Source organism: Hydractinia symbiolongicarpus, chromosome 2 (genome assembly GCF_029227915.1).
Source record: "Hydractinia symbiolongicarpus strain clone_291-10 chromosome 2, HSymV2.1, whole genome shotgun sequence".
NCBI classification, from domain to species: domain Eukaryota; kingdom Metazoa; phylum Cnidaria; class Hydrozoa; order Anthoathecata; family Hydractiniidae; genus Hydractinia; species Hydractinia symbiolongicarpus.
This window is the reverse complement of record NC_079876.1, coordinates 20,146,327-20,218,415: the sequence shown is the minus strand read 5'-3', so window position 1 is coordinate 20,218,415 and position 72,089 is coordinate 20,146,327. Positions and strand designations below refer to the sequence as shown.

Genomic DNA, 72,089 nt, shown 5'->3' with positions numbered 1-72,089 from the left:
AGATGTGTACGTGACTAAAAACGTGACAATATATTTATCTTAACATTTTTTAGAACATACAAAAAAACAATATTACGAAAATAAAAAGCTTATAGAAGACGAAACAGACTTACAAATAGCACTGACCACCATTACTTTAAAGGTTCCCTCCGACGTTTTAATGATGCTACCTAATAATGTTCTATTCATATAAGTATTAAAGAAAATAACATTCGTTTTTTACAGAAAAGTTTAGTACAGCAAATAATTGCAAATTTTGAGCTACCTCGCTTCATGCGGCTTTATCATGCTCACGCTTCTTCTCGAACTTTGAAATTCATAATGGCTGCATAATTGACGTCACAAGGACCAAAGAATTATAGGATACCTCACGTGAGGTATCCTATAATTCAAAAAGTGATATATTCTACTGACTAATTCGTGCTTAGAATGCCTTGTTGATATGTTTCGAAGTATTAAATATTTGTGAGATATAGAAGATTCATTAGCGCTAAAAAAAAAATTTGTTGTTTGCTTAATTCAGAATTATTTGTTTTCTTTTAAAAGCAACACGTTTGTTAAGTACTGTAATCTTCGGATGAGTCGGAATCAAAATGTTCTAACGTTGTGTACTTGGCTTCCAGTTTAAACCTAAACGTAGGGGGGGGTTTATCGGATGTATGGCATTTTTCTATTATTTCTCACTTATTATAGAACGCACATAATCGGGGAAGGCCGGCTTATGTATGACAGTCAAATATTATTCCAGACTTATAGAACAAATATAATCGGGGCCGACCGCTTTTATATCATTCGTAATCACTTCTGACAAGCGAATAGCCCTGCTAGCAAAGTTATTGTTGCTCTCAAATGAAACGAAATTTCGCGGCAAATACTAAATTTTGGGATTCGCAAGTTTAATAACTTTTCACCAAACTTAATTCCCGCAAAAAGAATAATTTAGGTTCCGTGAAATTTAGTTACTTCAAAGTATATTATGCTGAAATGTATTTACTACAAGATTAGTTTATACTAAGAATTACGTCGAGACTTTTTTCTTCCGCCATGTCTAGTTTTTAGGGGTGTTCTATCTTCCAGAGAATGTTTAATTCACAAAAGTTCGAAGAAAATGCCAATCACAGCCTGCCTGGCCAGCCATTATATCAGCGTTCATAATCCGGTCACCACTACATAACCAGTGCAAAAAAAACATAATCGGATCATGTGTACATAATCCGGCTGTCCCGGTTGTAAACAGGCCGTTTTCGCAATCTGGGCAGAACATGCCCAGGCCTCGAAAGTCTTGGATTTTTTAAACAATTATGCGTTTTGATTGGTGTATTATGTGCGAGCGGTCAAAACAAAGTCAGTAAAACTATCAGTAAACTGTCCCATTTGTTTTCTGTAGCTTCTGAGCGAAAACGGCGATTGAGGTCACGGGGGTAATTATTATTAAAAATGGCGTATTAAAATAATGCATTCATTTTTATCACTAAATTTATTTTTCTTACTTATGGCAATAAATTAAAGTAATTAAATTAATTAAGGTAATAAATTAATTTCTTGAGTTTAGTTCAATTAATTATAAAGTTTTTCATTAAACAACCCCCTGTTTTCTAAAAATTCGCTAAAAGATCAAAGGAATATCGGTAACCCTTTTGAACAGACAGACAGACGACGGCTATTATTATGGAGATATATTTTTTGATTTCAATCTTGGAGGAAAGAATACGGATCCGTATTCTTTCCTCCAAGTTTCAATCAACAATTTTTCTGGCGCGGTCATAGTTTTAGTAAGGGAATTTCCCTTTACTCATATTCTATATACTATTGCACATGACATCATATTATTATGTGTTAGTTATTGGAATTTATATATCATTTCATATTATTTTGTGTTGGTTACTGGCATATAGGGAATTTCCCTTTGGTCGACGTCGTCTGCGCCAAAACGAACATTTCTCTATCTCTAGTAGCTACTTGTTTTTCGACGAGAATTTGTATTTTTTGTGACCTGCGAGCTTTACTTTTTCCTGCTTTATTATTTTTTTGTTGGAGACGAGTGAGGGTTGTTTAAACTCGTGAACCCCAAACACGAGAACTGAGCGTCTGGACTAGCGACTCTCTCAGTTTTAACTTTCTTGTCTCCATGGCCGAAATAATGTTGCAAAAATGAAATAAGTTTATTTTATAGCAAGCTGTAAGAAAATATTCAAAATGTAATTAATGTTTCAGAGGTTCTTAACCAGTTTTCGTGAACATTACAACGCATGTTAAATACAGTATACTGATTAAAGTTGCTGTCACAAAAAATATGTTTCAAACATGAGTCTTGTAGTAAAATGCTGTTTACAGTACTGTCCGGATGAAAGCGTGCGCGTACGCTCAACTTGCAAAAATAATTGTTTTCATTCAAAAACACAATAGGATGGCGAATTCCTTTCAAATGACGCGAAAAGAATTTGCTCGTGTTAAATTTTTAAACGGTGATTTAAAAAAACATTTCTATCGCCGGTTTTCGTTCTTAAACTTTTAAAAAGCGATTTACGAAGCTTTTCTATCGGCGTTTTTTCGTTCTTAAATTTTTAAAACACGAGCTGAAAAAGCATTTCTATCGCCGCTTAAAAATATTCGATTCGCAAACATTTTCTTCGCAACGTGATTCGCAAAAATGGCATTTCGATTCGCAAATTGCGAATTGCGAACTGCTAATTCGAACCCTAGCGTCACATACTTTTTAACTTGATTTTGTGAGGTATTGGTATCTTAGCAGACATAAGTTTGTTAATTTTTATACAATGCTATTGAAACAAAAAATTGCAATGAATTTCTTATCTTTTTTTAGGTTCGACAACCGTGACTCGGCAGAGTATAAAAGAGAAGAAACTCGACAGAGTATAAAAGCTAGTTATTCAAAACATTCAGTTATTCAGAATTAATTGAACTTAGCTACTGAACCTTGAACTTGAATTTACTCATCGGTGAACTTAATAGTGAATTAATAGTGAAATTATTGGTGAACTTGATAGTGAACTTATTGGTGAATTTGGTAGTGAATTTATTGGTGAAATTACAAAATGAAAGAGGTTTCTCTAGCTTTTAAGATTTTTTTTCCCGATGACACGTTACCAATGCTAATATGAACCCCGCATATAAAAGCTGTATGGTACTTTTACTTTCTGGTGATGTTGAAACTAATCCGGGGCCTTGTACTATTCTAAAGTCGGTACAGGGATCTTTTCATCAAGGGGATGTCAGGCTTGGAACTTTTACTGGTACACAATGTATGTGTAATTCCCTGTTTTGCAATTGTTGGTCGGCTCTTAAAAAAATGTCTATTTGGAATTCAGGTGATCTTGATCATATCCTTTCCGAAGGAACAAAGTGGTACACAAAACTAGGATACACAAACCAGCAATTGAGTGCAAGTAAGCTCCCAAATAGTTTGGTTCTTAAAAATGAGGTCATACAAATACGAAGTTTAGAAAATGTTTCTTATATTATTACAGACGATAGCACTTCATTACGCACTTTTCATAATTCATCTGATTCCGATAAAGGGCAAGGAATGCTGGGTATTATTAGCGGTGTTAGTTTTGCTATAGTTTGGGGCCACCCCCAAATTTTTTTATTTGATCCTCATAGCCGAACTAGCTTAGGACAAATAACAGAACAGGGTACGTCAGTCCTTTTAAAATTTGATTCATTGCAACATGTTAAAAACTACGTACGAAAAATATACGTCACTCCTGGCGAAGCAATGTGTCTTGAAACTCAATATTTCAGAATCCTCACAACTGAACAGATTTCTAGTAACACTATGCTTAACATTCGCAGAAAAAGAAAACTAGAACAAAGCAGGAAGTACCGTAATTCCGAGAGAGGCCGAGTGAAACAAAAAAATTCAATAGGCAAATATCAGAAAACGGAACACGGCCAAGCTAAGTTGAGCGAGTCGATAAGCAAATATCGGAAAACGGAACAGGGACAAGCTAAGGTAAAAAAGTCGATAGTCAAATATCAAAAAACAGAACAGGGTCAAGCTAAAGTAAAAAAGTCAATAGGAAAATATCAGAAAACAGAAAAGGGACACGCTAAGATAAAAGAGTCGATCCAAGCTAAGAGAGTCGAAAAGTAAACACAAAAAAACAGAACAGGGTCAAGCGAAGCAAAAGGAGTCCGTATCGGGAAACTGAGCAGGGCCAACAGGAACAAAAAACTGCAAAGAAACGCCATGTAGGGGAAGGTAAAGCAACAAAACGTAAGCGTGTTAACAATCTGCCTGATTCTGATGAAAAAATAAACCAATTTAAAAAATGCAATGGGAATGGGCTATTTTATATATGTGTCATATGTAATTGTTCTTTATATAAGCGGTCAATTACATTTTTTCGCCACGTCGATTATCCTGCCATTTCAGAAAAGCATTTTCGCTTCAGAGTACCAAGTTTTGATGGCAAAGTATGTGCAATATGCCATTCAAAACTTACAAAAGGAAAAATTCCTTCCCAAGCTGTATCTAATAATCTCCAAATGGTTGATCTCCCAGAATCAATGAGCACATTACGACGATTAGGAAAAATTATTATATCCAAAAGAATTTTATTTAAACGAATTGCAATAATGCCTAAAGGTCAGTGTCATAAAATAAAAGGTGCAATATGTAATGTTCCAATAAAAACCGATGAAATAAGCATTGTCTTACCAAGAGGAATGGATAATAATGGTGGGGTGCAAGTTTCGTTAAAGAAAAAAGTGAATTTCAAATCTAACGTTTATTTAGAATCGGTAAGTCCAGATGCTATTCGGGAAGTTCTTTGTTATCTGAAACTGGTTAACCCTCTTTATTCAAATATTGAAGTTAATCTCACAAACATACCACCTTCCTGGATTAATTTAACATCTGAACATGAAACTGGGGAAAGTGAAAATGAACGTTGATTTTGCAATAAAATCGACAACAAATAATAATATCGGTGATGAAAAAACCAAGAATGAAGATTACCTGGACAATAGCGAAGAAGAGAATGAAAACCCGATAAACGAATATCGCTTGCCTTGCCAAGAAACGTCTTTTGTTCCAACTATTCCACAAACTCTACAAACTAGTTTCGACATATCAAACACATTCTCATTCTAAGTCTTGTCGTAAATATAAATACAAGAATTGTCGATACTCTTATGGCAAGTTTTTTACAGACCGTACAATTGGTGCTGAGCCTTTACCTGATAACATCTCAAAGAAAGAAAGAGAAAGGCTATACTAGAAAAAGTAAAAATTACATAGATTCAAATTTAAATCAATATCCTTCATCCAAACGAACCGAATTATAACTAACTAGGTACAATTGAACAAATCCTTCAAAGTTTAGCCATAACAAAGAAAGAACATGAAAACGCACTAAGCATCTCACCTGATACTGGATTTCAAATCCACTTCCGAAGGATTCTAGATTCTTGTTTTATCAATAATTATTTCACTGAAGGTTTGAAGGCATGGGAAGCTAACATAGACATTCAACCTGTTCTTGATTATTATAAAGCAGTTTCTTACATGTGTGCTTATTTGTCGAAAGTTGAAAATGAATCTTCAGAGGAAATGAAAAAAGCTGCATCGCAAGCACTAGAAACTGGTGATTCATTATTTGAACAGATGAAGTCAATTGCAAATGCGTATCGAAATCATCGCGAAATGTCAGTTCAAGAAGCAGTAGCTATTATAATACCAGATAAATGATTACGTGGTAATGGTAGTTTTTGCAAATAGTAACATTCCTGAGAAGCGATACAGGGTATGTCGAAACGAAGAAGAAATTTTAAGTTTACCACCAGACAGTACGGATATTTTTAAACGAAACATGTTGGATATATACATGGATAGACCAAATTTAGAATTTAAAAAAGGCAGATACCCCATGTTGGAACAAATGTGTTATGCTGAGTTCTTGTCAAGCTACTCTATGAAAATAAAACCGAAACCAGAAGATGAAAATGACAGTCAACCAGAAGTACTTGAAGAAATAATAGCTGAGATTCAAGGAATCTCCTTATCCAAAAACTATACCTCTGATGTCATCAAAAGATACCATGTACCTAGTCGAGACAAAAATCCAGAAGGATATGCACATCATTTGCTCTTTATGTTTTATCCTTTTCGCCAGGAAGCAGAATTGTTAAGTGAAACCTCGGGTACTTACACAGAGAAATTATTGGAAAACGGTGTATTATAAATTAAAAATACAAATAAAAGAATATGCGAACCATTTGGTGAACTTGTTGAAGAAGCAATGATAAATTTTCACGCAAATGTAAATAATCTTGATTCTTTCGCAGAACAGGAAAACGACGATGTTTCTGATGAGATTAGTAATATAAACAACCATTACACTGACGAAATTCGAAGTGAAACCGAAAACATCCCAGTTTTTGAAACACTTTTTCATCTATTACTGAGCCTGGAATTCCCGACGACGAACTCCATGAAAAGATTCGAAAATTAAATAAAACACAAAGGCAAATTTTTGAAGTGGTAAATGATTGGGTTAGAACTTACGTAAAAGGTTTAGCATGTAACGCACACCATAAAATTAAGCCAATTTACATTTTCTGACAGAAAGTGCAGGTTGTGGAAAGTCCCATTTAATAACAACAATTTCTGACATGCTAAATAAAGCACTTTCCTATCGTGCAGGAAACTTAGAAAAGGATAAAATTCTCATTTTAGCACCAACCGGTGTTGCTGCCATTAATATAGAGGGAAATACAATACATTCAGCCTTAGGTTTACAAGCGGACAGAAGGTTCACTAAAAACATTTCTAAGTTAAGTGATAAAAAGAAATGTATGCTGCGAAACAAGCTTTCAGAACTAAGCGTTATTGTAATAGATGAAACCTCAATGGTTTTAAACAAGCTACTTTTACATATTCATCAACGGCTAACCGAAGTATTTGGATGCGCAGATGACATTCAGGAATATCTGTTATAGCATGTGGCGATTTCTACCAACTTCCACCAATTCAAGCAAGGCCAGTTTACACAGAGTACAAAGATGCATTGTTAAATCTTTCACATTGCCCATTTTAAGATTGCTGAACTAACAGAAGTTATGAGGCAGCGTGGTGATCAACATTTGATTGAATTATTAAACAATATCAGAGTGGGAAAATTAGAAACGCGACACGAAGATTTACTAAAGTCTAAATTTATTTCACCAAATGACCCACACTACCCCAAAAATGCAATTCATATATTTGCTGAAAATCAACCCGCCTCTGAGCATAACAAAAAAATGCTTAATAGCATAACATCGGACGAAATAAATATCGAAGCTATCGACAAAATTCCAGAAAATATACCCGTGCAATTAGTCCAAAGTCTTAGTTCTCGTACTCAAATGGAAACAGGTGGACTTGCGCGAAACCTTCTGTTAAAACTTCATGCAAAAGTCATGTTGACGTCAAATATTGTATCTGATAAACTCATTAACGGACAGATATGTACTGTTCATCGGTTGAAAACCGATAGCTCAGGAAATGTAACAAGAATATATTTGAAAATGGAAGACATATATACTGGACTTAAAGCTATGAGAACAGATCCATATGCTATTCAAGAATAATGTTGTTCCAATTAATAGAGTAGAGAAAGAAATCAAATTTAACAAACATAATCATTCTTCACCTTCAATGAAACGGCTGCAATTCCCGCTAATGCTGTCATGGGCCTGCACTGTTCACAAGGTTCAAGGAAAAATGTTTGATAAAATTGTTGTCTGTTTTGATTTATTAAAACAACGAGCCTTTCACTCAGGAAAAATCTATGTTGCATTAAGTCGAGTCACAAGTTTTGACGGTTTATACCTAACGGGTACATTTGCTAAGTCAACCATTAAGTCGGACACTCGAGGAACAGAGCAATACAATTACATGCGAGAACATTCAAAATTGACACAAAAGGAAACTGGTGTAATTAGCGAAAATTCTATTATGGTCACTTTGCTTAATACAAAATCCTACAACAAGCATAAAAACGATATTAAGTCCGACCGCGTTCTCATGGAAAGTGATTTATTATGCCTAACGGAAACTCAGATACCATTGAATTCACATTGCGACTCAAAACTAGATTACTTTACTTTAATTCCAAACAACAACGTGGACAAATTTTCTAGTCTTTTAGTTGCTCATAATGAAAGTATAAAATTTTTTGATATTGTAAAAATTCCTGGAGCAATATTTTTTAAAATGACAAAAAGAACGTTTCACGAAAACGCTATTAATGTTTTGCTTCTATATCGTAAAAATTCCCTCAATAGAGAAGAGTCATTATACCGTATTCAACGTTTTTTGGGAAATGAAACTGTTGATATTATACTCGGAGATTTTAATGTGATTACATTTAGCGATGAAAACTATTTTCTTCATTTTCTTACTGGATATAAACAAGTCGTAACCTCGCCAACTCATATATCAGGTTCACTTATTGACCATGTCTATATCCGTGAGAATGTTTTTAATACTTTTAATGTCGAAACCTTCGTTAAAACCGTCTATTTCAGTGATCACGATGCAATCAAGCTTATGACTATGGAACACAAAATCATTACAGGCGACTTCAAACAACTTTTTTCTTCGTGTTTTTACCCTCCTTTACTTTTTTTTTGCATTTTAAACTTTTAAATTAATACTGTCGCAACGCATATAATTGCTTTCCAGCATGTTTGCTTAAGGCGGAAATCTTCAAGCCGCAGGGCTTCTTGTTTGTTTTAATATGGTGGTTAAAATAAATTGCAAGTCTTATAAGTAGCAACCTGTTCTATTTCCCTTACTTAAGTTTAGACAGATACAAGCTTTTTATTAGGGTTTATGTCATAACTAGAATTCTATCATGCATTTTAGCCAGAAATTGCATATTTATATTTGAGTATTTTGATGTCACTATATCCCAACCTCATCCCCAGTGCATCTTGTATCTTTTCTGATACCTCGGACGGCGATACAAACATGACCTTGGCGCAGGCTTGATATTTTGTATAGTTACTTGTTGTAAATTTTATATTGTGTCTATACTTACTGATATTAGACGTGGCTTGGATAGTGAAAAATTGACAGGTGCAGAAGTTTTAGAACTCAGAAAAAGCTTTTGACGCCGTAGATCATGGTTAAATTTTATCTCAACTTAAATGTTATGGAATAGTTAAACGTGAGTTGTCCTGGTTTAAATCTGATTTAAATACCGTGTTATGTGGCGTTCCCAAAGAATCCGTCCTTGGTCCACTGTTGTGTATAATATTGATGAACTATTTTAATTCTGCACTGGAGAAATGTAAAATATTATTGTATGCTGATACGTACGGCTGTACGGCTATCTATTCATCACATGCTAACATTAAAACTATTGGGTCTGACCTCAACAATGATCTTGCAAAGACAACCTTATTAATCTTAAAAACGAAAAACGAATATTCTGTTTTGGTACTGTAAGAAAGTTAAAGAATCTAGGTCAGACAGAAGTTAAGATAAACGGAGTCATCCTTTATCATGCATTCACATACAAGTATCTCGGAGTTACTTTAGATCGGTCACTCGATTACATTGCTCACCTTGACGGGATGTACAAAAACGTTTCGTCCAGCCCTTTTGAAAGTTCGCCAATACATTTCTATTTTTACCAGTCTCAGCAGGAGTTCTCGGGACGAGGGTTTGTTAGTTCTTTTCAAACACTGCTGCAAAGATATTTTTTAAATTATATACTACGATTCTTCACTGCTTCCCATACTTTTTACCAGCATTTAACATCCTTTTCAGCCTAAGCGATTTTTTTGCTATAGCCATTTTTCTACCTTTGTTTTTCTAATCCTTTATTTTATTTTATATTATTTATTTGTTTTTATGTATATATATATATTCTAATGGTATATTACTTGGATATTTTTCCGCGGAATATTGTATCTTGCATTTAAATATAAACAAACATGGCGGAAGAGAGACGAAAGATGGAAGTATGCTCGCCTTTGATTATGTAGTAACGGAATGTAAAGCAGGTATTAAGGACTATATTATATATATCTATGAAGAACATAATTCGGCTGTCTCTCTTAAAAACATTCACTGTTAGCATTTGACCATTTTTTACATCAATGGCTTTAAGTGCCACCATTGCCCCACCAGCCAGGCCAAAAGAAACTTGTCTGCTATCTAACTAACATAGTTCTGCTACTAGCTAGCCAGCTAGCTAAAAGGTACTGCATGCTATGAAAAATTTTGGTCATTGCAGTAGGGAATTGTCAAGTAGGGAAAAGTCAAGTGAAAGTCACAGCTTAACATTTGAGGTAAGAAAAGAGCCTTTATAGGTCGTGGTGGTAGCTAGCTACACGTTTTTGGAGTTCTCTTTCCATAAAAAATATAATATAGTTAGTCGTTAGCCCGTGGAAAAATCCACGGGTTCGCCGTCCTTTAAATTTAATCATCGCAACAAAGTGGACAAAAATATATCGCATTTGGTATTGGTGCGCATTTTTAAAATTTCGTGTTTCCGTTACGGACGCGGCTTTTGCGGACACACAGTCAAAATACTTAAGCTCCTTGGTAAAGCAAACCAGGTCAAGCGTATTTTGCAATCAGACCATTTTGAAAAATATGCTGAATCATGTCTTTCATTAAGTGCATCGCTATAGAATAGCTAGCACCCTGCGTTGGATGAAAAAAATGATGAAAATGACTGACGAATTTCTTTTCTTAAATAAAATGGAAATTTTCACAGAAATAGTTTTTACAACACATTTTAGAGACGTGTGCAGCTTAGGCACCCTTGGAGCTCTAGTTTAATGACGGTTTCGCGCATCGTTTGAAACCTTTTTCTCATGGAAGCTTAAGCGAAATGCATTGATGGCGATTTAATAGCAAAATTGGATACACGGCGAGGTGCGTTATAATTGTTCAAATTACTTCAATCTACATTCAGAAAAAGGACACAAGCTTTGCAATCCAACTCAAAAAGCTTAAAATACACAAGTAACGTCGATTAGAAACAGAACTAGCAATAAATTATTTTAAAACACAAAAACAGTTTTAATACTATTATTTGAATATTATTAAAATATTTCAAGGTGTATTGTATATTTATAGGACAGTATGACATTTTTAAATATAGAATTTTATGTGAAGATTGCAGCGGCATTACCAATCCGTTTGATATCAGTGCTAAAACCAGGATATTGGCCATGTTCTGATTAAAGGGGAACTCCAGTAAAAATCACTTTTTTCTTTTTTGTTTTTATACGTACTCAGAAAAGCATAAGAAATCAAAAAAAAATTACTTCACTTGTTTTTCTTATTTAAAATCGTTGTACTCGCCTTCGCATATTCAATTTTTTTCTCATAACAAAACAGACAGGCGCAATTTCATTTAGGACTGGACCCGACTATAAATAATGACATCACATCGTGCAGAAAGTTTAAGCGAGCGCAGAGAACGTTCATGTTAAGACCTCTGGCTTACATTAAATCGCTTTTTGCATGTAAATTACGTTTAAACCTTTAAAAAATGGTTAGTTGCTCTGCGTTTCGATGTTCCAATCGATTAGAGAAGTATAAAGAAGTAAGTTTTCACAGAATCCCGTCTGTGAAAAAGAAAGAACTCAGACAAAAATGGCTAAACAAAATACGTCGTGCAGGTGATCTGCCAAGCGATCAATGTTTTTATATTTGTTCGTCGAACTTCACAGATAGTTCTTTTAAAAGAGATCTCCAGGTAATAATCTTCCATATTAAAATATTGCCACTTCGTAAAAACGCCATTTTAGCTAGTCAGCGCGGTCAAAGTTTCTCATTTCTTCTCATTTCATTATTTGCACTTATATTCACAACACAACCAAATAACGTTTTCTACATTTTTATATTATAAAAGAACATTATACCAATTTCCAATACAAACACCGATAAAAAAAGTTATTTAGTTAGACATGTATCTTTCGTAGCGTTCGTAAGTTTCTCTTCTTTGTTTTTCAAGAAAGAAGCTTTTTGATGGAATGGAAGGACCTGCCGAATATTTTCAGGGGGTAAATGTGCCCATTTTATTAGCATCATTTTATCGGCGCTACTTCTAATCTTTGTTTATTTAGGCTGAACTTACTGGTATTAAAAGAAAGAGACAGCTGACCAAGGATGCTGTTCCAACAATTTTTTCTTTTAGTAAGCCTGAAAATTCAAGAGAATCGACATCAAAAAGATTGGAAACTTTCGCTAAAAAACAAGTGTGGTTTTAAAATTTATGCTATTGCCAAAATATGAGTTGTGCCTGCGTTATTTCTTAGAGGTTATTCTGATCATCTTGCCAGTGTCTTGCCGAGGCTTTAAGTGTGGAGGATGATGTTGACCTTGAAGTGTAGGTTGAACAAGAAATAATTTCATTGGTTAAGGAACAAGGCGTTAGTGCAATTGTGGAAACGGTTCCCCAGAACATGGCCAATATCCTGGTTTTAGCACTGATATCAAACGGATTGGTAATGCCGCTGCAATCTTCACATAAAATTCTATATTTAAAAATGTCATACTGTCCTATAAATATACAATACACCTTGAAATATTTTAATATTAATATTTTGAAAATAACTTTTGTTTGTTGGATATGTACATCTGACATACAAACCTTTCAATGTAACTACCATGCGCATGTCATCAGTAATTTGTTATCTGTTTTTCTATCACAATGCTCACAAGAGAAACACTTGAGCTTCACTGATTTACTGTATTGTAAAAAAAACAATATTTACATTATAATTATTTACTTAGGATAACCTTTGCAGTTCCTATTTGGCACATTATCAACGAGGGTCCTGTAAATTAGTGTATTCAATGCTCCCATTTGAGTTGTAAAAGCCATGCAATGTGTCTTTACACAAATTAATAAAACTAAATCATTACGCTAAATGCTATAGTATACATGCCTGTTGTCCTTCTTATTATTTATTGCTTTAAAGGGAAATATAGCTTGTTGTATTCCATTTAAAAAGACACATCGATCATATAAGGAATGAGTAGTGTGCACGATATCATCACACACAACAGCAGAGAGCACAGTTACAGCAATCATCACATCTAATGACTGCATCTCTGTCATTGCATATAGAACAACATCCAGTAAGTTCTTCTACTGTTAACATGATTTGCCAGATTAAAGATCTATTTCTTCGCCGCTTATCTTGGTTAGCCTTTGGTCGTTAAAACCAAGATTTATTTTTTTCAAGCAACTGGCCGAATCATAGTCTTTAACTAATAATAACATTAATGTAATTAATGTTATTATTATCATTATTATCATTACTTTATTACAAACTTGCTTTGCCATATCGAATGCTCTTCAGCAGCTGGAGTAGTTAGTGTCAACCTTGCATAGTAGATATAATATAAATGTTAAAGTTAATGTACCGTATAAATTTATCATTGTCAATTTCATTTGTCGCAATCCTTTTTCAGGTGTGACATTATCTAGATAGAAAACAAAGATATAATATAATTGTGTAGCTATCATTTTTCATTTAACAGTTCTTCTCTTCTTTTATCCAAAATATAGCACTGTCAATATCGCTAGCTATTTATATGGCATTGAGCAAACACCTCTCTGTTTTGACGAGTAAGTTTCCCCAATTCTATTTCTCGGCTTTAAATTCTTTTTGTACCTGAGGTTCGGTATGCGCTCCTTGGGCATTCTTTTTCCAGTCTTGGGACGTCGGCTATATTCATAAAATCTTGCTTTTTTCCTGGGCGGTAAACCTGGTTGGAGCAGTGTGTGCAGGTGTTTGCGAGCTATAATAATGAAAAGGATTTATCCCTTCTTTTCTATTCCTTATTCGACAGAATAAATAAAAACATGCGTTTTTTGGTATTTGTTGGTATTTGTATTTTTAATTTGTTGGTATTTTGACAGCACGCACGGTTTTATATTTACAAATTTCCCCTTCACGTCAGAACGCATGCATTCGGTTAATTTCTACCCGTTACAACTCATATTTTACATTATAATTTTTACAAGAAACTTATGCAGTAAATCCGGGAGCGAAAAACAGATATCTGTGATGGAACATCCACACGATCCATTCAGTACTGCTACCTAATCGTGCACGGGTTCCTTAAACTCGTTTATACACAGATTAGCTATATTAGTTTTGTGGAGCGTTGTGCGTCGTTTAAATAACTTGACTGGTTGCTCTCCTTCTCTTCATCGTGCTGGACGCGCTTGTTACCACGGACACATGAAAGAGAAATATATTTTAGTTAAATAAAAAATAAAAAACGACTGTCTTTGTTGCTGTGACACAAATTTTGCAGATTGTTCACTCAAAGTTGTAGAAGTGCTATAATTTAATATACATTGCTTTTTTAGTTTCCAATGAAATACAAAGTGTTTGCAACGACAAAATACGAACTTCGAAAAACTAAAATGCTATTAGTAAAGCTAGAGTTCGGAATTTAACAAATCCAGAAAAAAATCGAATTTTCTGTGCTAGGGTCTAATACCAGACAATCCTTCACGAAGTCGTAGAATACTTTACCGTCTGGTGTTAGCAACGGCCAAAAATATGCCGATTTTCACTCAGGTACTATTAACACTCCGCTACTTTTACAAATTTTCATATGCGGTAAAGTCTCACCAACAAGATCGATTGGAGGGCATAGCCAATTAAATTTCGTATTCCATCGTTCCGTAGAACAGTTAACGTGAGACGTCCCTGGGCAATAAAATTTTGAATTAAACTTTGCCACTTTTTTGTTCAAGTTATCAGCGAATCTGTCACCGGATGATGGGAGAAGGATCTCCCGAAGCGTCGCCTACTAAACTATCATGCTCAAGAAATGATAAACTTTCCACAGTAATATAAATATTGAACAGACAAACCGAAAATTTTCCAATCGTCCATATCATTATATTTTGATAACTCATCAGCCAAAGTATTAAGTTCTCTAGGGATCCACGACGATTCTAATTTTAATGTCGTACTAAATACACAAGTTGAAAATTAGTACGGCTAATGCTTGCAAATGAGGTTTTGTACTACCGACTTCAATGATGCGTGAAACATTAAAATTATCAGAATACCAAAGGATCTGTTCAGGTTTTAAGATTTTAGCGAAACTTGACAAAATGTTTTTAACCGCTAATAACTCACGGTATGTGGAACTTGTACCAATTTCAGTTTTTTCAAAATTTCCTTTACCAATGATACTACCGAGTCGTTGCACTATGTATCCGCCATAACATTTTTCGCTGACGTCAGAATACACTATTTTTGTAGCCACGTGTTGGCTTTTAATATAAAAACCGTTGTATCTATCTAAGTTATATTTCCAAAAGTTTAGTTCTTCCAAACATTCCGATTCGGTATAATAAACCTTATCCCAATCCCATTTATCTTTCAATTGTACAAACATATGCATTTGTCGTGTGAACAACCTGCATAGTGGGCCTATTCCGCGACTCATGAAAATAAGATTTTCGGCAATTCTCGACATTTGTCTTGGCGTGATTCTTTTGCGCTCTAATGCTACCTTAACGAGTAATAACAACTTTTTTAATTTCTTCTCTGGAACGTAAAGTTTTTCGTTCGTAGTATCTATTTCAAAACCTAACCATTGTCCAGTTTGAGATGGAATCAATGCTGATTTTTTCGTATTTATAGTTAGACCACCATTTTTTAAATCCTTCTGAATTAATTCGCTGTGATACGTAGCTCGATTTAAAGATTTGCACCCAAATATACCATCGTCTAAATAAATTGCGCAACAAATTCCTTGTCCTCGCCATTTACTAATAAACGGTCTAGATTTTTGTAATTTGACAAATGCCAAAAATATCCGTTTTTCACTACGTTCAACACAAAAGGGGAAGCTTTTAAGTCTTTCTCCCAAAATTCGCAGCTGATTTTTCCAGTTACAGATTTATGTGAACATTTAAACTCAACTGATTGTTTGTTACAATTAATAATTGTTTTCTCTTCTGTATCTGTCTTCACGGCGCATGCGTCAAGACATCTTCGCAGATGCAAAGCTTCATTCCCGGAAACGGAAAAAAACTTCATTTCCTTCTTTTCTTCGCAAGGAAGGAAATTACGCATCCCACTATCGTGGGAAGTGAGAACAAATTCAAGGATTTTTTAAAACAGTCTAACTGCTAGTTTAAAGTACAAAAGCGAAAAAATGCATATAGCTATAGCTAGGCTAAAAGCCCACTGAGCAAAACACGTTAATTTGCAAAGGGTAATAGCTATACACTATACAAAGAAAATGAAGGACGTTTTTTAGGTATTTTTAGGGCTATCATCCTAATTAGAGAGCCCACCAGCTCAGCCATAGAGAGAGAGCTCATAAAATTATTGCATCTAGCAAACCTTCCTTCACTTATTGGCGAGATTCTTCGGCTTCCTCACTTTTACTATTATCCATGTGAATAAAATTCTGTATATATAACCAACTAGTTTCCACTTATATGTCATCTCAAGCCGAACCGAAACGCCAAGACAGATCTGTGACTTGTCTTTCACTATTACCAATGATCGATTAATGAAAATTACGACAACCGATTCACACGGTAGTTTCAGCTCTATGACTGAGACACTTACCGGTTAGGTACATATGAGCGCATTGGTATATTTATCGGAAATATTATTACCATAGTTTTACGCAAATATTAGAAAGTATAATTATCAGGTTTTTTTCGTTATAATAGGTTGGAGAATCCTAATAATTTCGACGTATACTTCGCGTAGCAAACGGGCTCCACAATTTCGCTTTGCTTGCGAAGCTCAATTGCTTTGTAATAACACAAAAACTGTTGCTATGTGATCTTGGAAGATAATTATTCCAAGCTTTATTAAAATGTTTTGAGAACATGTCGTTCACGTGTAACCGTAGAAGGATCAAAAAAAGAAACGAAAAGTGTCTGATTCTTCCAAATTAAAATATAGATATTTGTCTAGATCTGAACTGAAGGAACGTCTGCCACACAAAAATCGAAAAAAGATGCTATAGTGAAACTTATCCGTATGTCTAACTTGGTGTCTGAATGTATTAAAAAAGATGGAGTCACTGTGAAGATGAAAAAAATGAATATAATTTGGCATTAATGAGTAAGAACACTCGTGAGTTTGATGAAAATTCTCTACAGTGGCTCTTATGGCAATAACAAAAAAACCCTTTCAAAACATGATAGCAGGGGAGTGCGTTGTCAGCTGCTGCATTAAACAACTGATAAGTAAAAAGTTCAATTTTTTGAAGCCTCCCCAATTTGACACATCAAAAAGGTATACGCAATTTATCACACAAGTAAGTGGATTTAATGTTTGATATATTGTCAAAATTAGTTAAAGAAACAAAGTTCGACTTATTGAAGGACTATTAAAGAAATGCATCATTATGCTTTGACGAAATCAAAATCAAAAGTGAATTGGTTGAAAGAAAATCATCAGGCCAATTAATTGGAAATGGGAAATGGGGAATATTAGTGAGGTTTTTAGTGGGTTTTCATGTACGAGATTTGATAGAGCATCTCCAAATTGAAAGTTTTACCAATTGATAATATAATGATTTCTTTACAATGGCTTGAGGAACAAGATATGAGGTAGAAACACATCATAAATATGTATGAATGGGATCCTGAATCATTGTGCTCCAGGTTTACGCAAATTACACAAATTCACGGAAGAACATGTCAAATTAACACCACGTCTTAGAATGAACGTCAACTTAAATGCTCAGGTTAGCTATAATTTCTTTTTGGTACATGACATTTTGATAAAAAAAATTACTTTACAATTGTAAATAATCCATCTTATAATTATCAACTACCCGCATATACAGGTTTTGGATCGAGCAAATGTGAGAGTTTTAATTTTTTTTTCTACACTAAAAAATATTTATTTAGAAGCTATATGAAAAATGATTATAATTAAAGCTTGGTGGAACCTCCAAGATTAAAGGTATGTATGAAAAGCCGGGGATTTACTTATACTTCAGTATGGGTGACTGGCGCTTCAAGGTGAAACTTATTTTTGTTATATTTTACATGATACACTGATAAGTATATTATATGTTTGGTATAAAAACATTGGGCTCAATATTATCAGCAAGAATCTTGTTATAGACTTTCTTATATGCAAGAAACAGGAAACTTTAAGGTGTTCTTTTTGAGTTCTTATTTTTCAGCCTCGTTGTTCTTATAAAATTGTTGTTTTAAATAAAACTTACAAAATAATTTTTCAGCAAGGTCTCAGTTCCTAGAAGAAGACTCTCTAGAAAGATGGGAGTTCCAAACAAACGACAAAAAGGCTATGACGCAGACGGAAAAAAAATCCCCTCTTGCCTATCAAACAAACGGTAAATGGCTGAAAAATGACAGGTATTATTAGATTTATTGTTGCATACTGAATCACGCGTGTGTATGCGTTTTGTTGTTTTGTTAGTATTTTCTGTAATATTTTTTTAGTGAAAAGAACTGCTGGCGTCAGATGGTGGAAAAACTTTGCAACAACGCTGAAACGAAAATTCAAATTTGTTTCAATATGGAATTCAGAAATTAATTTTAAACGTTATGCAATCAGACTTATGAAAAAAAATACGTTTGTGCACATCAAAATCATCTAAAATTAAAATGTCTCAAACGTTATATGATATAACGACTAGTTAAAAGTTAGTTATTCTTTACAAGTTCAAAGCTTAAACCTTGCCTAAAAAAATCCTGACAATTACGAATGCACTAAAAAATATTAAACATATCCCAAGTTCTCACTTTGTTTCCTGAATCTGTTTATAGCGTATCCTTCACGAGGGCATTTCTTCATCACTTGCATTGTAACAATATATTTCTTTGCTTTCCGTCCTTTTTGACATAAATAACACTGTATCGTCGCTGTTATGGAGATAAAAAAAACAGTACAAAAACTGCCAATCAGCAACACCCATACCAATTCTGCGTTATAATAACTTTTAAATGACAGACTTGCGCAACTTGAAGTCGTTATGTTATGCTTTGTGGTTTCGACAGAGGAATTTGCGTTATGGCATGACTGATTGCCACAAGGTATGCAGCAAGTGTTAGATGATGTATTGTTACGTGTCACAAAATGAGAATGTTTCCAAAAGAAAAAACATTTCGGTTTATCCAGTAATACGCGCACACTTGCGTAAATCAAACTTTTTACTATCTTACAAAACGAACAATCGCATGACAAAGGATTCCCGGCGAGATTTAAGAAAGACAAATTCGACTTTTGAAATATATCAATCGGTATAAAACGAATTTTATTTTTGTTGAGATGTATGCTATGTTGAATTAGTATGTTCGAAAATGCGTTTTCTTCGAGGTGGTCAATGTGGTTATTCGTCAGTATTATATTTTGAATGCGTCTGTTTGAAAATACACGGTTGGATATCGACTTTAACTTGTTGTTCGACAGATCAATAAAGGCAGCATTTAGAGGAGCATTGAACACACCAAATGGTAACAACGTTATCTTGTTTGAACTAAAATTTAATTTTTGCAAATTTTTCAGTCCGTTTAGAGAATAAGGCGAAATTTCAACAATGTTATTGTTACTTAGATCAATAGAATGCATAAGATCTACTTTACCAAAGACATTATTTGTGAGAGCTGATATCGTATTGTTGGCCAGAACGAGTGTTTTCAACGAAGGCGCAATTACTTCTAACCGCATAGGAACAGTCGAGAGAATATTCTCTGATAAATCTAGTACAGTTAAATTCTTTAAAATAAAAAAGTCATTGGTAGGGAAATATTTGATAAAATTTTTGCGAAAGGATAAGTATGAAATTATCGGTGGTATATTCTTGGCTATTGCTGACACATTTTCGCTGGTCAACTCTTTTCCTTCGCATTTGATGACCAAAGAATTGCCATGTTTACACGTGCACGAAAAAAGGCAAATACGGTCCATCGGAGTTAATTTTACTCGGCGTTCTTTCTCCATAACTTCGCATTTATCACCTGCAAATCCCGTTTTGCAAACACAACTTACGTTAGTATCTTTTTTAATTTTACACACAGAGTTTCGAAAAGGACAGTTATGGAAGTCACAGGGCTGGCAAGCGGATTTTAAAGCGGTAGTATTGGCTAGATTAATGCCCAGCATGGTTTCGGGTGCCATACATAGAGCGTTGACGAGTTTTAAGATCCTGTTTTCATCGGTCATCATTTTTACTGTTTTAAATAACGTACAGTCACACAGCAAGGGATTTTTATTAAGATTCAATGAAGACAAATTCGAATTTCGAAATGCATTAGGTAATTTTTTAATTCTATTTTGATCGAGATATATACCTTCTTGAATAACGACATTTGAAAATGATTCACTTTCGAGCTGTTCAATGCGGTTGTTTGTTAGGATCAACTTTCGGATATGCAAGCTCGAAAACACACCGTTTGATATTCTTACCAATTTATTATGCGATAAATCGACAACAGCATTTCTGAAAACTTTGAATGTTCCAGGTAATAATGCAGTTATTTTGTTTGAGCTCAAATCCAACCTTTGCATATCTTTTAACCCCTTAAAAGAGTTTACGGAGATTTTATTGACTTGATTATTGCTTAGAGACAGATACACTAGCTGAGATAATCCATTAAGTTCATAATTTATCTCACTAATTTTGTTATTTGATAAGGCTAGTGATCTTAAAGAAGGCATCTTGACTTTTAAATGCTCAGGTATTCTTTTCAATTTATTTGCAGACAAGTTGATTCTTTGCAGTACCTTCGATATGGGAAAACTTTCCATTGGAAATACCTCAATTAAGTTTCCTTTGAAAGAGACGTATGTTAGAAATACATGCTTTTCTAGTTTTTCTGCAATTTCTTTCACGTTACTTGCAGTGAGGTTTTGATTCTCACATCTTAACGCCATTCTCCTTCCAACTTTGATGCACGTGCAATATTCCGAACATTCGTCTCCATATGTCACAGAGTGAAATGTTAAAATTGTTACAATTATGATCAAGTAACTCCATGCCATTTTTTGGAGCGAACTCTCGCTCTACAACTTTGTTGGTAACACAACCAACAACCAATGAGTTGATTGCGAGGGAAACAAAAAAAGAGATTGGGATGATATTAACACTTTCGGATGTAATTCCGCAATGTGATTTAACGTATATCGATGTGATTATTTAAAAGTCATAAAGACAAAATACAGCTATATTTTTAAACAAGGGAATTTATGTGAGATTTTTAAATAAATGACCGTTAATTATTAGCGCAATTAGTTAACTGTGCATTAATTAAACGCAAATGTGAGGTTAAGATAAAATATATTTGAACAAATTAAAACTACAATGGCGCAAACAACAATTAAATGGCGATTTGGCACAGAATGTAACATTTGGGTGTGTCTGTGCTCAAATTTAAATATACGATATTTCAACACAGAATGACATATATATATATATATATATATATGTGTATATATGTATATATGTATATATATATGTGTATATATGTATATATGTATATATATATATATATATATATATATATATATGTATATATATATATATATATATATATATATATATATATATATATATATATATATATATATATATATATATATATATATATATATATATATATATATATATATATATATATATATATATATATATATATATATATATATATATATATATATATATATTAGTTAACTAGGTGCTAGGAAGCATATATATAATATATGCTTCCTAGCACCTGTCTCATTTGCTTATGTCGAAAATGATAAGTTATGGTCGGCTTCAATTTCTCTTTTGTAGATATCAGTGTAGTTTTAAATTATGGTTGTCACGGAAAATTAAATGAATAATCGCGAATATACCTTATTATGGTTAATCAAGGTTTAATTTCTAAATCCTATTACGCAATTTTCTGAAGAAAGAACATTAGATCCATGACAACGAACTATCAAATGTCATGTAGACGATATAACGAATGATTAAAAAAAAATTTTCTTAAGAGCAATGCCCACGAATACGAAATCTAGTTCACAGAGCTGCTTAGATAAATTTATTAACATCCAACAGAAGAGTTAACAAGCTGTTTGGGAGTCTTAAAAAAAAGGGTGAAATATTAGCATGAAAGCTTATCTGGCATACACATTGCGAAAGCAAAAGTTTGAAAAGAAAATCCCCGAGAACCAATAATGCAGTTGTGGATCTAACTGACCCCCTATTAGATAGAGACAGAATAACAGCAAACCACATGGAAACCGCAAATTGGATTTTTAACCCTTAAACGCCCTGCGTAGCAGATACGCTACATGTATTTTCAGTAGCAACCGTGGTTGTCACAGTGTTTGTAATTTGTTGAAAATGCCTGTTGTTGCAAATATGATACAAGAGCTTGCTTTGCTGTTTGGTTCTGGGTAAAAGATTTGGGTGATCAAGTCAAAACATTTCTTGTTATATTGCTTGCTAAAGCTAGCGGCCGTGCTGGTATTTGGTCTTCCAGAACTTTGTTTGTATCTTTCTTAAATGTTGATTTCATGTATTGTTTATTATTTCTGATCATTAGATCATTAGATGGGTTCAGCCTGGGGTGGCTAAGGCCTTTTTGCAATTTCAGCCTTAAAATTGCTTAATGGTTGCTTCATCTCTACAAATTTCAGCCTTAGTTGCTTACGAGTTGCTTGTTGTGTTTAATATTTTAGCCTTAGTTGCTAACGGGTTGCTTGATGAAACACGAAATGTTATATACTTCCTTATGCCCCCGTTTTCACTTGGAAACTTTTCTTCATACAATTTATAGCCCTTGTGTAGCCGAAGATAAGTAGAAGAAGATAAATACTTCACAGTGTGTCTTGATTTTGGATAAATGTATTGTATTTTAGGGGCTTTATTATTTTGTTATATACATATGTAGGAAAAGATGTTTTATGTTGAAAATATTCTTTCTGTCCCCTTCTTGTGGAAGACTGATCTAAGTGGTTGCTAAGTATGTAGTAGAATTCAGCCTAAGTTGCTTACCACTCAAAACTCAGCCTAGGCAGTTGCTTAGCAGTTGCTTAATTTTTGACCATTTTTCAGTCTGTTTTGTAGCAACCAGTTGCTTATAAAAACAAAAACGTGTAAGTCCGTTATAAGCCATACATACATTTGAAACATCATTGCTTTTGTATTTTAAAAATATATTTTATTAAAAATAAAATGTAAAAGCTTGGCTTTCGCCATCATCAGTACATAAAATGATGAATATTCATCATCGCTTTTGTTTATTTCTAAGTTTATTCTAATCTCGTTCCTAGCGCCAGTTGTCTTTTTTCATCGGGAGGGCGAGCCAAGTGAGGGCGAGTCAAGAAATAACTTTCAAAACCAGCTAATTTTTTTTAAATTCTGGTGGATAAACTTTCGCGAATCAACAATTTAGAAAGTTTGTACTGAATAAACTTTCGCGAATGGCCATTTTTGAAAGTTTCGCGAGACAAAGTTTCGCGAAAAAGGCCAAAAAACGTCTAGTTGAGCAATTACTGTTCTTGCACAGCCTTCGTAGCTCAATTGGGAGTTTTAAATGCACTAGGGCTTCCCTGGATCATTTTCACACAAAAGAAAACGAACTTACTAATTGTGTTTTATTATTGTGTCGTAAAATAATTTACACATTACGTTAAAATCAGTTAAATTCAAAAGGTAAATTTAGTTTCTATACCTCTTTCGTTGAGCAAACATCGTATTATGTGACAAAAGAAAGAAATCTTTTCGTATGTAATACGCTAGACATGATGCTAAATTCAGAAATCAGAATCCGCGTGTGAAAAACATCACAAAAAGTACATTTATTTCCATTGTGATTAACTAGAGCTACACACAAAACTTTCGAATATGGACAATATTTCAACATTCAATATTTACACGTGTTTCCAATTAATTCGTTGATAGTTTACATGGAGTGTGGCTGTTCTGGCGAAAACGAAGTTGGACGGCCTTTATATTGAGAATTTCCTTCACTAGAGAAATAAAAAAATATATTAGGCAATCAATAAATAATTACTTTCAAGTAGGACGTCAACTCCAAGAAAGTAAAAAAAAACATGGTTTGCATAAGCAGAGGAAGCATAAGATAAGAAGCATAAGATAAGAAGCATAAGATAAGAAGCATAAGATAAGAAGCATAAGATAAGAAGCATAAGATAAGAAGCATAAGATAAGAAGCATAAGATAAGAAGCATAACATAAGAAGAATAACATAAGAAGCATAACATAAGAAGCATAAGATAAGAAGAATAAGATAAGAAGAATAAGATAAGAAGCATAAGATAAGAAGCATAACATAAGAAGCATAACATAAGAAGCATAACATAAGAAGCATAACATAAGAAGCATAACATAAGAAGCATAACATAAGAAGCATAACATAAGAAGCATAAGATAAGAAGAATAACATAAGAAGAATAACATAAGAAGAATAACATAAGAAGCATAACATAAGAAGCATAACATAAGAAGCATAACATAAGAAGAATAACATAAGAAGAATAACATAAGAAGCATAACATAAGAAGCATAACATAAGAAGCATAAGATAAGAAGCATAAGATAAGAAGAATAAGATAAGAAGAATAAGATAAGAAGAATAAGATAAGAAGAATAAGATAAGAAGCATAAGATAAGAAGCATAAGATAAGAAGCATAAGATAAGAAGCATAACATAAGAAGCATAACATAAAAAGCATAACATAAGAAGCATAACATAAGAAGCATAACATAAGAAGCATAACATAAGAAGCATAAGATAAGAAGCATAAGATAAGAAGAATAACATAAGAAGAATAACATAAGAAGAATAACATAAGAAGCATAACATAAGAAGCATAACATAAGAAGCATAACATAAGAAGCATAACATAAGAAGAATAACATAAGAAGAATAACATAAGAAGCATAACATAAGAAGCATAACATAAGAAGCATAACATAAGAAGCATAAGATAAGAAGAATAAGATAAGAAGAATAAGATAAGAAGCAGAAGCATAAGAAGCATAACATAAGAAGCATAACATAAGAAGCATAACATAAGAAGCATAACATAAGAAGCATAACATAAGAAGAATAACATAAGAAGCATAACATAAGAAGCATAACATAAGAAGCATAACATAAGAAGCATAACATAAGAAGCATAACATAAGAAGCATAAGATAAGAAGAATAAGATAAGAAGAATAAGATAAGAAGAATAACATAAGAAGCATAACATAAGAAGCATAACATAAGAAGCATAACATAAGAAGCATAACATAAGAAGAATAACATAAGAAGAATAACATAAGAAGCATAAGATAAGAAGAATAAGATAAGAAGAATAAGATAAGAAGCAGAAGCATAAGAAGCATAACATAAGAAGCATAACATAAGAAGCATAACATAAGAAGCATAACATAAGAAGCATAAGATAAGAAGAATAAGATAAGAAGAATAAGATAAGAAGCAGAAGCATAAGAAGCATAACATAAGAAGCATAACATAAGAAGCATAACATAAGAAGCATAACATAAGAAGCATAACATAAGAAGCATAACATAAGAAGCATAACATAAGAAGCATAAGATAAAAAGCAGAAGCATAAGAAGCATACAGTTAATACCAAATGCACCCTTTGTCTTTTGTTTGGATAACAACCTTCTGTTACAATCAATTTGTAAAGCGGCGTTAACTTGTTTATAGACATCTTACCGTTTTCGCAGTGAGCCTCTCAGCTGTCCAAACTTGCTTTTTAACAGTGGTTCTAACTTTTCAACGAACTGATGGTAGTTTCTTTCCAACTCTTTCTGATAGGCCCGTTGGTCCATCGATATGAGCGATTTATTCTTTGCTAGCGCCTCCTCGCACCTTAGAAGGAAAGTATCGCAAATAAAGTTAGGTTGAGTTGACTCAAATATTTACGCTTGTTTTCTATTTTTCCTTATTCCATGTTTGTAGTACCCATTTTCCTGATTTTCCTAATTATCGTTACAGGGTGGTTACATTTTTATTAAGAAAAGGAGGATTTTTGAGGATTTTAAAGAAGATTTCGCATTATTTTCGCAAAAATCAACTTTTTTTATTTCTTATGTTTTCTTAGTCTATCAATTTTTGATGTCAAGAACAAAAATGTTTAGAAAGTTTTACTTTTAGGATAAATGATTAAAAGAGAATTGAAAGACTGGGGACGTATTGCTAACATGAAGGATAGAACTAACAGTTTATATCACTATAATAAATGTAAAATCTCTGAACATAAAAGTAAAACTATTATCAGTGTACCTGAAAAAATTAGAGGAGTCAAAGAGGATATTTGGTCAAATTTTCAATCTTTAGAGGACAACAGAGACAAACAAACAAACAAAAAACAAACACACATTTCCGACTTACCTTTTAACGAACTCCTTAAAACACAAACGCAATTTATGGTGTTGTCTCGTGATGTTCGCGACTCCATTTCGATCCTTTTCGAAATCTGATAGAAAGACATTCGCAATCTCGAAAGGACCCTAAAAATAGAAATCACAATCATGGTACACTACAGATGAGTAGATGTCAGAAACTTTAGTCGCGAGCAAAAAAAATACGCATAAATTTAAGGATTCTCTGTATGATAAGTTATTTGCATACACAAAATACTTACGTCTATTAGCTACAAAATATTTCCTTGAATTGCGTTGATGAAGTAAAAATCTCTTACGAACAGGAAGTCAATTTGAGAAGACATCATCCTACCTGATTAACAGTGGTGCCAATACAACCTTGCAACACCATCTGTAACATTTTCACATCCAGTTTGCTTTGCATCAATGCTTTTTTTAACTCAGCTGTCTTTGACTGCACGTCCTCAATTGCAACTTCAATGGGTGTGAGAACCGTCTAAAAGGCAAACAGAAATATAAGCCGTGAATATCCAGAAGTTAACTTTATACAAGCCTGATAGAACAACAACCACTAAAACCACAAAACCATTAAAACACGAAAAGTCGGTTGAATACAACTCAGATTAATTGGTCGTACTACGGTCAATTAACCAATTATTTAAAAAAAAGAAGCGAATTGGGAAAAATTGCAACATACACACCTATAAATTTTTGAATCGTTTAATTTAAACGCTGTTTTGTTTAAAAGAAATGCTTGAGAATTTTACACCGAGATTTATACATAAATTCGGAATATCTTCAGGTTAATTTTCCTTTGATAGTAAAATAAAGGGACTTTATACTTCAATTTTTCCTTGCTAAACTAATAAAACATTAACATCAAACGTATCGTCTCCCTTAATTACCAAATTTCTGTGACCAGATCATAGTGCGCCAAGGTGAGATCATAGCGCGCACAAAACGATATCTTAATTTCCGTATACATTTAGTAAAACTTTGATATATTGTGTTTGAAACTACTCTTTTCCTCTTTCCACGTTGAAAAATACGGTTCAGCAAGGATTTCACCTTCACCATGATCACAAATAGTTTTGAGATAATTGTTTTTTTTTTTAGAGAAAAATTAGTTAGGCACATATTCCGTGAAACAAAAACATCTTCACAGCTTACTTCTTCACGTTGGATGACGTTAATGCGAGTTTTAATGTAAGGAAAGGCGTTAGCCACTGTGAGGATGGTCTTCCGTTTGTATTGGCTGCCAAGGTCACCATGCGCTTTACCGCTTGGTGTAAATGGAGTCACGAACATAAATCGACCTAAATATGTAAAAATATTTAGCAGCCTATGCAATTGATTGGAAGCACGAACTTAAAAATCATCTGATTGGATGCAAGAACTTAATAATAATCTGATTGGACGCACGAACTTAAGGAAAGCAAGCATTCGTTAAAATGAGTTCCCCCAAAACAAAATTTTTGACGAGCGAAAATTAGTTCCCATAAGGTACACTGTTTAAATTCATTGTGGAGGTTTGTTTTTAATATTTCATTCGGCCATAGATCGTACTTTAACACCTAAACTAAGGGCGCCCAAACAAAAAACTCAATTGGGTGTTTTGTTTAAGTACACCAAATTGAAAAAATAATGTTTTGAGTTTTTAATGAAAAATTCTTTCATAAAATGTTTAAGACAAAACATCTCGCGAATTTCCTGGGGTATTACTTGAAGAAAAATAGATCTTGTTTTAACTTCCCACCTTGTTTTGTTGGTCAAATTTACTTACGTAGGTCATTGTTCTTCTCAAAGTATGTCACTCGATCTTCCATCTCATATTCAAGAAAATATGGCTCCACATATGTGATTTGGATATAGCCCTTTAACAAGGCAAACAAATTAAACGGTAATCAGTTGCAAGTATTGAAGCACGTATAAAGCTTCGCACAAAAAGAAAACAAACAAAAAAAACAGAACAAATAAAATTGGCAATCCTTTTCAGTTTGCGCATGATAACTGTACGTATTTCCATACATTTTTTACTTTACGCGTGAAACATAAGCCAGCATGTCTCAAATTGTGATTAATAAACATAAGCCTTTATTGAAAACGGATGTTGGTTGTTTAAGGTTTAATCATCAACCGAGCTATATGCTAGGACTGTGACAATGCTAATCTATTTCTTTTTTAGTGTAAGGCATTAAGCTGGCATTTTCATCTTGCATCAAAGTCCATTACAAAATCTTCAATTAATACAATATTAACGTTGTTGACATTTTTCAAGTAAAACCTCAACCTTACTTTTTGGTACCCAAATCCGCAAATCTGAACAACAAAGTATGTGTATAATGATGACCACAGTCCTCACCTTTTCATCATCCAGTTTTGTTGCATCTACAACATTCGAATCTTTGATCATCTCAATGTGATCGTTACCAAACTTGGCTGCGTAAAAACTCTAAATGATAAAAAAAAGATGACGGTTAGCATTGCAAGGCTACAAAGAAAGGGAGCTAAAAAGAAAAATTACAGTCAATACACACACAAACATCAACAACAACAAAAAAAAGTTCTTTTAAGTTGCACTCTAAAAAACCAGTGAAACTTACGCTTGAACCCAGACCCCTTACTAAAACGTTACCTGAAGCCGGCTAGAGATTTCTGGAAGTTTCGTGATAGCAGGTTCTTTATAAATAAATTCCTCGGTATCAATGTCGCCAAATATAGAACCAAAAAATGCCACGCGAAAGTATGTTCCCATCATGCGCTTGCCTTCCTAAAAATGACGTGATTATTTACACGTTTCCTATCTCTAAAGTATAATTAACAGCGGGTGATACATTCGCTACAGATGGGGTAAACAATTAGAAAAAGCACACCTAACACACACATACACACGTGAGATATTGGATGTAGCCCCCTTTACAAAAGTTTACAGAAAATGTGAGAAAGAATGTTCTCTATGAGCAAGAAAATGTCCTCCTAAAAAGTTCATTCATGCTCAAAACAGCTCCCTAAGTAAGAGTACTAAGGTAGCTAGTAATAGCTAATAACAGAAATGACATAATTTTTAATTTTAGGAAAACTATCAGTTACGCACCTGGGAATACATTAATTATGCAAAAGTTTTTTTTATATAAATAAACAAACGCGGGGAAATATAAAACTTTAAAAATTTGAGCCTTTCGTTGGCTGGAAAATGCGGACAATTTGAAGTGTGCTACATAAAAACGTAACACGTAGCTATAGCTCAAAACTGAACGTGTAAAAATTATCAAAGTTCTTACTTTTTCTAAATTGCAACTTCAAACTCTCGTTACTATTTTAGCAAATCAAATTGCGTTATTTTGATCACATGAACCCCAAACTATGTAAACTCTCGGTGTTATTTCTGGGAAATTAAACATTTTTTCGGCGACTTTAAAAAGAGGTTTCGGCTACATCAAAAGAAATTAAACACATTCACTTGGCCTGTTACAGACAATGAACGGAAGTAGCGTATTAATATAAGGCAACATTGGAGAAACTTTTACACAGAATATTGACACTTACTCTGGTTACATCAACAGTAATAACACAACATAAACTGTTTTTTCTATATATTACCCGAAATATTAAATACTACCCAAGGTCAAGAGTATAGACTGAGCTCGCGAGGTCGATACGCTGACCGAGGATAATATTTTTCGGAAGAGATAGATAAAACAGTTTATATTGTATTATACTTGTACTTATATTATACCTGACTGATATAAAATATAAAATCGCAATCAAAATGGCTTCTTCTGTACATTGGCGAAGTTTTAAATGCACGTTTATGTGTAATTCTTTCGATGCTTTGAAATTCTTCGAATTTACCATAGTTGTACATTACCCAAAAGCTTTTGACTTGACTTTTTTTCTCTTACACTAAAAGAACTGTCACACTGTCTGTTTTTGAGGTACTCACCGTCGACATGATCTTGTTATAAGCTTCACCAAGTCTCATATGCAGCATGTGTAACTTTTTGAAGTCTCGCCTTGCTTCCAATATCGGGATAAGAATTTTATCCACTTCGTTGATCAACTCGTACATTAGCGCATTCTTAAACATATGCACAGCGTGTTCCAGTAATCCGACTAATCCCGATTCGGAAAAGTATTTTCCTGTACAGATTCCTTCTTCGTCCTTAAAACACCCGGGAGAAGTTATAAAGAATACAAGAAAAACATGGTCCTAAATATAATTCGACTAAAATTGAGTTGGTAAAATTTGCAATGTCTATTCTCTGCAATAAATTCTGAAGAAAACAACTCACGGGAGAAATGACGTCATCGCTAACTGCTGATTCTTCAATAGCGTTCGTTGAAATCATTTCGAAGTTGACACAACCGACGGGCAGGTACGATTTGTCTTCCAGCATAGCCAAATATTCGGATACTAACGCAGCAGAGTGAATGAGACACATTCCAGCCTCGGTGTAGTTGTGATATTTGGTATGATCTTTAGCCATGTTTTGAAGCCACGTAAGACGTAAATCCGGTGAGCTTTGATATCTAAAAAACAAACAAAACATCATGTAATACTGCAATATTTATGTAATGTTGCATTTATGCAGTGTCGCATTTATACAGTGTCACATTTATGCAATGTCACATTTATACAGTGTCACATTTATGCAATGTCGCATTTACGCAATGTCGCATTTACGCAATGTCGCATTTATGCAATGTCACATTTATACAGTGTCACATTTATGCAATGTCGCATTTATGCAATGTCGCATTTATGCAATGTCGCATTTATGCAATGTCACATTTATGCAATTTCGCATTTATGCAGTGTCACATTTATGCAATGTCGCATTTATACAGTGTCGTATTTATGCAATGTCGCATTTATGCAATTTCGCATTTTTGCAGTGTCGCATTTATCCAAGTCATATTTATCCAACGTCGCATTTATCCAACGTCGCATTTATCCAACGTCACATTTACCCAACGTCGCATTTATCCAACGCCGCATTTATACAGTGACGTATTTATACAGTGACGTATTTATGAAATGTCGTTTTTTTACAATGTCGCATTTACACTGTCTAGTTATGAAATAATCTATCTCCTGTATTTTTTAATTTTAATATATTTTATTACTTAAAGCATAATTCTTATAATACAGGTCAAAAAAGCAATCACATAACTCTCCTACCCTTTGGCAATCCTGTATTGAAGATCGATGTACATCTCCTTGTCTTCTTCATACTCCTTCATCTTAACTGTATCAGTTAATATCATGTGAAGGTTAAACACCAACTCCCTCACTTGCTCCGGAAATGGCGTGGATTTTAAGTGTTGATCGGACTGCGCGTAGGTTATTATTGTTTTTAAAGATCTGCGGAGGTAATCTTCGTTAAAACAGTCAGATCCCACTAAAGATGACAGAGACATTGTCACTTGCATTTTAACACGTGCAAAATTGTTTCCAATTTGGTAATTTTGTCGCATGAGGAGGTATAAGGATGCACTTGCTTGCGCACGTATTAGATGAGAACTGGAGCTGCAATGTGTAAGCAAGCGGTAGCATAAGTCTGCACACAGCTCAGTTTCTTCTTCGAAAACCAATTCCGGAAACTGCAAAAGAACAGAAAGATTAAGATATAAAAAAATACTTGTCCACCTTTTTACCGAAGCTTCAGTCACTCAAAAAGCGAGTAGGTTAATGTAAAAACGCGGAAGGTTCGCTCAGTAGCTCTTGACAAATTAAAGTAGGAAGGCCGTATGGACAGAAAGATCAACGAATAAAATAAAAATAAGAAAGTTTCATTAACTCTTCTTTTTAAACTCAGTTGACATCTACTTGTCTATCATCACTAAAAGCCAGGCAACTGTCAGGCGATGAAGTTAATTTTAACCAACTTTACTAATCTGACAAAACAATTTTGCGCTAATAAATCCAATTTGAACAAATAATCGCAAAAATAGTTTTCCATTTTGTTAAAATTTTGTTGTAATTTTCTCCTTATTACGTCCATTGAATCACAAATATCTTAGCCTTCTGCTGTCTAAATATTGTAATGCTGGAATTAATCTTCCTTCGTCATTTCAATTCATTTAATTTTTTTGTGAACAAGAAATTTATGATAATAACTTTTAATTTTTTAATATTTTTTGGTTTACAAGTAGTAAGATTAATTCAAATAATTGTGTTTGTGAGGACGCTTATTATAACTTGTCATAAAATACGACAACAAGTTTGTTAAGTTGATAGAAGACAAACAATGCACCTTTCTCAAGATAGATCTTTGAGTGGCAAACATATTCTGTAATACTTCAGTGCTTTGATTGCATGATAAACAGTGAAGTAATACACGTAAACAATTGTCGACCACACTCCTCATCACATCACTGTTGTCGACGCTCTGCAAGAGAAACAAAACAGTTATAATTTTTTCAGTAAACTGAATTTATAAAGACAGAGCGAAACATTTCTAAACATAATGATTTGCAATCCCAACTAGGAAAAAAAAGGATGTCCATGTTCTTAAAAATTAATTAATTTGGTTTCTTTCGCCTATTTATTAACACAGACTAAATAATTCGCTTAATTCAAACCCAGTGCAATTGCCCAAAATAAAAGAATTAAACATCGCTTCCTAAAATTTTTTAAACCTGTGCGAAAGATTCGCGGAAATTAATGTAAACATTTCTTAACAACTTTTACTCTTTAACCTTGCAAAACTTTAACTACTGAGGTCACAGTTTTTTAGCTGTTAAAACGAGTCTTTCAAACAAAAGCTAATGGACATATTTTTTCAACAAGCAATAAAAATTCTAAAAAAAAACCTTCTTTATTTTTATGGTGATTGAGCATATTAAGCATCGACTTTTAAACAATGGTAGCCATGCACAGTTTTAATGAAAAGCGACCCTAACATTGCACTGAAATTAATTATGCGTTCTTATAAGTACCTGAACCAGCAACTCTAAAGTATCAAGGGTGGCCATGGAATTCTCCGCGCTTAGACTTCCTTGTATTTGCGATGAAAGTTGTACGTCAAACGTTCCTGTCTGTTCTGTGTTTTTCTTCCAATAAGTTTGATCCTTCTTCCATCGAAGTTTCGGAGACTCGCTTTTGTCTTTAAGCAGAAAAGTAAGCATAAAGTGATACAGGAAAGCGTAATACACTAAAAATAAGAACCAAACAAACAACTATTTACCTTCTCTTGCACGTGCGTCCATCTCTCTTCTTCTTCTAAGCATGTCACGTGCTGCGCTTGGATACATGATAGCATTTTCCAATGATTGCAATCGTTCTTTGTCACCTTTTTGTTGGGAGGCGTTCTTTCCTTTTTCCTTTACCATAGCTATTTTCGCCTTCCGTGCTTGATATTCAAAGAGCTTGATACCAAGATCAAGAACTTCTAACAGTTGAATCAATCTAAATGATTAGATCGATATTTACAAATAGAACAGCGTGACATATTACACATAAGGTTAGCTATTTTTAAACGATTTTGATTAAATGTGTTTTAACTTGCATAATTATATATGATTTGATTTATTACTTTCCACACGCAAACAATATTGGTATTATGCATAATAAAGATCTATATACATTGAAAATTACTTAAAAAGTAAGTGCATATTTTGAAATATATTACGAAGACACAACACAACACGAAATATATAAAATTCTCACAAAAGAATGATAAAGTCACACAGCAAATAAAAACCCTGCTACAACGGATTATTTAATTATGTTATATTGGTTTCAAAGCAAGGCTCGAAAGAGAAATAAAAATTTAAGAAGCATTTGTCCATAACAACATGCCTTAACTTTTTGAAGCGCAAATGAGTTAAGAAGTACACAAATTTAAAAAAACATAAAATTCGGGAAGGGTTTATCGTGGCCAGAAATGGTGGATAAAATAGGATAAAAGACCTGAGTTGTAAACGCGTAAAAAAATCTTAATTCAATTAGGAACAAATTTAACAACAAAACAACTGATATAGTACCTGTTTGCCGACATTTTCAGGACCCATTGTTTCAATCTGTCTTTACCCAAATTTTTTAACACCCACATGAAACACATGAGGAAATTTCGTGTCGATTCTAACGACAACTTGACATGCTTTGTTGACATCTATAAGAACGGTATGATTTCCCTCACTAAATTCTGAAAATTTAAAAAATGGTCACATAGAAGGTCAGTACTAATGACGCACCTGACTTTGTAATTCAGCACGGTTATCTGCTCCAGCTGACTTTTGCAAAACACTCGATGTCGCGATTGCCATGGCAACATTCTCATTTATCAGTTCGTCCTTATCACTTTCATAGCCGTGTAGTGTGTGAAGCACTTCCATTGCGATGGCCAACAAAGGTAAATACAGGGCTGCAATAGCATTGCGACATTCCTTTGATTCATATCGACTGTCCAAATCATGGCACGAAATGATATCTTTCAAAACATCGACCGACTGTGTCATAATTTCTAAATCGCTGAGGGAAGAAAAGTATTATGACTTTTGTATATGGATTATTCAAGACAAGAAGAAGTCGACAGAATACACCAAGGTACAAGGTAATAACCAGACAGGTATGGCTATTAAGAAAAAAACTTACTTTGAATCGAATCCATTTTTCAATTCACACAGCAACAAACCTACCAGATAATGTTGAGAGCGGAATGGATGTGTTAACTCCACCACACCTGCCACATCATGAGACGACATCATAGAATACACTGAAGAACGCGATGAAGATATGCTGTTCATAGACGGGGTGGGGGAAATTCGTACAGTTTCACTGATTACGGATGGAAAAGGAAGATTTAACACAACATAATGTTCATGGCTACAAAGGATATGTAGAAATTCCATCTTTAGGAAAATTAAATTCTTGTCCATGAAACCAGCAGCATCAGAAAACTAAAAATAGGAAAAAAAGTCACTAATGTTGCTCTGTCTCTCACTAGTACCTGAATTAAAGAGGACAAATACATACATACCTCCTTCATGTATTGTTTAATCAAAGTCAACACATATCCACGATCCATCAGTGAAAGCAGTTCGTTCAAGAAAAACGCCAAACTAATATTCAGCATTCTTGATTGTCGAAATTGCTACAAAAAAAGAGGAATGCTTTAGCTGAGGTGAGCATACTAGTTCGTAGCAGCAAACAATCTATATTATAATGCCCGTATACGTCTGTCTGTCTGTCACGCAAAATAGTAGCTTAGCTGCGACGGGCGAACCCATGGATTTTTCCACGGGCTAACGACTAGTATTTTAAAAAATGCTAACATAATGTAAAGTAACAGTGAAAAGAGATTTAATTTTTGAAAAATTATATAAGTTGAAAAGCAATACTTACCTTGTCCTGTTTTTTGATGATTTCTGCTGTTACTGTGTTTACCAGTGCAATAACGTCATCAAGAAACCTTTCATGAAATCGCTCTTTGCGGGACCAAAATAATTTGTCAGCTATATCTAAGTATTGTGCCATGCTTTTCGCCTGCAAAGAGAATAGTATTAACGCATTTAGAAAAGTTTTTACGTTAAAAATTCAGGAAAGACACTACTATGGGATACCTAAACACACAAGGTAAGTTTTCAAAAAGGGTGTAAAGTAATTGTTTCCATTTATAATCATTTCTAGTTACCATAATGTCGAAATAAAACCAAGCATGAGCCATCGCCATTTCTTTGAACGGGTTTGTTGCAACAGCCCACTGCAACGCAACTTCTTCATGGACGAGTTTTGTGCGTCCTGCAAAATTACCAGAATGCGAAACTCTAGACGACGATTCAGCAGCACTATTTCTAAAAAAAGAAAGATTATACGTAATGTCTATGAACAAAACATAATCAAGTAAAAAATATACAAGGAACAAAGACTGGCAAGACATTTTTTTCAGATAGAAATAACTTGACTATGAAACAATGCCATACCAAAAAATAAGGAACAGCAAAACATAATACCTATTTCCAGCGACATTGTTATACTCTTTCAACACATCTTCCATCCACGAAGTTCCTACGGCACTTGCACTTGGAGCATGTCCTGGACTTTTAGACTGCTCATGAATAGTAGGGTTGCTATTGCTGTGTTTTGACTGCAACAACATCGAACCTCCTGAATGATGACTGGGTAAAGCTGGAACATAACGTTACAGGAAGTTCAAAACAAAAATGGAAACAAATAGTACTAAAAATTTCTATGCTATTTTTCTATTGGTATGAAAATTCACACACAAGAACATTATTCTAAACACAACTAAAATGTCCAATCAGAAGCGTTAAAGGGAACTAAAAATTTCTTAAAAATGAAGAGATGCACCTCAACTATTCTCTCAACCAAAAAATGCAGGTTTTCTTTTAACGGGCGGCGTAAAAACAGAAAGACTTGATCTAGTAAACAGAAATGACGATGCAAAGTGCTCAAGCAAACAGCAATGAAAACATTAAAGACATCCGTCTGTCTGTCTGTGACTTTTGCAAAGTCGGTTATATTCTTCACAATTTCCTTTGATAAAGTCTACAAAACATCACCTGTAAATTTGTTCTGTAACTTATTAAACTTTGATGTTAAAAAACATTGACGTCAAAGTTAAGTATATTAAGATTAGTGAAGGCAACGGATATACAAATTTCTAAAAAAATATTGCAAAAAGACATTGCAAAATTTTTTAAAACTTACATCTGCTATATGTTCATTAAAAGAACACACATCCTGTACATTATATTGATTAGGGTTACAAGCTTTTTACAACAAGTGCAACAAGTCAACAAACTTTGCTAATTTTGTTTTTTTATGCACTGCTGACGTCAGCAACAAATCTAAAACAACCTATTTTTCCATTGTCCTTCTGCCTAAGTGGATTTCTCCACGGGCCTTATAATACAAAGACTGTGTCTGTGTGTCTGTAACAAGCAAAGTGGATGTGTTCATTTTCCTTTGATGGGGCGAAAAAATGCATGTCTCAAATGTTAATCAACAAACTCAACGTCGCAACGTTAAAACTAATTTAACGTCAATATCTTAATTTAAATTAATGGAGCCATTACAATGCAGTTATAATTTTTCAGGCCAAATAATTTGGAAATAAGGTGGTGAAAAAAATTTTCTTAACGGGTTGTTGGCGTCATCAAAATTCTGTTTGAGTGGATTTTCCCACGGGCCTTATTGACTAGTCAGATAATAATTCGCCATAAGTACATACAACTTAAATAATAGTTTCCATTGCTTGTTTTCTTTTGGAAAGTGATTGGTTTAAAAAACAAAGTAAAAATTATTTATCCATCACTAATTCAATCAAACTGGCATTTCTGCTGATTTCGCCTGCTGTAAGCGTTTAAGAAGTTAATAATAGCAACTGTTAAGTATATGACATTAATTCAGAAAACTTCTCTGAAAGAACTGTTTTTATTTATTATAACTCCTGATAGCAAATTATTTTTTTACAATTAAGTGCAGTGATCTGTTACGATAATAGCTTGACAGAGGTAATAATAATGCTATCATTAGCTAGTAAATTGCAAAAATTACGAGTTCGTGTGCAGCTAAAAGTGGCAACTCACCATATTTATTATAGAATAAAATTGTATAGCTAATATAAATTAAACTAAAATAATCAAGAATAACAATGATTCGTAGCTGAACTTGTTCAGCCGCTACATAGACGCGCACTTTCTTGCAATGTGCAACGGTGAAGCTGCATTCATTCCAGTTTTTTACGAAATTATGAGATCGATATTTCTAGCTATTATATGGAGGTGATAAAGTTTGTATTTATTATAATCCGAAACCATATAAAACAGTAAGACCACGTGAAATTTCTCATTATTGTAGTAACAACATATCATATAATAATTTTTTGTGTTTAGTTTCCCTTTGACATGGTTATGGCAACTCAAAAAAAACAAAAAACAATTTAAGACTGAAATTAAAATTATTAACGACATACTTGGCGAAGCATTGGGTGATGGAATAGGTGTACCAGAGCCAGGTGTGTTAAACATGTATGATACATACGAAGATAGCAAATTATTTCGACCATGTTTGTCTTGATTGGATTCATGCAACTCATGTACACGATGAACAATGTGTGTTAACGATTCAAAAGCATGTTGGGAAATGTTCACTAAATGACACATGAAATACTGCTCTAAAATATAACATTCAAATACATCTTATTTTGCAACCTCTGCAAACTAAATTTTGTCTAAAATTTATTTAATAGAAAAGTGATAAACACGTTCTCTAGAGCACCTGATAATCATGCCCACTCAAATTGTTAATTTTTCATCCTTCTTATTTATTAATTTATTGAGACGAGTAAATGAGTAAAGTATTTAACTCCTTTGAAGTCAATTCACTTTGGCAATCTGAAGAAGAGATGCAAAAACAATGTTGCACTCAGTGAAGTGTCATTAAACTAAACGAAGCAACCATAAAGGCTTTTATATCCAAACGTTTTTCAGCACATAAACCCCTTCTTCCCGAAAATTTATTCGGTACTCCAGGGTAACAAAAACGTACCAACTGCACCAGACACTGTGGAAGGTCTCACTAGCAACATAAACAGTTTATCCATAAGTAGATGTAGAAAGCGTACAAGTGGCTCTAGCTGTGCTTTTTCTAAATCCTTTACATATTTTCGCAAATTGTTTTCCAAGTTTCCTTCAGGATTCTTCACATTTTGTGGTGTACGACCTTCAATCTGATGACACATTCGGAAAAAACGATGAAGATAAAAATCCTAAAAATGAAAAAAATCAGAATGTTAACGAAACAGCAAGAAATATGGCTTACATTTAAAGCTCGCCCTGCTATGACAAATATATACTTACTGGACAGCAAATGTCTGTTTTACATAATAGAAAAATTACTTTTATGTAACAGAAGAAGCAAATTTAATATAGCAGTGTACTAACTTGTGTATGCACAGATGAATCTGTGTGAACAGAGCATGTGTAAACTCCTTTGTGACCATCAACCCATTTCAAATTCGGAAGTTGCACCTAAATCAAGATGTGCGAATACAAAAATAAAAAATGTTTTATGGGATTGAAGTATTTACAAATACTTGGTATATAGTTTTCAAATTACTGTTAAGAACAGTACAGAAAGCAGTCCTGGTCATATGAATTTTAGCAGCTGAGTGGTACTTCACTCGCCTCGATTGTCGTAGGTGCGTGATGAATTTCACGCGTCTTGCCTTAATTGAGAAGAGTGATTATTCAGTTTTCATAATTTGAGGTGCGTGATAACACATATGAAATGCCTGTAATTTTGTTGTGAAAATTTGAATGAATGCCACAATAAAAAACGGTCCGTTTTATTATGAAGCACGTAAGGTATAGAGAACATTAAAGTCGGCCCCTTTCCTACATGATGACACTCTTATGCTCGGCTGGTGCATTACACTGAGACTCGAACGAACTCCCACACGACACAGCAGGCAATAAGTCAGCCCTGCCCTTGGTTTTGTGAGAAGAGATGTTCTGCGAAGACTCTAACAATTGAGTCTCCTGTACAGTTTTGCTTTATGTTAAGCTGTGCTAGTGACAAGTATTTTCGAAGCATGCCACTGGCGACTTCTGCGATATACAACCTAATGATGCCCTAACCTAACAGGTGTTATTACGCAATGCAACATATTCAATTTCTATAAATAATTCATTTTTAAACGCGCATGTTTTTCATGTAAATTCCAAACTTTAAGTCATTTTTTTCTTTGATTATTAGTATAGTAAATAATTACTTTATACAAAAGACATTTCAGGTGCACATTATTGAAGTGACGAAATTGTTTTGGGTGCGTGATTGAAAGCGCTGCTCCATTGTTGCAGGAGCATGCGGAGGTGCGGGGCACCTCAAAAGACCAGGACTGGAAAGAGCATATGTAAACAGACAAGCAAACTTACATCTGTTGACAACATACTGTAACTTTGAGGTAACTTGTCAACTGCAACAGGGAGATTAAAATCAGCAAGATTTAACCGACCGTCTTTTATTGCAGGGACCCACTAAAACAATAAAGAAGAAATTGTCTGCAGATTATTTAAAAATACATAATAAAAAGAAAATAAGCAAAGTAATGTATATTCAAAAAAATGTTTAATTGATATAGTAATTAAGCCTTATAAATCAACTTTTAAAATTTCAAACCATGCTTAACTTTATTCTATTAAAAACTTGGATAGAAGAAGGAAAAGTGACAGAAGATAAAAGATTTTTTCCTCAGTGAACAAACGTATAATATGTTTAAAACTGTTTTTAAAACTTTATAAGTCACTTCTTTATGCCAAAATGACTTAGGTTTTTTTAGGACTTGTGGGTGTGGTGGGTTTGGTTTTATTCTGTATTCTGCTATAGCTCCAGAACATTTGAATGACAATGTGTACAACTCATAAACTTTTGTACTCTTTGTTGTTTTTACACTCTGCGAATATTGTGGTATGTCAAAAAGATTGAAAGATAAAAAAAGTTGCAATGTCTCTTGGATATACATTTAAGTTCTGCGCGACAGTCATATCGCTGCCATCTTTACTTCTTAATCCACTTCAATATGATTTATACACTGTAAACCACGTTAAAAAAATAAATGGCAGCTAAGTGTGATGTACTCTATTGCTTTGATTTTTTTTCTTTAGCAATCAATTTATTTACCTCATATACTTGAAATAAAAACAAATTTTTGGCAGTAGTGTAAGTCTGTTGGAAAATGACAAACAAATAATTTTGAAGGACAGCCTAAAGAATCAATTTCTTACAGTGTAACCAACAGGTGTACTTTCAATTGGTCCTTGAACATCAGCTTTGAAACTGATGTGATAAAATGTAAACAAAAGATGATGATGCTCTGCAAGGTTTGGTGGAAGCTTTATCTTTACCTCTTCGTAGAAGTATGGTGTTCTAAAAGCCATTTTACATTTTACTATGATAGTAACATCAGTTACAACAGAGACATCATCAGCAAACAACAAAAAGCCCTCTAAACAAAGCTAGTTTGTTTATATCATGTTGTTTATTCTAATGGAATTCTCATGAATCATGCTCAAAAATATCTCTACATGTTTTTTGCTGGTTGCTGTCAAAGACAACATACATTATCTAGTGCAGGGTTCCTGCTGCTGGCCTCAAAGATATATCTCATCAATTCATTCACTAACCTTATTCAGTCACCAATAAATCTTTGCACTTACTTATTGTGATATATTATGGGGGTGTATAATTCTTTTACAAACTCACTACTACTTGAACGTCCGTAAATGCACTATGGAAATAAAAGTATAAATAAAAATAATTATATATTCAAATACCATGTTAGAAGCATATTTATTTGGACCAATTGTCGATTAAATAGGAAATTTTAATACAAGACCTTCACCAGTCTAAACACATAATACAGCATACACACACAACTACCTGCATTGCTTGGGATGGATCCTCGCCAGCCATAAATTGAACCTTAACTGCAATATTTCGTGCAGAGCCAGTCCGATTCGTAAAATTTAGGGCTTGTGGATAAACATATAGCGTGTTCCTAGAAGATAAAATTTTATAACTTTTTTCTGTTTAAAAGACAAAAAACAAATAAACGGAAACATAAATATAAAAATCTACCTGTAAGTAACATATGGAATAAATACTTCTCTTGGAGCAAATTCCTGAATCTCCTTCACTGGTGTGCCTTGTTTATCAGGGTAGGGCGCTATCTGAAATAATTAAAATTACACTAGAAATATTAGCTAGCGTTAAAAAATAAATCTGGTGCTTTTGAAATTTCTTTGTTAGTATTGCGTTTAAAGCACACAAGTAACATTAATGCATGCTCAATGCATAGAAAAATTATCATTTATTATCACTTACAAATTGAAAGAATGGAAAATTTAAAAAAATGTTGTGATATTTTAGGTTATTGCATGGCACTACATGATAAAATTATAAGTAAAACAATACCATCATTAAAAAAATGTATACCATTAATTTTCCCCACACGACTAGGTTTATTGAGAAACATCCAAGTTCACTCTCCAATTTAATAGGGAAGTTCATTTAAAAATTATTTTTTGATATTTAATTTAGCCGGTCCATAAAATCACAAAGAATATTATGTTTTTTCCGTAACCCAGCTTCTTTTCTACATCAAATAATGTCTTTATTTACTTGATGCATTTTGTACCAATGGTCTGGGACCGAACAACAATAATAATAATAACAATAAGTTTACTGCTAAATATTTTTAAATTTTCCAAGTTCATTGTTATTACCAAATTGTGTTTGATCACACTATTGATCACACTATTGAGTTCAGAAAAAACACCTGGCGTACAAACAAAGAAATATTTGCAAACGGCCGTTAGATAGTATTTCAGTTCTATGGGGAAACGAAAGAAAGAAGGATAATTGGTTATGTTAAAAATGCGAAAAGAAAAAAAGAGAGAGGAAAGTCTACATACACAACATAAAAACTAACTCACTCTATCCAATAAACTTGGATAAAAGGACGGAGGAGTGAAAACTTTGTCTTTACTTGAACAACTTTCTTAACATATTTAAGTGATAAACTTTGTTTGATCGAGCTACTTTTACTTTAAAGGGGTAAACTTTTCCTGTTAGAACTATGAAATAAAACTAATAATTTTGAAGATGTTGAGTTTTGTTCTATGAAATATCAAAATATTTTTGGGTTAACTTTTCCTTCAGGTTTAGAAATACCTGTAGCAGTTCTGGTGTTAAGCAATACTTCAGATTATCTGGTGGTGGTGTGATGTCAAGTTTGAGTAAGCCTAAAATATAAAACGATGTAAGCAAAACAATTAAATTTTAGTCAAAAATTTTGACCACAAGCAGGAAGCAAAAATCACCATATCGTCATAGATACCGACAATGGCCATCTAACAATCACCATAGATACTAACAACCACCATAAATATAAAAAAACAAACCTTGTATACACTTCAACTTTCTAAGCAACGAATTTGGTCTTCTTAAATCAGCAAGTAGTTTAAACAGATCTTCATCACTAAGCTTTTCTGATTCCTAAATAGCAAGTATTAGCATATAATAATACGTTTTACTTATCATTCACAAAGTAATGCTATTATGGTATCAATAACCGACGTGTTGTTTAAGAGAAAGCAAACAACATATGTGTTTTTGGAAAAAAACATAACAAAATATGCTCACAACAACCAGGCATGTTTTTTAACACTTAGACAATTTTTGGGCTCAAATTTTAGAAGTAGTTAGCATGATGGTACAAAAACCAACACTGTCTGCTGATTCATATCGTCATCCTCGTCGTCGTCGTCATCCTCATCATCCTCATCGTCATCCTCATCATCATCCTCATCGTCATCATCGTCATTCTCATCATCGTCATCGTCATCATCGTCATCCTCATCCTCATTGTCATCCTCATCATCGTCATCCTCATCCTCATTGTCATCCTCGTCATCGTCATCCTCGTCATCCTCATCCTCATTGTCATCATCGTCATCGTCATCGTCATCCTCATCGTCATCGTCATCCTCATCGTCGTCGTCGTCATCCTCATCGTCGTCGTCGTCGTCGTCGTCCTCGTCATCGTCATCGTCATCGTCATCGTCATCGTCATCATCATCATCATCATCATCATCATCATCATCATCATCGTCATCGTCATCGTCATCATCATCATCATCATCATCATCATCATCATCATCATCATCATCATCATCATCATCATCATCATCATCATCCTCATCATCATCCTCATCATCATTATTATCATCATCATCATCATTATCATCATCATTATCATCATCATCATCATCATCTTGTCAGCAAAATGTATTAAATATTAAATTGATCTCCTATTCGGCCTGCTATTTTTTTTTAATTACATTTTTCTTGTAGAAGAAAATATCTAAGTGCATGCAAATAGCATCATTTTTTTTTACATTTGTGCTATGTTCATACTTCAAAAGTTAAAAAATCACCAGTCAAATCTGGTAAAGTCAGTCAGAGAAAAATGTGGTCATTCCGGACAGATTTCCGTCTTGTAAAGATAATAACCACAGTTGCACATTAAATCAACATTAAAAAATTAAATTTAGTAGCATCGCGCAATTGTGGCCACTATAGAGAGGTGACTGTCTTACAAACAGGTTTTACTGTATGATGGCAGCTAAACTAATAACAGACATAACACTGTGATGAGTTCTATTTACTTGCGAACATAATAAACTAAACTTTTTCAGTTTAAATTTAAATCAATTATCAAGTTATCAAGTCTTTTCGTTCTCAAGATATTCACATTTAAAGAATTTTAGATTTAATTATGCTGCATAAATTATGATGTCATATTTAAGTAATAGCAAAATTTGGCATTTTTTGTCATCAGTAATTGTAGACCTGATGTACATTCAAACTTTATCAATGCATAGACATGATAAAGGTGGACTGATTAACATATATTTTTTTGCCAAAATGACACCAGGCCCCTTAAATTTTTTCCAATGACCCAATAGTTTGGTATCTATAATTTAATTTGCAATAAAATTTTCTGAGTAAGTTTGTATAGGCCCCATATGTTTACTTACAAAATTTAAAAAAAAAATTAAAAATATTAACATACTTGTTTAAAAAAGGTGCTGACAGTGAGGGAAATTGCTCGGAAGTTCGTCAAATCAGCATTAGGTTCCTCTGTTTCAAGACGTGGACGATCATACTTCAAGGAGCTAGGTCTGCCAACATCAGCTCCACTTGATGTTCGTCTAGAAATTCCTTCACCAGCTCTTCGCATTGAAGAACGCACACCATCTGGTGACTAAAAATGAGGTTTAAGGAGTTATCAGTGTTCCATTTGAGTAGAAATCAAATTACTATATAAAATAACTCCGAAAAAAGCTGTCTACCCTCCTTCCAGAACCGTCTTTGGGAGAAGGCAAATCTTTATCCCCAACATTGCTTGGTTCTGTGGCGGAAGCACCTGTTATTACATCAACTAAATGAATAGCTGTCCACGCGAATGGCATCCGGTGGGCTCCATTCTTTGCACAGAACTGTTCAGCATGTTGCCGAGCCTTTTCTTTGCTCTAAATAAACATGTTCAAAGTCGACTTGTGATTATTACCATGAATATGTATCGTAACCTACATTCAAAAATAGCATATTAACTCATGTGGCATTTGTGGGGAAAAATAGATCAAGCTGAAACTTCGTCCAAACCACCCACAGGGTGTGTAGGTGACCAGAAAAATTACACTATGGTGACAAAAAAGCGTCTTTTCAAATAGTGGATATAGATACTTTAAATGTCATTTTTAGCATTTTTCTATGCTGATAATTTTCTTCTTCTTAAGAAACTGCATCAAAAAACAAGCAAGAAAAGATAAATGATCAAAAATGGAAATAGAAACCCATGTAAACTCAATGAGTGTCAGGGCATAAAAAAGAGATCAAACAAAATGGTAGCCCATAAATGCGCAATCACACATAGTGAGATTGGAACTAATCTCATCAAAAATTTTATTTACATGTACTTAATTTTCCTAATTGAAGTTGAATGACAGAAGTTATTTATAATTATGTTATGTTATTTTTTATTTATTTAGCAAATAAAAATAAAATAAAAAGTTGAGCTGACGGAAATAAACAGCAGGCAAAACGAAGATGGATAAAAATGTTGGCTAAAGGAAAAAGACACCTAGGACGAGATAAGTACAGTATCTTTTTAATATCCTGTATGGTACAGATTATTGTCATATCTCTTTCTTTTATATTGCTTTATTAAGAGTGAGGGTACAATGAATGTGTATTTCATACTACTTTTTCTAGTAAATTTTCATTTTAGTTTAAAATGGGCTTACCTAGCTTGAGAATAACATTCTTTAAAACACATAGGAAGTTAATTTTAATTCGAATTCTAAGAGAACGTAAATTAGAAAAAAATTCTTATTCTGTTTTAGATCGCTTGCTAAAGACTGGATGCTTATGTAAGGAAAACGGAAGGTCAGATGAATGAGATGCACAATAAAGGTTTAAAACGTTGTTGCAAAAAGCCTAGAGAAAGGGGATGAGGAATTGCAAATCAAATTAAAATCTCTATAAGAATCGGCCAGTGACAAGAGTTATCACACTTGTCTTAGAAAGTTTGTTGACAACAGGACAACATACCTTACTTCTTGACATGGTAAAAGAAAATACTGAGATCGATAGTAAACAACTACATGATGTTTTCTAGAATTCATTACAAAGTCAATATAACAAGCAACAATCGAGCAGTAGTAACAGAGTAAGCATAAAAATTAAAATTGTGATATGTTTGATATGTGTATATCTCCTAAATATATATTTTAGTGAAAGGAACAAAACTGCTTTGTTAAATCAGTTCAAGAAAATACCACGTAAACCAGAATTGTTTGTCCACCTCACAAATTTCATGTGTTCTTCCATTTCAAAACTGACAAATCAACTGGTGCAGAAGATGACAATGATAGAAATATTTTCAATGCTCTCACCGTGACTTAACTGAGAAAAAAATTTAAACACCAGACTTTCTTTTTTCCCTTATAACTCTGTTCCCGTTGGTTTTCCGATCCAGGTTTCATAGAGAAAAATAATCAGCATAAAAAAATGAAAAAAATGATATACAACGTATTTATTAACATATTTTTTTTTACTTTTCAGCATCTGTCACTTAAAAAAAAGGCTGGGAAAGAGGTTTTCCAAAATAGAGCATGTTTTTCTGGTCATATATAGACCTTGCAGAAGGTTTGGATGATTGGATGAAGTTTTACATCTACCGTACTAAATCCCAACATCTTATGATGTGTCACCTTAAAAAAATGCAAATATGGGAAATTTAGAATGGAAGTTTTAATTTTTTGGGTATATCATGGGTTAACTTCCTGTTACCCTGCTATATTAGATAATCTTGCTAATTATAATATTTTCATTCTTTTCATTCACGCTTTATTTTTGTATAAAATATTATGTTGTCTGCAGTTAATAGCTAAATGGTTGCTGAAGCAAAGAACTCATGTTGGAAATTTCACGTTGACACCTTATATATGGAGGTATTCAAATGACTTCATTAGACGGAGAACATCAAGTATACAAACCTTTTGATTATCTGAATCTTTCATGTATGGTTCTGCACACTCAGTTATGTCGCCTTGTTGCAATACTTTCTCAAGTTTGACCACAAGACATACTTCTGTAGATGGATAGGTGACAGAGAATATACATGACTTTGCAAGGGTTGAGATGTCAGGCTTGCCTTTTATATGTGCAGCTATCATTTTTTTGTGCCACTCTTGATTCAAATCAAAGTGGAAGTTTTCAGATATCTAAAGGGCAAGACTTGCATTTAACATAGCATATTCTTGGATAAAGAATATAGTAGATAGAAATCAAAGATGAACAACACAAAAAATTCCCAAATAAAATCAACACAAAAAAATCAATCTAAAAATTTCAATAAAAATTTCTGATGACTAACAATGAAAATTATAAATGCAGAACAGTTCACATTAGAGAAAAGACAATGGTTCAAACCAGTGAAATGAATTTGTTGGCATAATAATTTTTTTCTTACCTTTTTTTTTTGCTTACAATCATAGAGTGCCATTGTGGCAAATATTGGTTCAATATCAAGATCAAGCCTAATTGAAATGTAAATCAAGAATGCAATTTCAACAGCATACCCATAAGTAAAAAAAGAAAAGTGGAATTAAAAATACAACATACTTAAGTTCAGTACACCTCACTAATATTCGTTGTCCGATGTGTTCTTGTGGAATCACTGCAGGTGTTTTTGTGACATACTGCTCTTCCTGTATATGAAACATAATAATTCGGTGAATGCAACCATAATGGAGAATATTATGTACCTTTATGTATAACTTTTTTTTAGACAATGAAAATCGCTTGTACAGCGAGGCCACAACTTCAAAATATTTGTAATTTGAGGTCAAAATTTAGGGGAAAAAACACAAAAATGTGCAAAACCAGGATGTATGTTAAATAATTTTTGTTCCTTTCACAGAAACTTTTAATAGAGTGAATGTTTCTAAGCAGATTTTGGTGTTTCTATGCAGTAAAACCTGTAGCAAATTTAATACATTTAGGTAAGCCTGTCAAAAGTTATGGAGAAGGGTTCCTTGATAAAAAATGTTTAAAAATTCGGCTAAAACGACAGTATGAGTTTACTGCAAATTTGACATAAAGATATAGTAGCATACCTCTTGTGGTGAGAAGATAGAAAATATTGATGGGACGCGATTTTTGTCACGAAGTACTTCATTTTGACTGTCTATTTCTTCAATGTCTGTATTGTCAAGCAAGCTTTCGAGCAGTGGGTCAGGTTGACATGACTGCAGATCGAATATGCTGAAAAGTAGTAAAATTTGTAAATACTTTGGTGAAAAGATAAACAGTTTTAACAAAAAAATAGCATGATTATAAATTGATTTGTTTAAGCGAGTAAGACCATTCCCTGAAAATAGAAAATTTCCAGTGGTTAGGAAAATCAGGCTACGGCTGCACTTATATAATACATTAAAATCCCAGCCGTACAAGATTGAAAAAATTAAATTAAAAGAGAGCATTAAAAGTTATACAGTAAATATTTTTGCTTTGGATTTAACTAACTTTTTCACATCCCTTGTAATGTTTTACACCCCTTTTGGAGTTCCTCATCCTTTTCCTTCATGGTGTATGTAAGTTTCAGTAAACAGAAAATAATTTTTTGGTACTGGCATTATAGAATCGTGTGTATCGTTTTTGTCCTATTTTCACTTTAATCCCATCTTACACCTATTGTAAAAAACTGTCCTTTAGAAGTAAGGATCTGTTAATATAATACTTCAGCAAAAGGCAGATAAATATAGCACATATCAACAATGTTTTTCTGCAAGAAGATAAAATAATTTGTCTTTCGCTAATCAGATTAACCATTTATTTAGTACTGATATAAAACAAGGAAAAAAAGAGCCCTGTAAATAAAGTTGCTTGTGTCAATTAGTGCCATTCCGTTTAATATTGATTTTTCGATCTAGCCAAAGGTATTTCGGATATCAGGTTGCCTTTGAGAAAAATGACAGAAAATACTATTACCACACATTGGTCATCATTAGTATCTCTTTGCCAATCAGGAGAAAAGAAATAATTTAAGAGCCCACAACAAAGAAGTTTTTGGCTATGTATAGCTATACCTCTAATACAATAAAGAAATAATATAGAGGAGGCATGTCATTCAACTATGATCAATTTTAGGAAAAATATTCTAAAGAAATTATGGTGACATAAGAAAAACAATTATGGTATCTAGTTTGATCAGGAATTAAATATCATTGTGGAAGATAAAAATCAACGTTTTGATTGTGTGTATCCTAGTAAAATATTTTAATATGTAGATGTATCACCTTTTTAGTTACAAACAGAATTTGTGTTACAATTATTCATAAGCTAAGCGTAAAAACTTATAAAAAAACCCGATTATATTTCTGTCCTCTCATAGTGAAAACTTTTTAGCTAGAGCATATGTTAAAATACGTTCCAAATTTAACCAATTATTAATTCCTTGATAATAATATATGTTTGTTTTGATTTTAAAACAAGCTAGACTAATTGGTTTAAAAAAACACCCATTTATTTTTCATCCTTTCAGTTTTAGCGTGTACCTGTATTTATTTTGATGTTTTAGCTATCTAGCTACAGGGACCAAAAGTACTTTTGTTTTAACGTCTTAACTTACCCTAACATACTATTTTATTTCTTTTTAGTTACCTTTATTCCTCATTTTACATTTTAGTTAAAAGTGACAATACCTAGCCAGCTAGCAAGCCACAGAATTCTCAGATGGTTTTGTGTTTCTAAGACTTTTTACTTCGAGCATGTGACTAAGTAAACTTTTGAGTGCATTATGAACTTGCTATAGCGCTTTAAAAATATGGGTAGACAGCTGTATCAATGGCAGTATTTGTGCCAAATATATATATCCATCTTGAACCTTTAAGTTTTAGTACTATTAATAGCATATATTTATTTTTCCATTTTTTGGTGAAAATCTTATTTTTTTAAAATTCCTATCAGGCTTCAAAAATGCCCCCCAAAAATGTCACACGTTTCAGTACAATTGTCTAAACATCCCATAACAACTAGTCAAAAATAATAACTCAAGTTAATGCATTTTTACAATATTGGCCCAGGGCAGCCTTAATCATGACTATATGAAGACAATGGTTAAAGTGATGGAATTTTTTAAATTTCGGAGGCAAAGTTTGCCAACTAACTATTAATTCCCTCAGTAAGTTCATGCTGACGTCAAAAAGTTATGCTAAGGCATCTGTATGTAAAAAACTATCTGTGTATCCATTAGCAAAACATCTGTGTATCCATTAGCAAAAATTAAGCTTAAGTTGTATTTTACTTGAAAATATAAGACATACCTTGAGGCCCAACTTCCACGTGGTGTTTCTACCATTCCTTTGGCCAAAGCAGAATTTTTGACATCTTCTTGTTCATTTTTTGATCGTTCATCAACCTCATATTCATGTTTATGCAAACGTTGTGCAATACTGTCTGTTCTCTGAGCTTTTTGTTTGGATTTGCCACCAAAGCCTTTCAACTGATATCTTATACAAAAAAAATGCGTTTTACTTTTCATTTCCCCAGCATCAATGATTATTCTCACAACGGTTTAGAAAAATTGGATCAGCTTAGGTCTCAATCAAACTGTAACTTATAGTGAAAAAAATACAGTTACCAATGATATTTTTTTATTTTTCACATTAAAACCTATACAAACCTTTATTGGTAATTTTGAGGCAAGACACTGTATACATTATAGAGGAAATTTTCCATACTTTCTATTTACAATAGACCAATCATCTGTATAAAGTTTAATGCAGTCTTTTACCAATGGTTCAGGAATCAAACTAAAAAACAAGGCATACTATGAACAAACAAAAATAACAAAGTGACAGACGGGCAAATAAATCAAACTTACTGTGCTGCTTCTGGGACTGGTGGACCTAATGTTCTATAGGTTCTTGGGATATTCGTAACTTCAATATCATCAGTTGGAAATTCTGTTAACACTGTGACACCAGAGTTGTCATCATCAGCAAGTGACTGGTGTTGCAGGATAAATTCCTCAAAATCAAGAGGATCAACAATGTCTTGAAATGTGGCCTAAAACATGCAGCAGTTTTTTTATTAGTAAAAAGACAACAAAAAAAGGTAGAACAACAGTTTTACCACTTATTTCTCAAAAATAGTTAGAGTACAAAAATTCACTTTTTGATGTTTTATGTATGGTTAGATTTCTACCAAAAAACTAAAATTTCCCCAGAGAATTATACCATTTTATCACTTTTTTAGAAATATGAGGCTACAAAGCTCCTATAAAGATGATGTCACAAGTGGCTGAAGTGTGTTAAGCACAAAAATCGAATACATTAAACATCTGCTAATTCAAACTTGCAAGGCATCAAAAAATAGGTTCAAATAAACTAACGTTTGAGCATCAGCAAACAAAACAGTTTGATACACCAAGGGCTCAAAAATTTTGTTCGAAATAGCAGATGTTCAAATTTAAGGAAATCTCTATTGCGTGTCTAAATGTCTATTGCGTTTAGGAGTACAGCATGAGGGAAGGGTTTTTAAAAGTTATGAATATTGTTAAACTTTTGTTTCTCGTAACATTTTTATTTTTTACTTACATATGTTAAATATTTTCCAAACCATGGTATTCGTATTTTTTCTTGCATTTGTGCTTTTTTTTTGCACCTCTGCACATTTGCAAATATAATTCATTGAAATTATTTATTATGCTTGATGCCTGTTTGGTGAAAATAATTTATGACGGCCAATTCACACAGAAAATTTTATTTTTATAACATAAATTAATGCAAAATAACTTCTGCATTGTGCAGTCTGACCTTTATTGCTTTTCGAAACAATGTTTATTTCTCATTAGTGTTTTTACTTGACATGGTTGCTGTTTTTTTTGAGAATAATTGTATTATAAATTCTTATAATTGTGAAAATTCCAGGGCATTTGATAAACTATAAATAAAAATAGCTATTTAGTGATAATCAGATAAAAACAACAACAAATTATCGCTAAATAAAAAATGGATTAATGATAAGGCTACATAGCCAAAAATAATTTGAATGCTTTTAGCACAATATGGCTGATGTTAAATGTTATAGCTAATCAAAAAAAGGTTTCCTTGATGTTTTATATAAATTGCATGTAGTCTTTTTAAAATTGTGAATATATTTTGTTATCACCATAAAAAATAAAACTAAATTAGTCTTTACCGAACATTGTAAACATTTGGCCCTGTCCAGATCCTTTTCATTTTAGATACTTTTTTTTGACTGATTGGCTGAGCTGGGACAAAATCTTATGAGATTATATTGTGATGTTTGTTTTTGTACTCACTTTGTCTTCCTTATCAACTTGAATATTAATTTTTTTTATGAGGAAAAATGTCAACGCCAGTTAAAAATTTAAAGCTTTTTTAAAACTAAAACATGTCTGGGTTTAAGGGGAGCTAGCTAGGTAGCGGTTTCTTTAAAATAATTTTACTTGTGATCATTTAATTTGTCAACCTTTCAGTCGGGAAAGATGTGTATTAGGATTTAATAACTTAATTTAGAATACAGCTTTATGCAAATGTATTTAGTCAAATTACAGGGTGTTTTTGTTTTTGTGCCATTTAAAACAATGTTAAACCAACCGCACAACATACAATACACTTGGGGAAAGCAAAGTCCTGTTTTACCCAACTACGTTAGATTTCTTTCAATACTAAGTCAGGATTCATGCACGACTAGAGATTTTTGTATATGCACAAAATTGCAGTATGAGAAATTTTTAGGCACTGACACAATATACCTAAGGGACAGTGTCCATATTCAAGTTGCCACACACAACAGCATTAATTAGAGCTCTCACCTCTACCACACTGTGGGTCTCTTTTGTACTTTTACTGGGGGATTTTCTTTGTTTTAGGTAGTTCTTAAAACTCAAACTTCTAAATGTCAAATTGACGTTTGTTATGGCAACTTGAGTATGTACACTGCCTTTCAGTGGCTTGTCATTTCAAAACTAACTTTTTCCACACCTGTTAAATTATATAACCTTTTTGTCAACATTTTGTTTCTGATTCTTGAAAGAGGAATACAGTATCGGTCATGTTATCTAAGGCAGATGATGGTGACATCAGAAATTTGATGTTTTGATACCCAATTTTAGGTGAAAATTTGCAATACATATGCCTTTGAATTTGTTACTTGCTGAAAATGAGTGTTTGCTGCAGAAGACTTGACGATTCCCATTATCTGCTCCTCAATTATATAGTAATATAAATAAAATTAAGCTTCTTCTTTTTTCACTGTACAAACTCGTCAGTCTTTAGAAATACTTTTGATGTGGTTTTCATTATAAGTATGTAGCACAAGTTAAACCTTGGAAAATTTGTATTAATATATCATATCAGGAAATATATGTTTTTTTTTTAATTTTTATTTCTCCATTGTTGTTATAAATTATCATATATATATTATGAAGAGTATTGAATATTTTTACCATTAATTTTTGCATTCCTCGTTAATGTGGTTTTTCTTGTAAGAAGCTGTTTTTTCTATAAAGCTCTAGTTATTCTCTATAACAGCAAAGAGATCTCACCTTTTAGTCATACAATGTGTGACATTTTTAATTTTTATGTTGTGAACAAAGCCTTTGTTAGTTGTTTACTTTTGAAATTTTCTTATTATATAATATGAAATGGAAATGTCAATGATGCATTTATCTTAATTTCTACACTGTTCAATGTTATCAATTATCAATGTTATCAATGTCAATTATTTCTTTCCTCTAGTTGCTAACACATAGGTGGAGTGGTACATTGTGAGTTTTTAATTCTTATAAACGAAGAATGTATTAACAGGAAATTTTGCAAACTTTGGAAAATTCTCATAATTTTATTTTTTTACATTCACATGTTCACCAAAATGTAAGAAAGACACAAGGTTTAATTGTACATGTCAGGAAAGAAAACAAAATTTATAAAATAATTATTGAGAAAACAACACAAATTAAAAAAAAATCTAGGAAAGACCGCAAGATTAAAAATAATTTTCTGAGGGAGCAATACAAAATTAAAAAAAAAATTTCTGAGGAATTAGAAAGACTGAGTTTAAGGGTTAAAACACGTGTTCAATTTCTTACGTTTTCGTGAACTAGGAAATTTAAAGCAACTGCTTTTTATAGCTGCAAAAGTAAAATTTTAAAGCAAACAAAATTCTTATAGAGCAACTAAATATAGAAAAAATACACAATTTAAAGTGCTGGATTATAGCTTATTAAAAAAGTGCATACTGAACTTCATCTTCAATAAGTTCAAAAGCATTTCTCTATTTTTCTTAATATTTAGTCAGTTATAGTGATTAAAGGGGCTACAAATAGGCTTGAGTAAGATCTCAGAAATCGATGTTACTCTCTTGGAATAACATCTATATAATAATACACCAGCTCCGTATGTCTGTAACAAGCAAAGTTGATATGTTTATTTTTCTTTGATGTCGCCGAAAAATGCATGTCTAATATGTTAAATTTTCTGACATTACGGCGCGACGTCAATAACATTGCTTTAACGTCAATATCCTATATTAAATTAATGAAGCCATTACAGTGCACCTAAAAATTTGAGGCCAAATAACTTGGAAACGAGGTAGTGACGTTAATGATTTTTCACCGCCTTGGTAACTAGGGACCACCTAGGACCAATTTGGGTAAGTTTCCCAAACCTGGGTCCCCAAATCCGTTTCGGAATGGATGGGTTGATGACTTCATCAAAAAACTTTCAAACCTTAAAATCTCTGCAACCGTTTCTCAAAAGTACATAATCCTATACATTTTCTTGATCAGCGTATCAAGATCCATACGATGAAGGAAACAGGTATAGAAATTTCTAAAAAAAAATTTTTTGGTTTTGGCGGGCCATTGCTGACGTCAGCAAATATTTTAAACCCTTATATCTCATTAACCGCTGATCAAAAGCACATGATCATATATATTTTCTTGATCAGCTTTTTTTAGTGGATGGGTTAATGACGTCATCAAAATTTCTGTCCTGCCTCAGTGGATTTTTCCACGGGCCTTATCGACTAGTTATGTAATAAACAGACAACTCAGAAGTCAAGGTACAAGAAATTATACCCACTTTTATTGTGAAAATATGGAGATGAATAATTACATTTTTCTACTTTTTAATGGTATTTTACCAAAATAGATACAATATCTTCTAGCATTCTTTTCTGGCAGTAAAGCAAGCTACAGTCTGCGAATATTATAACAGTAAAATAGGAATTTGTTTTAAGGACTAAGACAGCATGACTCTCTTTGTTAAAAATACTATACTGAATAGCCTTAAGAAGGTTATTATTATAATAAAAAATTTTAAATCTTTGTTTAATATGCAACAATTTGGCATGTTTTTTTGCAACATTTAGGAAAAAATAGCTAGCTAGCAAAGTCAAAAAACTTTATAGTTTCTTTCATTAGAAACATGATTTTAAAAGAAAGGTAAGTGGCTAACGTAGAACAAATTATGGATATGCAATATAAGGTATTTTTCTGTCGTTTTCAGTTATATTTGGGTGCCCAACATTATATCCAATATGATTTAATATTATATTTTAGTCCTTTTTTTAGTCCTTACTTCTCATAAGAAAAAAGTCACTGAAGTAAAAAATTGACAGCTCGTAGTCTCAGCATGGTGTTTCTTACACAGCTGGTAGCCTAGTGGTAGAGAAAAATATTAAAATTCGTATTTCATATTTTAAAAAAATAGGAATATTTACGAATATTTTTAAAAAATATGAATTCCGTATTATTTGAAAATACGAAACACGGTTTTTAAAAAAATATGCGTATTTTTTAAATACGCAATTCGTATTAATTTCTAAAAATACGCTCATTCATTCATTCATTCTCGGCTTAACGTCTGTTTTCCATTCTACCATGGGTTGGACGGGGTATATTAATGACCCTTTTCCAAACTGATCTAGACTGTGTTAGATCTAAACTCAACTTCCTCTGTATCAAGTCTGTCCTTATAACCTCCTGCCAAGTCTTTCTTGGTCTGCCTCTGGGCTTTGCCCCTGGAACTATAAGTCTCTACACTTTCTTACCCAATTATTCCCCTCCATTCTTTCCAAGTGCTCCAGCCTATTCAATCTTCTTATCTGCATAACATCTTTAATTCTACAGATACTTAGCCTGCTTCTTAGCTCATCTGAACTCTTTCTGTCTCTCAGACTGGCGTTACACATCCACCTAACCATTCTCATATCATTCCTTTCTAAACAGTCAAGATCTTCCTGCTTCACCACCCATGTCTCACTACCGTACAACATAACACTTCTTACACAGGCCTCATACAACCTACCTTTTAACTCAATTGACAAGACTCTAGAATAGAAGCGGTAAAAAATAGAAGAGTATCACAAATGGGACTTTAATTGCACTGGGACCTCCCTTGGCAAGACCTAGGTAACCAATTTCAATAATAATAAAATCGAAAAACAACAATATCATATACAGGGCTTCTTAGATCATAAAAACCCTAGGAACTAAGGCTGCTCTACATCCTCTTGCATCATAAAAAAAACAAAAAAACAATGCTGACTAAATATGAAATCCTAGGAACAAGCCAAGCTTTCTTGGTCGTTATTAAATCTTTTGCTTGCTTCCTTTATCTAGAAGCGAATCATCTAAACAGAACAAAACAACACTGATCACATATCTGCAAAGTCCCTGATTTACTACATAGTTAAAATTTGTGCAGTGACAAATTTGCAAGAGATATAGGAATAATTTAGCTTAACCTTAGCAATGAACGATAATTTCAAACAGCTATTTTACATTTATCTAATATTTCTTATTGTGTGTGACACATCGATACACACATGTTATCAAATTCCCTGAAATCTTCAGAATTTTCTAAACAATTGACATAAAAGTTTATTTAGGTGGTTGAGATTCATAAATATCTTCTAAAGAGAATAAAGAAACTCCAACTCTGCTTAAATACTCCAACTCTGCTTAAATACACCACTGGCATTGCAGGTATGAATATTCTACACTTTCAGTCTGCACATGTAAACTTCTAGTTTGACTTTAAAAGAATTTAAAGTGGATTATGATTTAATTGGATTATGTGGACTGGAAGAGAAGAATGTTATTTGCATTATGATTACAGTAAGTTTTAATTTTATATACATCAAATCAACGGAAATATTCCAGGAACCTCTAGCTATTTGGTCCAGGTTTTTTCCCCCTTAATAACATTCCACAGGCTTCTCCAAATTGAATCAAACTTACCACACTTATAGTTCGTCACAAAAGGACCAAAATGGCAGCACTAAATTTTTGTTTGCGTCAGCACATTTTCTGTGACATCATCAAAAGCTTGAAATTTCTTTGAAATGGCACTATCTGCTTAAAATTCAATTACTTTAGTTCTAGAGCGAATTTTTACATTCTGTTTGAAGTTTTAAACAGCTAAATAAATGTTGTTAAACATATTTTCTGGTTTTTTCATGGATCACATGAAAAATTGTCTAAAAATGCCCCCAAATCCGAGAAAAAACGGGAAATCGGATTAACCAAGTGTCCAAAAGATGCAGAATCATTCTTCTTGATGAAACAAAGTTGTGTTGTAAGTTTCAAGTTCTAAAGATAATCCTAACAAGAGTTATTATATTTTCACCATTATAGGGGTTTTATAGTTTCAAGTAACAGCCAATATCAAAGCCTCTGAAAGGTATGGGGCCTAAAAATTAGGCATGCAGGTGTCTAATAGATAATTATTGAAACTCAGTAAGTATCGTAGCTATGCAACATAGTATTAAGGAGTTATTAAAAAAAACCGTCAGGGGGGCCTATAGTTATGCAGGTTTCACAGCTGCTATGCCCCTTGTATATTATTGATTACTTTATTTTGGATAGGGCAACAAATCCAACCTCAAAACTCACATTTGCAAATTTTCAGTGTCAAGCATTGTCACAGACTTACTAAATGTTTAAAAACATATCTTCTTAAGAAAAAAAGAAACTTACAGCAGGGACGTTGTTTGCTATATTCTGTATTTCTGTTAAAGACAATCTTGAAATTTGAGATCTACGATCTCCAGCTTGTTGTGAAGCCAGTGGTGATTGTGAATTACGGCTGGTGTAAAGAAAAAATAAAATCTTGTTATTTCTACAAACATCAATACAGTACCAAACCCAAAATACACTAGAAATAGAAGATACCTGTGGGGGGGAGGAGGGGGGAGGGGGTGTAAATAACTCTTTGCTATGCGGCATAGCTTGCACACCTACTGACTTTTCATGTATCTATTACACACTTGCCTGTCAATCTTTTTGGTCTCGTACCTCACATAATTTAGATATTGGTTATTACTGAAAACTATGTCTTAAATTATTATCAAATTGCTGTAATCGGTATAATGCAAAAACCTCCGTTGGGATAAACCAGGGAGCTTAAAACTTACAACATATCTTTATTCATCAAAGGGAAACGCTCAAAGTTTTGACATGGGGCTAGCCAGATTTCCTGATTTTATTGAATTCTGAAGATCAGATTTTCAATTGTAAGGCATTTGATTATATCTGATATTATGTAAAATCTTTATGTAACTTTTATTTAGCTCTTAGGAACTTCAAACACATGTACCAAGATATATTTCATTTAGGTCTTTTAGCCTCAGAAAAGCCCTATATATTTAGGGTTAAATAAAATTGTACATATAAAACACAAGTTTTTCCACACCATGTAACAGTCATGTCTTCCCACTTCAAAGTTTGATGTATCTATTCAGTCTTTAATGATTACCTTTGGCAATTGTTAACATAAAAATTTGTAAGGTTGCTGTAGCATTAAACAAAGCATAGAACGTGGTATAGGCTGTATGGTATACTCCATTGTATACCTGTGAACAACTTGCAGTCTGGCTATTTTTAGTTTTATTTTATTTAGGGTGGTTTCTACTACTTTATGTTGCCACAATTTAAATGATCTGATAGGTTTGAAACTCTGCATGAACAAACTCGATCCAATTATCTTGCTACAATTTTCATAACCATGAGCAAAAGTGGGTGGCAGTTATAAAAATGTATACAATATTTTCTGGAGTGAAATTCAGGAGTTTTCAAATCAGGTAAACACACACAAACAGCACAATCAACTAGCTACAACTATGACAATACAAAAGGTAACGCATCTTTGACATCTGACTTACATAAAAAGCATCTAACCAGGCAAAATTTAAAATTGAAAACCCTCAATGATCTCAAAATGTATAATGAAACAAAACAGGATAGAATCTTTCACATGGCCAAAAAATATTTTATAACAAAAAATAAATTTCCTTCTATAGCCATAATTATGTTCACCCTGAATTTTAATCTGTTGAACAAAAACACAAACGTTTTTGCTTCATTCAATAACCATTGTATTCATACACAACTCAAAATGTAAGACAAAAGTCCTGAGATTGTACAATAAACTGAAACCTGATATGGTTTGTTAAACATGGTGGATACCATGCAAGTCTTGCAGTATTTCTAATAAGAAAAAAAAAGTGTATCTTTGCAAGTTATTATTATTTGATTTTTATTGACTTGTATTTCTTGGCTACCACCACATATTTCTAAATCATTATTCCACTTTCCCAGATAAAAATCTGATAATAAACAAACAGATAGAAATAAACTACAAACCAAAATCTACAAGGTGAGAAAACATTACCAAATTAAAAGGAAAACTTAGCCAAAATCATATCGGAACACTTAGGTCAATGAAAAAACTACTAAATAAAAACAAATTACAGTGGAATGATCCTTTAAATACAAATTCAGACTTTTAAAGATCAAGAGCAGTATGAGAGCTGCCAACCAGCTTTAGTATGATTTATAGGTAGTCTTGATTTCATTAGTTTCCTCTTGCGTTAATTTTATGTTTAGCAAGTTCACAATGATTGCTATAACCATTCATCATTATCATCCTCAGTCTCAGCTTAATGTCTATTTTCCTTGCTAGCATGGGTTGGACAGGGTATATTAATAACCCTTCCAATCTGATCTAGACTGTGTTGGATCTAAACTCAAATTCTTCTGCATCATGTCTATTCAACCATTATCCCATTTAAATACACCAACAGCAACTTCTTGTTTTTTCTGAGAATCGAATGTTAACCCTTTCTTAAGACTTTTAATGATGGTTTTTGCTCGTTGAAAAAGGGACACAAATTATACTCCTCCACCGAACACAGTACAGCAGTAGAAATATAGAGGGTGTATCATCGAATTAAAGATGGCTTTAGCAACAAGAGGGGACATCTTATGTCTTATTTTCTTTAGTGAATTGAGGTGTAAGCTGATTTATTTGTAAGAGCCATTGAAAGTGACAATTCATGTTCAGATGACAATCCAACTTTACACCAAGTATTCATATACTTCTGGTTGATCTATTAAGTTGCTTTTTTATCATAATAATTATTAGTGTCACATGGATGCTGAGAAGCCTGTTTTGCCTATTTTAGAATTGGGAATAAGACGATTGTCTTCCAGTCAATTATATCAAAATTAATGCATTTTCAATTTCTGTCACAAACTGGTTTAAGCAATAAATTACGATATGATTAACATACATTAATACGTGAAAACGACTAAGTTGAAGTGATAGAACATTTATCATATTGCTCAAAGGGAACCCCAGGTATAAAATGATGTTGGACTTATATTATAGAGCTTAAAAAGTTAGCTAACAAGTCTTTTTAAATTTCTTGAAAAGCTCTCTTTGTTCTCAAGATATTCACATTTAAAGAATTTCAGAATTATTTTCAGAATTAATTATTCTGCATGAATTATGATGTCATATTTCAGTAATAGCAAATTTGGAAATTTCTATTCATCTTTGTAAATTTAGACCTGTTAAGGGGTGTGCATTCAAACTTTATCAAGGCATAGATATTATAAAGGTTAATTGATTAACATAAATTTTTTTGCCAAAATGACACTTGTTTGCTCGTCCTAGGCCTCTTATTTTTGTGCTGACAACTCAATAACTCGGGATCTGTATGTCGGTTTGCAATCAAATTTTGTGAGTAAACATATAGGGCTTATACAAGCTTACCCACAAAATTTATGTTAATCAATTAACCTTTATAATATCTGTTAAGCTACTGTTCGTGTTTAGACAGTATAACTAATTACAATAGTGTTGGATGGGGTTTTTGTTCTGTTTGGTGCAGATCTGATACATTGGTACAACGTTGCGTTGCTGTTGTGTTGCTGTTGTGTTTAATGATTGTTGTGTTAAACCCAAGTCAGAGCTACAACGATTATCAGGTTAGTCACATATTTCGCCTTTTAACACTGGTAGCAGAGGGTGTACTAACCTTTTAAAGATGGCACCCTACAAAGCCCCACCGACACTTGGTGATAACACTAATGTGTTATGAGAACTGGAAAAAAGAAGTACAGATATGGCCAATTATTTACTTCATTGGAGAAGAAGAAGCAGGCACCTGCTATTTTTTTGACTTTGACTGGTCAAGCACAGGGGCGGATTTAGACTTCGGCCACTTCGGCACTCGCCTAAGGAGAAATTTTGCCAATGAGAAAATCATGTGTATCTAAATATAGAAATTGATTTAAAGCAACGCATAATTTTTATTATAAGCGTTTAATAAGATTCCTTTGCGCCCAGGATCCGAGGTAATATTCTTATCACCACTCAGGAGTGTTTGCCGAGGCTCGACTCTCCTTCGATGTGCTTTGCCGAAGTACTATGGTTCTTACGGTAGTCGAACTACATTTTGCCGCATTTCGCTGACTTTGTTTCTCTCGATTCCTTTGTTTTCTGCCGTAAAAACAGTCGACTTCGGCGGCTGCCGAGGTGTGGACTTTTGGACTCTCTTAAACAAAAGAAACACAAAAGAATTATGACGTCGAGAAAAATCTCGCCGAGGTGTGGACTTTTGGACTCTGGTTAAAACAAAAGAATTTGTGACGTAAAAAGAATCTCGCCGAAGTGTGGACTTTTGGACTCTCTTTAGTCGAAATTTACGGTGAAAGAAAGATTGATATTAGGGGATGGGTGCGTAGGAATAATTTACTCTTCCTATTGTTATTGCCTCGCGGTAGCCGGTCTGTTTAATGGGTTCGGCCAGCTTCGGCCAACTGCAATTCTGAAGTTCTTTCTGATCCAACATGTCTTCTGATGGGAGCTTGCGGGATCGGGTTGTGCTTGCTGTAAAAAGCAATGATATTTGCGAATGTAAAAGTCTTTATAAGATATTGAAAGATAAAATAACAGAGTTTCCTGATTTTGGAACATTAGATCATTGGAGAAAGATTGAGAAAAAGTTGTTAAGCAGAAATTTCAGTGTTGAACATTTTATTCCTGGGTATGCAAAAGAGAAAGCATTCGTCGCTTTGAGGTAACTATCTATTTTTACTTTTGTTGATAATCCCTAAGGAATGTTTAAAAATAAATTAATTGTATTGTGGTGACAAAGCGCTAATAAGCTTTTAAACAATAAACAAAAGGGGGTTCACTACAATAAACAAAAAATTTCTATTTGGGTCATCGAGACTATTTAATGACAATAATAGAGCCAGCTGTTATTCTTGTTGTAGATTTGCAGTAGAGTGAAGTGAACAAATTTTTTATGTTCACTTTTGTAGATCTGAAGCTTCTGGAAATTGTTTATACAGTTCAGCATCCTTGTGTTTGGGAAGTAACAATATGTTGGTGGACTTGCTACGACTTCTGGTATCGTTGGAACTTTTTCTCTTCCCAAATTTTTATTCCAATCATCCTCTATTTTCTTCCATCTTTCAAGAGCAGAGAGGTTCTTTCAGTTCTCTGAAAAATATTCTATTTTTCTGTGTTTCCCATGTTGCTTGTGACAGCGATAAAGAGGGGGAAGAGCTTATAAAAGAGGAAGCTGTCTTAAATTTAAATGACAAAAACTGGTCAAGTTTCCTTTGCCTTTTAGCTTTGTCCTCAGTTACAGGGAGAATTATATTCTCATATTACCCTGATATTGGAGAGGAAAAGTTTAAGGTTTGTATGAACCAAAAAATAATTCCCCGTAAGCATGTTTCAATGAAGGCTGATCTACACATAATGTTTTGTTATGAAGGCTTTATGTTATCTTCAAAATTTCAGTCCAACCATTTCGTGCCTCTCGTTCATTCTTCTTTAAAACGAAAGACTGATCAATCACTTAAATTATGTTTTCCTAAAAAAGTATTTACTGACGGTAATATGTGTGTAGGTGGTAAATTACAGACAAAACTTAATTTCTTAACAAAACCTATAGTTAAAACATATGAATCACCTGCTATAACTTCCAGTATTAGCACAATTTCCAAAAATTGTTCCACTGTTGATAGTACAGAACCTGAAATGGTTTATGTTTGTGAAAATGATGTTGGATCTTTTCGAAAAAAAGTTGCTAAATTAAAGGAAAGGAGTATGTTTTTTTATGCTTCATGTTGACCTGGTGTACTGAAATTTAGTTTAAAATTTTCAGTTTTGATTGTTGTTCATTCATTTATTCATTGGTTGGTTTTGACAATTGATCAATTTGACTCATTTCATGACAGATTCATTTTGTTCATGGTTGGTTATATTACCTGATGTGCAAGCTGGAAGAAAGAAGAAAGAAGATTTTGAATGAAGAAAGAAGATTTTGACTGGATTATTAATTTAATCCTCTAATCTTTAAAAAATGTTATTTTTGGATTTCATTTATCTGGATGTGAATCTGGAAGAAAGAAGAAATTTTGCTGGCTGGCTAATTTTAGCCTTAATTTTTCTGAAAACATTATTTGGCTTTTATTTATGAATTTTATGGTTGTTTTTTTTTCCAATAACATATAAGAAATGGACATGTGAAGGTCCTGTCTGCTGCATTTTTGAGTGCTGAAATAGATAAATAAGCTAAAGCTTCTGGGGCTTCGCCCCAGACCCCACTTGGGGGGTTTACTGCGCCCCCCAAGACCCCCAGCTGTTTTATCACGCGCAATTTTTGCAACGCACAAATTGCGCGTCGGCTTCGCTTCGCTTCGCAAATCCGCCTAAGGAGAAAAAAATCCTGTATCCGCCACTTGGGGGGTTTACAGCGCCCCCCAAGACCCCCAGCTGTTTTATCACGAGCAATTTTTGCAACGCACAAATTGCGCGTCGGCTTCGCTTCGCTTCTCAAATCCGCCTAAGGAGATAAAAAATCCTGTATCCGCCCCTGAAGCATGAGAAGCAATTTTAGAGAGGGAACTTGAAGTGTTAAGTTCTGATGATGGTGTTAAGGAACTGGTGAAGAAGTTAGACTCCTTGTATCTTAAGGACTCGCATCATTCAGCTTATGAAGCATATGAAAAGTTTGAAAAATTTTGTAGACCTTCATCAATGACAACGAATGATTATATTATTGAGTTTGAAAGACTATACAACAAGCTCAAGAATTACGATATGGAATTACCTGAAGGAGTTTAAGCTTATCGTTTCATTAACAGTTCAAATATTTCGGAAAGTCATAAGCAGCTTATTAGAGCAACTTTAACAGAACTAAAATACACCAAAGCCAAAGAGCAGCTAAAAAAGATTTTTAGAGATCCTTCAAATTTTATGACTGGTCAAGGTAGTGATGATATCAAAATCGAGAAGACTGAAGACATTTACTATGGAGCTACCTACAGACAAAATAAAACTCAAAGTCGATCTAGAGACAACAGAAGAACATATACCCAAAAATTTGCAGATGGGAATAGAAGATTGAACCCATTAGATAGAAATGGTGAGCCTAGTAGATGTGCTATCTGTGGATCAGTTTTTCACTGGGCAAAGTCATGCTCCGATACACGTCGGGACAGAAAAACAAAACAAAACAAGCACCAGATGAAGTTCAGGTAGCCCTTATTGAAGAATGCATGACAAATTTTGTTGGAGAAACTTTAAGCATGGCGATACTTGACTCTGGGTGTACCAAAACAGTTTGTGGCGATGATTGGTTGCAATGTTATCTGAACACATTGAATGATGGAGAGTTAAAGTAATAATTGCTGGACAAAGCGTGATGTTATCCACAGGTGTGGTGCAAATACATTACCCTTATTGCTAAGCAAGGAAGCAATGTTTTAGATAAACATGTTGGCTTCAGCACAGTAGCACTCTCCCTTGTAGAGCTTTTGTAGTTTTGTAAACGAGATTTGAAATGTAATAGATGTTATACAAAAAAAACACTACGAAAAACTGTTTTAAAGATTTTTTAAATATCACACCTTTCAAGCATACTCATTGATGATGGTGCTACTTTCACACTTGCGTGAGGATGAATATTCAGAAGGTTGTCTTTTGAAATTTTATTATTCACAAAGACGTGACGTGAGTATACCATAGAAATCAAAGCAAATTTGTTTTTTAAAACACACGAACGGTTGAAATTTTTAAAAATGAAAGATTTGAGGTGGTTTTTTTCCAGATGGTCATTTCTTTTCGAAAAGGAAATATAAAAGATTTTTTTATTTTGAAAAATTAAACTTAAAAGGATGATAGTGTTAAAAAACATTCACTCGTAACTCCTATTCAATTTAAAGGTGTGAAAGACCGATTAGAAAAAAAAAGTTAGTTATTTGGATAAAGTCAATATTCCCTTTCGAAAAATAGATAGTTTCACCATTGGAAAGATCATTGTTTCTTTAGATACTGACCGGTTTTGATGTTGTACTGTAAAATACAAAGCCCGAGGTCAAAAGTACATACCAAGCTTGCGAGGTCTGTGCCCTTTACCTGACTGTATCTGGTCTGCAAATAAATATTCCTTTGTGAACAAAACGAACAAAGCTATATTTAAGTTGCTATTCTTCCCGAGGCACCAAGGAAGAAAAAAACGCATGTTCGATTTTGATACTTTTTGAATTCAAGACCATTCGATTTTAAAATATTATAAGTACACAAAACAAATTCGAATTATTGTTTATGTGAATTGAAACAAAAAGATGGTTTTAAGTGAGCCACTTTTTCTATTTTTTGTGTGCTATGAAAATGTTTTTTATTTGTTTATGTTTTTATATTACCATTTTAATAATGGCTTCCAAAACTGGTTAGTATGGGTTCATACAAAGACCTGTATTTGACTACACTAGTTTAAATTCAAAATTATATTTATTTGGGTTGGCAGTTTGAGATAGTTACAGAGAGTCAAGTAAAATTGATTACTTCAGCAAATTTTAGATCACAATTGTCAGCACAGAAAACTCTTAGAAACTAAATTTCAGTTGTTTTTCCTTTGTACTAACTGCAGGCAGGCTGTTGTTTGAAGTTTCTTAATTCTTTGAAGGATTTGATTATATAAAATTCTAAAAACAGAGCCTAAAGTATATTTCACATAAATTGTGTCTAGTCGGAGCTTTAATTAACTTTAAAGTCAATTTGTACTGTACCAACATGGTAAGAGGACAAGGTGTGTTCTGGCACAGATCTTAATTAAGATAGCAGCTACCCCTTACCCCTACATCTTACAATTACCTACTTGATTCGATTCTTGTAGAAGCCTTCATTTAGTATTACACTGTCTTCCGTTTAAAAAATTATAACCAGTTTCAGTTGGAGGTGGTCTAACTTGTTAACTAATCACTATCATACTTCATTAATCAAATTTTTTTAATATTTGCAGCAATATAGTAAAAACTATAATACAAAATATTCATAAAAAAATTATCAGTTTCATTTCTTATTTTATTTTCTTCTGGTGTAACTCTGCATCTTGTTTCGCACTAATTTCTTCAGCAGTAGTGTCAGCAGTAGTGTCAATGTTTTTAAAGTTTTTATTTTGATGGCCATTATGAAGGGATTGTGATGTTTCCTTCTTTATGTTTCAGATGTTATTCATGACCAATTTTCGGTTTCCACTTCCAAAAGCGCTCATAGTTCATTGCTTACCATAGTCTCTATAATTTTATTTAACAAAATCCAAATCCAATGCAGTGTCTTCAATTCTATGTTGGAAATTATGTTCTAAATTATTCAATTTGAAACATAGCTTCTACATTCTCGTAATTATACGTTTGTTAATTTGACTCATAACGCTGTTTGTTTAATTGTTGTATGTCTTGTACCCTTGCAAGGTAATCAACCTGGTATTACTTCAAGGGAAGAAACCAAAGTAATCAAGTCTCTTGAAGCAGGTTCGAAAAGTGGAAAGAAAAGATGGTAAGGAACTTCTGATGTGTTCCGGTCAACTACTTTGACCAATATCGGATGAATTTTGAAATAAGTGGATTTCAAAACCACTTGATTTGTGAGGAAAATTCATATTTATTCTTATTAATTAGGTATTCTTATTAATTAGATTAGGTGGGTGTGTTTTGATCTGTAAAGTATGACAAATATTTTCCAACCTCTTGATTGGTCAGTAAATCGAAGCTGCATGTTTTTTTGACAAAGGAAAGCACAAACATGGTATTCCAAACAAATCAAAAGGCAAATAAAAGAGGGCAATCAAAGCCATGAAATCAAAGTGGATAGGCATATAAGTGTTGTTCAACCATTGCATGGCAAGTAGGTTATTTCTTTTTTATAATTACATGCATAACAATGCAGAAATTGTATTGTCTTGTTGCCGTAATCCTAGATTGAGTAAGCTTTTGAGTGGCTATAAGTCATACAAAACTATTCATTGATGTAAAATAAAAGTTAATATGTTGTAAGTCTAAGAGATTTGTTCATTTAGCTTCTCTTTTCTATAATACCCGTAGGGGGTCCACAAAAATTAAATGTACATTAAACCTAGGTACCAAAAAAAAGATGCATAAAAAGTAAACTTGCACAAAACTCTCATGAAAAAAGGTACCTTTGTATCCTTTGAGCAAAAGCCCGTTCTCTGCCAACTTGATTAGCCATCATGGAAAATCTGCTGTTATTACATTATCACAACTATAAAATAGGAATGAATATCAGCCAACACACGTTAAAATAAAATCTATATAATTATATACGCAGGTTTAATACAAACAGATAATACAATTAAAATAGGGGAAGGGCATCTTTAAGTACATATGCGCCATAGCTTAGTGGTTATACATGGAGCCGTAGCTTAGTGGTTATAACTCTAACTTGTGCGGGAGACTGGGGTTCGATTCCCCTTGGCGGCGATTTAATATGGGCAAGTGAATGTTACCATAGCCTCAGGCGAGGGAAATTGGGGAGATGGCACAATGTGTGGGCTGTTGGATGTTGCAGGGAGTTGTCTGGTAGAGCACGGACCCTCATTGGGTCTGCATAGCTTAAAGTGAGCATTAAATACTCTAGGACTCCTCATCTAAGCCATGGCCCCTTCTGGAAATAATAAACAGGGTGTATCCCTTGATATTTGTGAGGCTAGCCATGTAAAATATGCACATCTATCTATCTATAGGTAACAAATTGCCTCCTCCCTGTATGCTTTTGCCCTGACCCTCCCTCAACTTTTAAAGAAATTGATTTAAAAAGGTCTAAAAATTAAAACAAAATAAATTTTCATAAAGGATATTGTGAGATCGTATTTTTTTAAGCACTTGCAAAAATATCTTATTTTGTGAAATCTTTACAGTAAGTGAGAGAATTTAATCTATTTCTAGACTTATTTTAATAAAATTAATCAAGACATTTTTAAAACATCAAAATGTAAATATATGGGAATATAGATAGTCAAAATGTGAAGGTACGCATTTATGAAACCCTCCACTCCTTAAGTGCATGCACAGGTACACAGCTGCACATCGCAAAAATGTATAGCCAATTATGCAGAAAGCAAATAAGACGACACTCTGTGTATGTCTTTGATTAAATAGATTGTGATATAAACGATATAAACGTTTTGCTTGATGTTTTTCATAAATGGTATATGTATCACCGCTCGAATGTAACTTTACATGTACGCGATAGTTATCACCTTCGCTTTTGGTAACATCAGAACTTTTATTGTCATTATTTACCTATTTTTAAATACATGAGCTATTTCTGCATGTCAAAAACAATAGAGTTCATGTCTTGTTTGCAAAATTTTATTAGCTCATGTTAACTTTGTGTGTTCAATTGTTGTATTTAATTGCTATAGTCGTCAATAGATCAATGTAATAAAATAAAATTTAGCAAAGCTTTTTTAATTTTTTACTCACAAACAGCAATGTTGAATTGTTCGTTTAGAAATGTTATGTTATCTGATGCTCGTGTTTTACGAAAGCGTGCATGCAATTCTATTTTTATTCACACAAAGCTAAATGTTATATTTTCCACACAAAATATACGTAACTCTTAAAAAATCGCACAAGCAACTGGCCTCCGGAAAATTGAAACAAACAAAATAAAAACATTGTTTTAATGTCCAGACAATTGACTTTATACAAATGATCAATGTATTTATTACATTTAGCTATACAGTTACATTTCTCCAAAAAATTTAATGCCATTGACCAATTCTCCTTTCTTCAACGCTTTGACACGCCAACGTAGATACAGCTTTAATTCAAACCACAACATCTCTATTGGGCTAAGATGTGGACTTTCAGCAGGTGTAGACCAGTAATTTATATCGTTCTTTTTCATAAAATCTCTTGCAAGAATGGATGTGTGCTTCGGGTTATTATTTTGTTGAAATCGATGCCCCTCAGGGTATAACTTGTCCAGATACAGCTTTAAAGTATTTTAAAGGATCTCCTGCATGAACATTACCGCGCAAAACAATTGAATGTTGAGCAGCATGGAAATTTTCAACATCAAAAACAGAACGCGTTCTGAAAAGATTAATGCGACAGATTTTCCGGCTTTCAGGTCACAAGTATTGCTAAAAACGGACACGTGATAACTAAAGAACCTTTAAATGTGGCTAAAGTGGAACACATTATATATGTGCTATTTAATATTTATTCTGTTAGTGAGGATCAGAAGAAAACTGTTTGGCGTGATGCCAAAATAGCATGAATAAGTATCTAAATAAAAAAAACACAATGAAAGTGACATTGATTTAAATTCAGCGAGCATGACTGTATTTTTTTATGTTTTTATTTTTATATATATATACATATATACTGAAGCCTATATTTTAAGCTGCACACACGACATCGAAACTGTATTCAAAATAAAACAAAACAGAACAGGTAGCAATGACTTTTAGCATGAACATGATTTTACAAAAACATAAATCAATACACATAATGATTTAACCTTTCTAACGTGTTATTTCGTTCTTTTTTTTAAAAAGAAATATTTCAATAGCCTTCGCAATCTTTAACACTTTTAAACAATAACATGCATGTTACATGTAACTCAGGTACATGTAAAGTTATATTCAAGCAGTATTGTACACTTATTTAAAATTGTGAATATATATTTTGCTTGAATAAAACACTATAATTAAGTTTTACTCTTTTTTAATTGTGTTTATCCAAACCCTTTCATTTAGAATTTCTTGCCATGCTGGGACAAAAACTAATGGAGTTATTTCATGACAATTAAGAAACATGTTTCTTTTTATATAACTGTCTTGTCTTCCTTATCACATAAATAATTGTTTGTGAGGAAAATCGTCCACGCCAACAAAAAATTTACAGCGTTTTTAACGTCTGGGTTTGAGGGGAGCTAGCTAGCTGTTGCTTTAAATAATTTTATTTGTGATTGTTTAATTTCAGTCAAGGATGAATTGTTTAATTTGCCAACCTTTCAGTCAAGGATGAAGCATATAAGATATAATAAGTTAATTTGTATTAAACCCGAAAATTACAGCTCATTGCAAATGTATACACCCACATTAGGTGTTTTTGTTTTGTGCCACTCAAAACTTTGGTACAAAACCACACAACATACAATAGTTGAAGCTAGTTGAAAGCACAAGTCCTTTTTGAGATTCTTTTCACTACTAAGTCAGAATCAGTATCAAAAATATCATTTTTGGACACTTTGACACATTATAGCTAAGGGATCGTCTCCAAGATCGTTTTATTTTTGATACGAATTGAAACGATTTTCATCGTACATGGCCATCGTTTTATTATTTTTTTTACATCGTTTCATAATCGTATCATGAAACGAATTAAATGTTTCATATTTTTTTTACGAAACGATTATAATTTACTACGAAAAATGAAACGATTTTGAAACGATTTTGGAACGATTTTTAAAAAAAAGTGTGAAACGATTTGATATGATTGTCAAATTAATCAAATGTAATACAATCTTAAAGGTGGATGACGTTATTGAAACAAATTCTGAAATGAATTAACTAATTAAAAACCAATAAATTTGTTAAATATAAACTTGTGAAATATAAACTTTTCCTTTCTTTAAGAAGTTGCTGTATTCTTTCTAAAATAACAGGAAAACGTACATATAAAGCTTTAAAGTTGCGTATATCATTCTAAAATTACGAGAAAACGTCCCTGCAAAGCTTTAAAGTTGCTGTATATCATTCTAAATGACGAAAAAACGTCCCTGCGCAGCTTTAAATTTGCCTTATTTCATTCTAAAATGATGAGAAAACGTCCCTGCGAAGCTCTAAAGCTCTAAAAACGTCCCTTTAATTTATATTGCTTTTTTTAATTATTTCTCCGAAAGACAATTATAAATATATAAAGCTTAAATTATAAAATCAAAATGTAACAAATGACATAACA

General features: G+C 33.1%; 2 protein-coding genes across 3 annotated transcripts; both read right to left on the bottom strand.

Annotated features, from left to right (window-relative positions):
* Positions 1-18,738: 18,738 nt before the first annotated feature.
* LOC130629920 (slit homolog 1 protein-like) lies at positions 18,739-21,000 on the bottom strand. Its single transcript, XM_057443296.1, has one exon. The coding sequence runs from the start codon at positions 20,998-21,000 to the stop codon at positions 18,739-18,741; it is 2,262 nt and encodes a 753-aa protein (XP_057299279.1).
* Positions 21,001-23,590: 2,590 nt separating this feature from the next.
* On the bottom strand, positions 23,591-69,296 carry LOC130630025 (dedicator of cytokinesis protein 7-like). 2 transcript variants are annotated; one of them, XM_057443422.1, is made up of 42 exons: positions 68,294-69,296; positions 58,488-58,596; positions 51,360-51,544; positions 51,217-51,288; positions 50,800-50,985; positions 48,592-48,739; positions 48,098-48,183; positions 47,946-48,012; positions 47,470-47,697; positions 45,262-45,441; positions 44,982-45,173; positions 43,309-43,402; positions 43,079-43,149; positions 41,984-42,075; positions 41,786-41,903; positions 41,563-41,633; positions 41,131-41,272; positions 40,282-40,383; positions 39,289-39,375; positions 38,894-39,113; positions 38,319-38,495; positions 36,334-36,508; positions 36,015-36,174; positions 35,726-35,866; positions 35,361-35,474; positions 34,976-35,280; positions 34,576-34,852; positions 34,366-34,493; positions 33,567-33,787; positions 33,319-33,485; positions 32,634-32,768; positions 31,559-31,980; positions 30,669-30,906; positions 30,320-30,538; positions 29,012-29,146; positions 28,739-28,828; positions 28,160-28,250; positions 27,547-27,692; positions 26,729-26,872; positions 26,384-26,502; positions 25,706-25,861; positions 23,591-23,979 (listed from the first exon to the last, which is right to left on the bottom strand). In XM_057443422.1, exons 1-42 carry the CDS (start codon positions 68,344-68,346, stop codon positions 23,913-23,915), a joined length of 6,330 nt encoding a protein of 2,109 aa, XP_057299405.1. In that variant the 5' UTR covers positions 68,347-69,296; the 3' UTR covers positions 23,591-23,912. The 2 variants fall into 2 exon arrangements, with proteins under 2 accessions (XP_057299405.1, XP_057299406.1); XM_057443423.1 differs by lacking the exons at positions 48,592-48,739; positions 50,800-50,985; positions 51,217-51,288; ... (1 more) ...; positions 58,488-58,596; positions 68,294-69,296 and having other exon boundaries at positions 47,470-47,699; positions 47,947-48,012; positions 48,098-48,188.
* Between the last annotated feature and the right edge of the window lie 2,793 nt (positions 69,297-72,089).

Bases quoted from the DNA above. Each gene is read 5' to 3' on its own strand.
- LOC130630025 (XM_057443422.1), bottom strand. From the start codon at position 68,346: ATGATGGCTAATCAAGTTGGCAGAGAACGGGCTTTTGCTCAAAGGATA. The intron at 45,442-47,469 runs GTTTGTATACTT...ATGTTTATTTAG, and splicing joins AAGATTCAGATAATCAAAAG to AGCAAAGAAAAGGCTCGGCA. The intron at 35,281-35,360 runs GTATGTATGTAT...TCCTATTTTTAG, and splicing joins TTAAACAATACATGAAGGAG to TTTTCTGATGCTGCTGGTTT.
- LOC130629920 (XM_057443296.1), bottom strand. From the start codon at position 21,000: ATGGCATGGAGTTACTTGATCATAATTGTAACAATTTTAACATTTCAC.